Source organism: Rhamphochromis longiceps, linkage group LG13 (assembly GCF_057381845.1).
Source record: "Rhamphochromis longiceps isolate RC_006_pf linkage group LG13, R_longiceps_female_GT1.1, whole genome shotgun sequence".
NCBI lineage: Eukaryota > Metazoa > Chordata > Actinopteri > Cichliformes > Cichlidae > Rhamphochromis > Rhamphochromis longiceps.
Window position 1 is genome coordinate 27,322,778 of NC_140569.1, and position 56,149 is coordinate 27,378,926.

The window sequence follows — 56,149 nt, forward strand, 5'->3', positions numbered from 1 at the left end:
AATATAAAAATGTAAAAGCAGATTGTGGTCAGAAGGTTTACTCCAGCTTAAAACTTAGTGTAGCCATCATAATATAACTCCCCACACTATAAATGACATTTTAATCCTGTAAACTGCAGGAAGAGGGAAACCCAAGCAACAGCTCTCTGCCTGATACAACAGCACTCTAACCTGCCATACGGCCAATCTATCACGGATGTTGTCTGACAATAATGAGCTCTGGCAAGAGAAGGTTTATAAAATCTCATTTATTTGGCCATATTAAGCAAATCGTCATAGCACGTCACATTCCATCTCCACGCTGGGTTTCACCGCGTGCGAGAACAGACAGCAGACACAGGCTGAACATCATTCCTCGAGTAACATTTTGCATGCCGACATCTCATTATGTTCCATCATTTGCTCGGTAATGGCAAGTTTTTGTCACGACTGTGAGCGTGTCTTTCTGCATTTCACCACACGCTATTCTTAATGAATGCAATTACTACACATGGCGCTGTTTAAATGGGATTATTATATTTTAATTTATCAATCTAGTCATGTAATTCTTATTTCAAATCCTAATTGGTAAACAAATAGAAGCTATAGGCTTGTGACCAGCGAGAGGAAAAACAACATCAAGTGTTTTAGAAAGGTGTTCACCCACCATGTGTCACAGGAATATCTTCAGTGCTCCTTGGCATTGATTTTTCAGGTGTCTGGAAAGCTACTGGAGGGATGGAAAACCATTCCCCCAAAGACCATCCCCTCTTTTGGTGTTTTGGAGAATGCATCAGACTGCAATGTCCCCTCAATTAGGTTGAGATCTGCTGACTGTGAAGGAGCAGTGGATGGGCCCGCTGCAATACTGGATAAGAGAAATCTCATAATAGCTAGAAAGGATTTTTCATACAAAAAAATAAGGTGATCAATCAGAAACACATTTTTGGATCTGAAGCGAGCCTTCCCTCTGCGGGGACAACTGGAGCCAAACTGTGCCACTTAATCTCGTACCACCTCTGTGTTGAACTTTAAAAAGGAAAAAAGAAAAAGAAAAGAAATAATCGTGCTTTATTTCACTTGAATGACTGACATGGCTGGATTCAAAGTTTGCAACCTATTTACCTCCACTACTTTCCTCTGATGCAATTACTCATGCTCTGCAGGTTTTGCTGTGTGGTGATATAATGAAACGCGGGCCTTTAATCATTTTGGAATATGCACCGTGTACGCACAATATCAGCTGAAATAATGGAGTCCTCAATAATCTCGCATTCACTTTACATTGTGACTGCTATTTGTGCAGAATCACAGTTCTCTCTTTCATTATGTTTTCACAGTCATTTCAGTCACGTTTGTGTAGAAAACCATATGAATTCCCTTCAGAACAGAACTTGGATCTCCCACAAGTTCCAAGGAACCGAGAACATTTTGAGGAACTGCATTTCCAATGATATTAACAGCGTCTAAATTAAATGCCGTGTCAATCGAAACAGGAAAAAGTTCCCGCTCAGTGCTCACTGCTTTCCAGAGATTCTGAAACTTTTTGATGTCGTTGGCATCACTGAGTGCTCAACTACAGCAGCATTTTCTTACTGTACCTATTAAAAGATTGAAACTGCGGAGACCGTCTTTGTGGTTTAATCATCGAGCTGAGATCAATAAAAATCATAATGAAGAGAATTTATGACCAAGTCCAAGCAGTTTGATTAACACTGTAGCCAGAGCAGTTCTGGTTAAAATAAAAATCCCAAAGAAGTGACACGACGACATCATTTACCTGAAAATAGTGTCTTTTTGTCTTATGGGCTGACAGGCATGTTAATTGCTGCTGAGGAGGAACTGTCTTTGAATCCAGCGTCCAGTTCTTATAACAATCACAACACATCGATGCTTTGTGGTAAATGCTAACGTCAGCAGTCCAACATGCTCACAATGACACTGCTGCTAGTGTTAAAGTTTGCAAGCCACATTTTACGCTCAAAGTTTAATGTGTTGTTAAATTTGAGTTAGATGTAAACACAAAGTTTTCTTAGTCTGCTCTAAACTCAAAGCAGAAATGTCAAGCATGCAACCAGAACTTGCTGCCAGAGGCTCCACTGCAGTCCAAAGTATAGAAATAGCTGTGAATTCATTAATGACTTCTTCTTTCTGCTTTTATTAAAATGCACTAGTATCCCTGGTGTGTTCATGCAGTGCTAGCATAACTCCACTGTAGTAAAAATGTATCAGAAAATGAAAAAGCAGTTTTATATCTAGAAAAATTATTTGAATCATAAAAGAACCACAAGTTACAAAAGTTTTTTTCGACTTCATAGATCTGCTCTTATCTGTAAATTGTAATTAAAGGATGATGACAGCTTTACTTAGTGTGGAAAAGCTTTTTTTTTTAATAAAGGTTATGACGTGAAAATTGTACTCATTGAAGATCAAATTATACCGTATGTGCCCCGGGACTTAATAAGTGTGACATCCAGAGCTGAAGTATTAATGAAACAAACCTGACCTCACGACGGCGCTAAATTAAGAGTTAAGAATCGGTGAAGCTGTAACAGTCAGTTAGTTAGTTGTCGGGAGATTTAAGTGAAAACCAAACTACTGGTATGAGGAAACTAGTGAGAGGATTTCTAATGTTTCTGTATAAAACAAAAATATTTGCAGAAATAAAATCTTTACAAATGCTTCAATGCTTCCAAAAGGTGCCAAAAAAGGTCATTTTGGAAGTTCCCCTTAAGGCTCCTCACATATCAGCTGATATTTTGCTTAATGGTGCATATTCTAAATATCTTATAATTGATCATATTACTACACTGCTATATAAAGAACCTTTGGCTTTTTGTGTTTTAGGCCCTCGCACAGTAACTCACTTTTTTAATCCGATCTTGGTGTTGGACAAGCATTGTACAGCTGCCATGTTTAGTCCAGATATGCTTACATACAGGTTTTAACAGCTAAATTACAGAAGAAGAATGTCAGTATTAGCTGAGGAAGAAAAAATTACCCACTACTCCTGTTGGTTTATAGGAAAAAAATGCTAACATGAAAATCAAGCATGTGGGAACAACAGCAGAACCTGTTCATACACAGAGCTTTTAGCTAAGTTCACCTCAGATTCTATATTACTGACTAAAGTTAAGGTGTTTTTGACAAACAGTCAATTGATATCAGAAAATATTTTCCAGTCTGGGACCAGGGAGTGTCTGCGCACTGTGGTCTGGACATGGCGCCTCACTTTTTGGCTCGTACATATCCAGGTGTTGACCTCTAACGCCGGGCTGTGAAAGCATGTCTCACTGGAAGGTGGCCTTAACCCTCCTCAGTGTGTCCTGGATCCTCCGTGTCTGGCGCTCGCTCGACTGCTGGAAGTTGGCATCGCTGTTGGCGGCCAAGAGGTGGATGTCCGAGGTGGTGAACCGGGCGATGCGGCGGCGAAGGTAGCCCTGCAGGTCCCGGTCTGGGCTGTAAGGGTACACGGCCTCTTGGAAGGCATGGACCTGACTCACAACCTTTGCTATGCTCCTACAACCAGTGACGGAACGATGAGGATGAGCACAACATGAAATGGGGAGACACAACAAAGTAACAGTGACACCATTATAAGAATACCTAGGTGGTGTTTTTTTCTTGTAAGCAGCATTCTTAGCTTTGCCTGCGACCTGGTTTAGAGAGCAGGGATAGCCCAGGGTCCACAGTAACCAGCTGTCTCTGCTAGACATGCTCGTGACCCCAGCATCTGGCTACACTGCGTCACCTCTCAGCATCTGGCCCGAAACCTTTTCTTCCAATCAAACGCCATCCCACAGGCGCCATCTGGTGCTAGCGCTACCCTAACCGACACCTCGAATTCAACAGCTGTGCCATTACCATCCAGCCGCCACGTGTTGTGACCTCAGCATCTGGTCAGCCATATTGGAACGAAGGAGAAGGACACAGGAAAATGCTTCCTGCTGGCTGACTTTGTTGTAGATGGATTCACAGAATATGAGGCCTGAGCTCATTTTAAGTTAATGGCACTAACTATTCATACTTTAGGTTACTCCAGGGACAGGTAGCAAGCTAACTTTACTGGCTGTATGCATGTTTGAACAGCATCACTCCTTTAACTCTGACATTAGTGCAAATTCCAGCATGCAGTATAATAACACTTTATGATTCCTAGTGATATTTTTGTGGGGATCTTGATAAGGAGAATTATGCACATGTAGGACTTTGGCTGCTTGTCATCACTTTGATTCCACGTTTCAACAAATATTCGACCGGCACAACTTGCCGTTCGTTACTGGCAGTCATTAGTTAGCAGTCCTCATGATGACTGCTCAGAATGTGTTGGCATGTGTGTTTTTCTAATGTGTGTACACATAATTAGCCATGCTTGCTGTTATGTTACTCCATATTAGCATCTATGAAATGAGACGGAAGGAACGTTTTATCATCAGTAGTAACAAAAGCATACTTTCACTTAATGTGTTTGCCAAGTGTTACCTCACCACTATTTTAATTTTTACCTTCGCCAAGGTGCTCATGTTATTTGGCAGCTTCTGTGAGCGCGTGTTTCATTCTGTCTCTAAACACAACAGCTCAACAAGTTTTGAATGACTTCTGATAAAACCTTGTAGTGGTGTAAAGTGAGGTCACCAAGATCTTCAAGGTCAGCTTAGTGATTTACCCTAACCCTATTGGTCGAAGATGGACAGAAAGTCATATAACTTAGAACTACTATGACATTTACCACTGTGGTGTGTATTGTCATCATATAGAAAGTATTGCATGAAGACTTAAGATATTGTGTTTGACCTCTGACCTCTCCTTCAAGGTCAGTAGGCTGAGAAAGTCAAAGTGATAGAAATGCTATGCAGAGCTTTTTAAAACTATCTGTTTTACTGCCATTGTTTGTAACACAACATGTAGACAAGTAGGGAATTATGTATGTTGGGATTCTACATATCACATGACTTCAGACCTCAGAGGTTTTCTTCAAGGTTAAATAAGGTCAAACTTTAATAACGTGTCTTTTATCTTTAAATTGCACTTAAAAATTTTCTGCCTCCGTTTGCATTGCAAAATTTAGGAGATTACACTGACATATGGGGATATTAATATCGCAAATATGTCACATCTGACACTTTACATTTGACTTCTTTCTTGACCCCAAAACATGTTCTATCTTTAAAGAAAGTACCTGTCAAGAGAGCCTGAATATGCTGCCTTGTTAGTTAGAAATATACTGTTGCGTAATATTATATAAGAAGCTCAGGCTACCTACAGAAGTAGAGTGCGTGTGGGGGGGAGGGGGGCATTCAGTGGTCATGCCTCACATCCGACACTGTTTTTATTATTTACGATAAAAATCCAAAGGTGAGCAGGCTAGCAAGATAGTACCATAAATACTATACCATACATCAGACACAGTGTACCTCAGTTTGGTCCATTTGTAAGCCCCGGTGGTGAGAGTGAAAGCTCCGATCTCTAGCTGCTGCACGTGCATAGCCAGGATGTGGGCTGAGGGCAGCGTGGGCTTCTTTGTTGTATGTTCACCTCCCATAAGACACAGATCATCACTCTTCAGAAAAACCTGATTAGGAAGCAATACATCCACACAGTGAATAAATACGCACTTACTGGCAGAGAAAATCAGGTCAAAGATACTTGATGGAGTCCAGTGCAGAGGTGATAGCGAGAGCCTCGGAAGATTAAAAAGAAAAAAAAAGTCAACCCTTTGGACATTTCATAGTCAATAGGCCACGCAATTTATCCTACAAACTATTACAGCTAAAATAGAGAAGTCGGCAAGTGTTTCATTTTGTGTAATGTGTCAGGTTTTTTGGGTTTTTTTGAGCAACTTGGAGCAGGAGAACCAGCTGTAAGCACACGACACCCGGGAAAGTAGCTCGAAGCTGTTTTTCTATTGATTTGTTTGCCCTGCAGCCCAGTTTCACAATATGTGGCCATCCTAGCCTTCAGTTACAAACACCATCCGTGTGTGCTCATGCTCAAACACACACACACGCACACACCTGCACAGCTCGTAGCTCCTCCAGAATCTCACACACCTTGGACGACAGATGTTTCCACGCCTGTTGGCAAAGGCAACAGTAGTTTTATTAATCATTACCAAAACAGCAGCTTCCATATAGCAACACTCAGTGAACGGCACCTCCCTGCAGATGGATATATGGAAATTTCTCCTATTTTCCCCAACTCTGTTTTTTTTGTTGTTTTTTTTAATCACTGCTTTTCAGAGTGGGGGGGTGGGGGGCACATTCTTCCTCGCTGTGTTTGTTCTTCCTACATCTTATTTGAATAGATTAATTTGAATTTTTTTATTTGTGAAACTAATTAAACACCATCCAAACCTTCTCGCAGTAGAGGGAAACATTTAGCTTGAGGGGCAGCAAGTTATTGCACAAACTTGTGTGAGGAGGAAAGCATTGCCACGGAGCCTTACCGGTAATTGCCTGACAATCACGTTCTCCAGACCTCCGAGGACCTGCATGGCCGTGGAAAAGTTCCTCGATTCGTAGCAGTGCTTTCCTATCCACAGATACTTGGTCAGCAGAGCAACTTGTTTCTGCAGGGGAGGAGAGATTGCAAGAGAAACAAAAATAAACAAAACAAAAAAAGGCAGACAAAGCAAAATGCTAAAATCACGCAGCTCTCTCAGGCTGCATTAATACACACGTACACTGGCAATATATGAAAAATGTTACATGTCAAAGTGCTTTGTGGACACTATGTTTTATCTATTACTCATCTGCTTTCTTGAAAAAGATATCAATGTGAAAATTATTTAACGTGTGTGGAAAGTGTTCATCTGAGAGCTGCACTTGAAGCTCCTTTATGAGGACAGCTTAAATCAGTAGGAGTGAATCCACATTTGTCCAGGAGCTGCTTTTTTGGGAAGCAATGAAAGCTGTTGTCCTTGTCATAGAAATCATAAGCAACACAAATAACTGAAAGAATGAGGTAAAGCTGAGGTGAGGAAGTGCAAAGATAGTTTAAGTGCTCTTTAAATAGTCAGAGTATTTGTCATAACGGTGTGAAAAATGCTCCAAAGTGCACGGATAAGTCCTAAAACAGCTGAACATCTAGTGTGTTCTCAAGATGTATTCTCATTGGTTTGCTCGGCTTTTTGTGAGACTTATTAAACAGTTAAATAAAGAAGATACTTTCAGCCTGTGACTGACACCAGAGTTCACGTGAGAAATCAAAGCCCGCGCTGTGACAGCGATGACTCCCTTTTATTCTCACCGGGGAATAAACTCCCACCGAGTTATGAGTCCTCTCACCTTGACAGAGTCGCAGATGACTATTTCAGCAGAGATCCAGTTAGTGACACTATCAGCGTACGTGAGCAGCCGCTGAAGGTAGCTCTCTGAAGCTGGCCCCTCACGTGCAAGCCCACTGCTCCCCTCTGCTGGTGGAATATGCTGCGACACATTTCTGTTAGGAGAGCGTGAGATGTCGGAAAATCTTCACTGGATTTTATGGCTCTAAGTAAGCGCCCACCAAAAATCCCATGTATTAAAGAACATCTTTAGATTTTCAAATTTTGTATTTTTCCAGGGAAGCTGTGATGGGTACTTCCACTTGTGGAAAATATTATACTTTGTTTATCTGGCATTCACCTGGACCTTTCATGTTTTTCTAGATGTCACCTGAAGAGTCGTCCCACCCACACACTACAAGACATAACTGCACAATTTACATTTGATACACAGTGAAGCCCACAGTTATTCATAGCTCCTCTTTGTTTGTGTCTTTTGTAAAGCAGTAACAGCGTTTCTCTGCCAAATTTAAACTCACTAAAATCTAAAATCTTGACTTTCTTTAAATTCTGTTCGACTATAAAAGCAGAACTAGCCACATGCATACCATTCAGTCAAAGTTTAACTGTGATGAACGCTCAGGTCAAGCGTTGTGAGAGCCCACAGAAATGATTGCTACAGGTGGGTTTAGAGTTGTGATTTAAACTGTTTCACAGAGTCTAGTTCAGGGATGTCAAACTCATTTTTCATGGTGGGCCACATACTGCCCACTGTGATATTAAGTGGGCCACACCAGTGAAACTCCTCTTTCTGTCAGTGTAAAAACATTTAACTAAACAGGTTTTTTCCGTCGTAAATGTGTAATTGCAGAAAATGTCCCGGGAGCTCATTGCTCAAAGTGTGTTGTATTTATAAAAATGAAGAATTTGTTAATTCGCAGAAAATAATTCTTGCCATGGATGGACTGTAAAAAAAATTCCATAGCAGATATGAAAAACAGGAAATTTTCTGTCATTTAATCTTTTATTTACCCTTCTTCCTAAAGCAAAAGGAAAAGCTGTAGAAGTGTGGGTGGAAGCAGATTGAAAGTGAAACACTACTGTGTGCAGTAAAGTATTGTCCAAGGTGGATCCAAAGACCTTTGACACTGGAGGATATGTTGACCTAAAGGTAGGGCTGCTCAATGAATCGAATTTTAATCACGATTACGATCTGGACTTTCAACGATCATTAAAAATGACTGAGCCGATTAAGATAAGATAAGATAGAACTTTATTTTTGTGTCTTTATGTCATCCATAAGGGATGCATTTGACATATGTTTAACATATTATAGCCCAACAAGTTACTTATAGCACTTTAAATATGAGCAATCGCTTTTTGGCAAATACCGGAAATCAGTTTTTGGCAGACAATCACTTTTTGGCACAACACCGGTCCGTGAAAATATTGTGGGGCATAAACGGTCCGTGGCGCAAAAAAGGTTGGAGACCGCTGATTAAGAGGACCCGAGGGAAGCTCGGAAAGCTAAGCAGAAGTTATTTGGAGAGGAGAGTGACTGCCGTTGGTTGAAAAGAGAGGTAAAAAAAAACTTCAGTGGTGTTGCACACTATTTTATATTATTTTTTAAAGTCATTGTTAACCCTTGAAAGCCGGTCAGAGCAGCACGCTCCGTTTTGTGTAACTATTTTTAAATCCCTGTAGAACCTGGACCGTGTAAGCTAGCGCAATAATTTGTTTTGCATATGAAACCGGAGGAGTTGTACTTACATCTGATGCCATCAGCTTGTCCTCGGTCACGGTTTCCTTCCACATAAAGCTTTGCAAAAACTGCATAAAAAGCGCTTGCAGGAACAAAAACATAATATTCCAGAAACACGCTTTGCCGATCCGACCAGCTGTTCTTAACACTTCCCACATTGAAAAAGATGTCAGCACGAACTATCGCATGTCCGCAATTTCCTGGCCGAAACCGGAAGTGACGTCATTTTCGCGGAAGTTGTAGTTTTTTACTTGTAGGCCTTAAAAGCCTATACTGGTCATGTTGGACTTTTCTGAATAGTTGCTGGGATGCTTAGAACTCGAATTGCACTGCTGGAAATAGTTTGTTTTGATGCACCTGCTGTTTTCTTTGCAAATTTGCATCATAGGATTGTTTTTTCGTTTTTCCTGCAGTATATAAAAATTGGTGTATCTCCAAAATAAAACTATGAAGACACTCAAAATAAATTTCCTGTTGGTGTAAACTATTTTTGCAACTTTTTTGTATTTAAAGTTTTGAGGGATAAACCTCTTAAATTTCTCCAAGTAGAAATATATGTAAAAAAAAACAAAACAAAAATGATTTTCAATTTTTTTGTAGTTTATTGCACTTTTTTGCAATTAATGTAGTTACTATGGACTTAATGCATACATATTATTAAAATATGGGCTATAACAGTTGTATAGCAACTTAAGATGCTCCCACAAATGGCACTACAACATGTAAAAAATAATATAAGCTCTGGCGGACTTGGTTCTATAGTAGGTCGTAAGGGTTAAATAAATATCGTCAAATATTCGAGATCTCAATTTCAGTGAAAATAATCGTGATTATCATTTTTGCCATAATCGAGCAGCCCTACCTAAAGGTGTATTCTGGAAAATGAGCCAGTGAAGATTAGGCAGTTTAGTTTGAGCTCAGTATCACAACTAAATTGTCTTTAACCTGCCAACTCCCTCGTCCAACGTCTGTGTGCTTCCCACACATTCACACTCTGATGAACTCATCAGGAGCAAGCTGCGGTTCAGTTTCTTGCCAAAGATTGTAGTAGCCAGTTAGCGAACTACCAACCTTCCAATAAGTAGAATGTAGAGCAGACCTAGGTGTTGATGGAAACTTTATAAGTAAAATCTTCAGTATGCATATGGTTAAATAGATATATGATAATTTTAGTATTTCATGTACTGTGCAGAGAAGAAGTACAAACAGGTGTTTGTATATGGAACACACACTCTGCATAAAGACTGGAAGAAACAGCAGAGAAAGAAATGAAGTGAATCTGTGAGTGGGGACGCTGAACAGTTTTTCTATACAGGTCACTGAATGTTTGATGGGGTATGAAAATGATGTTAATCATACACTGCGACCTTCACAGGCAACACTTCTCAGCACAATTGAGCAGCTGTGGGTGATTGTGCATAAACATTCAAATGCTCTGCACCTAAAAATCCTTTCATAATAGAGGGCCAGAGACCTCTGATCGTTTGCCAAGGTGCTGTGAAAGCTATTTCAGAGGCTTTCAGAGGCTCTCTAATGCAGGCTTTATAGCTTTTGTACTCACTTGTTCGGGGTTGAGACTTTGTCCCTGACTCCTTGTATTCTGGAGTTGAGTAAATGAACTGGATGGCATCCTTGGAACATTTCCTGCATTACAAGAGTTACAAATCGTTAGCTTCATAGCATAAGTGCCTAAGTCATTTTTTGGTCAAATTGAGATTTTTGCCTAACTTTACTCCCCTACCACTGCTGCATCATCCTGTCCGTCTGCCTATGTCATTGGCCAAAAATGACTTAGGCAATTATGCTATCAAGCTAACGAAATACAAGATGCAACATGACAAGCTGGTGAATTCTTAGAGACACGGCTCCCTCTAGTGGCTTGAAATGATAACAACATTAGGTGGTGTACCAGTCACATAAATGGTGTGCTACCTGCTGCAGGAGCGTGAGCTGTTGGGCTATGTGCTGTGCACTGTACTCATTTTGGCTGAAGGGCAGTCGTTCTTCATTGTGCAAGCAAGTGCTGGAGAGCTCATCCATCAGGGAGCGGTGACAAGGCATGGGCAGAGCCACAGCAATGGAGAAGGCCTTCTCTTTAGACATGGATGCAGAGGGCTCCACCACTCGCGAGATCCTCCACTGCAAAGTTCACACAGAGGCTTAGAAATCTGGGAAGCCATGTTTAGGGCAATAAAGACTTCTTGTTAAGGGATCTGATCTTATTGGAAAATAGATCAAGATGAAATTTGGCTCAACAACAAGAATGTAAATATTGACCTTTTTCCCAAGATCCTCAGTAGATGAATGCAAACACCCAGAGTCATCGACTTCGTCAAAGCTGATTAGGCTCCCTGTCAGATGGCTTGCTGCACTCATACTCAGCGGGCTGTGAAGACCAATAAGCAAGGCTTCCCCTTGGCTGTCTACAGGAATCACCTGTGGAAGCATTAAATGGAGAATATTTGAGAATATTTTTCATTCAAAGGAATGGCGCTGTACACAGTGTGTACATATCTGGCTACCTCAGTATTAAGGAACTTTTCTAACACGTCCACGAGGCTGGAGTTAGGCACAAAGTCCACTGTTCTGCAGTCTGTTATCCAGAAGTGAAGCAAGTGCAAACTCCGATGGAAAACCTTTTCACTGTCTCCTGACAAATCAGGTCCCTCCCTGAAATGGGAAAAGAAATAAAACCCACATGTAACGTGTTTCATACCGTGTGCCACATTTTGATTAGTCATTTATTGGAAGAATTGGAACTGCACACTGCTCAGAGCTGTTCCTCTGTCGTCCTGAGCTGCTGGTTGTACTTTACCTTACAGCACAGATGAATTTATTCATTATGAACTGCAGTAACTGCTCAGGAGTGCAGAAGAAACGATACGTATACAGGAACTGCTGGATGTAGCCCTCCACAGCTGCATTTCTGTGATGAAAACAATCATAGAGACACAAATTAGAAATCAACACAAGGCATTATTAGAAACATGATATATAGAAAAAAAAGAAACACGATATGTAGAACAGATACATGATATACAGAAAGGAATATAAAAACATTCGCAAACCGTCCAGACCCGGCAAATATAACATACAAGAGGTGAAGTTGAAGGAACTCTGAAGCAACTTCCTGCTATATGTGAGTTACCCTACATGTCCTACATCTGGATCTTTTCCCACACAGATGTGTAAATTTCACAAAGCATTTTAGGGAGAGATCCTTCCAAGGTGCCCTAAGCTACTTTAACGACTCCTTTCAACGTGAGGGAGCAGTGACGTCACTAAAATCACAACATTGTCAGTGGTGGTTGGTCTCATGTGAGCGGCCAGATAAATGGGAATTTATAAAGACCCTCTGTGTTTAGCTGAACCTGCACTTTGACTTTAAGGCAAATTAAAAGCTAAAATCTGTGAGCCAATTGTTGAGGACAAAAAAATGCCAAAATTGTCTGTAAGTTGTACTACTGGCAATAAAGCCCCCAAAATCTTGGAGGGATCTAAGGGGAAACAGTTTGATGTGTGGAGGATGATGTTTGAGAGCCTTAAAAGTTTCTTAAGCACAGGAGAAGACAGCAGAAAGACAAAAAGGTGGAAGAAACACTGCAAATGCTATCTGACCGAGCTAAGAAGCTATTGTAGATCTTACAGCTGATGCTGTTTGAGGTTAATTCCACTGACGATACGGTTACATGTCCCACCCAGTGCAATAACGCCGCTCATTTAAATGATCGTCACAACAATCAGACAACTGGTAACTCGAAAAATGCAGGAAGGAGGGAAACCGCTTCAAAGCGCGCATGCCCTGACAGAAGAAGCCCCATCGCTCTCGGACCTCAGCTGAGACTGCAGGACGACCAGAAGAGCTTCGGCTGAGGACCTCAGGTTACGCGCAAACGGTGTCAGGAGAGCTGAAACACAGCTTGGTGTGAGCCCAGAAAGGGCCTTAAATTTCACAGAAAAAAATCCCCAAATCAATTAACCAATAACCAATGAAGCGAAGCTAAAATAGAGGAAAGTCTGGCTTCTGAGTTTTTGGACAAGCTGTAGTTTGTGTAGTCTTTATTGGCTCAAACAAAAATATAATAAATTACAATAATATCACCTAGAGGTAATAAAAGGGGATCACTTGAGCCGTCAGCTGAGGGCTGGACGTGAGCTCAGCTGATTACTGTGGAGCGTGACTTCACAGCCAACCAGAATGCAAATCAGAGAAAAACTGCACTTCCAGTTTCAACTAATTGCACCTTTTGATCAAATGTTTCGTACCTAGTTCAAATTTTTAAGCCCTCAAGTTTAGCAGGTATGCTGCCTATCAGCCAATATAGTATATAAGTGTAGTATGCTGACATCCTTACAATTAGTCAGCATTACTGAGAAAAAATACCCTGCAAATAAAAAATTCCAGCTGTAATAAAGGCCTTATTTTAGAAAAAACACATCAATAAAACATCAAATATATTCTTAAGTTTCCCGTTGTAAGTGAATACACTCTTTTGACTCTGTAAAATCCCTTTGTTGGACACATAAAAAGCAGACGGAAGGTTAAATAACTCAGCCTATGACCTGGATCACAGCACTGTAAAACTTGACTAGAAAAAAAGAAAAGAAAAGAAAATCGACCCTCAATCAAATGTACCTGGCGTAGAGGTATGCCATGAGGCCCAGAGAAGATCCAGCCTGCAGAGTGCTCTTCCCTTTGCTGGTACCAAAACTCAAGACTGAAATGTCCTCTGAGGACTCGAGGTCCAACGACTCGAGTTCACAGACAGCCAAAGCGGGGAGCAACGAAAGCTCCAAACCCCACTGATCCACACTGAGAATCTGTGGAAATGAAAGAAATTCTATCAAGCTTACAAGAACTGGGTTGTTAAGTATGATGCATAAGATTTTTGGGTAAGCTTCTGTACCTCGAGGTATTTCTTCACACTATCCAAGAAGGCTACTTTGGACCTGAGTTCCTCGAGCTGTGACTTGAGTTTAAAGAGCATTGGCTTGCTCTCAGGACCTTTGGAATACAATAAAGGTACAATACACACACACAGTCTTTACATGCTGTATCAGAAACACAGCATTTTGCCATTTTCATACTCCTGCGGCGTGTTAAAACGAGCACCCAACCTTTGTTTTTCCTCTCTTGTTGAATCAACTTCTGGTAGAAATTTCTTGTTTTCTTTAGATTCCTTGTTTCAATTACAAGCTGCTGCTGCAGTTCCTGTTCAAAGGAAATCACACAGAATCATACAAAGGCCCTAAAACTGCACCACATGCCTTCTGCTGAAAGAAGCCGTCGGGCGTTTTAAGTGTGTATGGGCCAGTGTTTTTTTGTTTTTTTTGTCCTCTCTTCACCGTGGCAACAGAAAGCAACAGCTCTTTTGAAGTGAACTGAGTAAGAAGTCGCAGCATCGCAGCTCTTAAGGTACGTTTATTAGCTTTCACGCAAACCTTCAGAAGGAGCAGTGGTGCCATCAAAGCGCTCAAACACAAGGATGATTCATTAATATTCTTTTGCAAATGATAATAACTTTCTCTGCTGAGGGGCTAAGTTCAACATATTAATATTCAGATCCAGTTTGGAGAGAATAATATGCCAATTACCCTAAAGTCCCCCACATGTTCTCGTCCTATTTACCCCAAAGCCTGACCGTGCCCCACTTCATTACAGATAGGAAAATAAGTCCCACGCTTAATCAAAAAACTCGACCAGGTGAGGAGCTGAATGAAACAGAGAAGCACTCGATTTCAACCTCAAGCAGCACAACCAAAACGATTTAAACTTTAACTTCGAGGATATTTTGATGGAAATAACTTATCTCGGCTCAGGGCACAGAAGACTGTATTTATTAGTTTTTTTTCAAATGCCTTAAAAAAGCGATAAAACATTTGCATTTACATGAATTTATAGAATAATCCATTGAAATTGCATAACATTTAATACATACACATTTAATGTAAGCGGCATGAAAAGGTGATAAATAAATCATGGCATCTCCCGTTCGTTCAAACGCTCAGGGTTAAGGTCAGGGATGATTCAGAGGCGGTGGCCATCGTAGCTTTACCCACCTGTGCTTTTACGTCCAGACATGGCGATCCTGTGTGCTGTCCCAGATTCCCTGCATACTGGATCACATCGGGACTAAAGCACTCTTCGCCGAAGAAGGCCAAGGCCCAGTCCGGGCTCGAAATGAGGCCAAGACCCTCTGCTCTGAAACCGGAGGAGAGAAGCCGCTCAGACGCCACGGAGTCGCTGTCCTCCATGTCCTCGGAGCAGTCTGGGCTCATCTGCTCATCATGGGCTCCTGTAAGCCTTTCCTCTCTCTCTGATAGAACCTCAGCTTCAGAGGGGCTTTCATCGCTGCCCCCCACTGAATGACCTCTTCCTTCCATGACCCCCAAGTCTGAACTGTCAGCGTTCACGCCTGGAACTGTAAATAAAGACAGAAGAGAGAGAGAGAGAGAGAGAGAGAGAGAGAGGGATTGGATCACATGGAGAGTATAAAAAAGGCAAACTGGATTTGTGAAGTAAACAGAGAGACAGAGAGAGAGAGGGAGAGATCCAAGGGTGGCGCTGAGGGTGTTTGTTGCTAACCCTCTCGTGGCTGCACAATGCACTTACTGTTTAACAGATGCCCTTAAACCAATTCACAGTTCAGTCACTATCCTTTTTTTTTAATTTCAAGTATCTGTTTAGAGCCTGTCTGTAATCAAGACAGCCCATGTCTAACATACTTCAGTAATGACAAAAACAGACCCAAGTGTGTGTTTGTGTGAAAGTCACTGACCGGGAATGAGTTTCAGAGAAAAGGGAGAAGAAGAAAAAAGCCTTTGCAAGTTTGCTAGCACGCCTTGGACCCTTCTGAATGAGGCGCAAACTTAAGAACAGCATCCAACAGCCGGCAATGGCCCTCATGACTGCAGTCAGCAGCCAAGGCGATAGAAATATACCAAAACATCACAGAGAGGGTGGAGTTTGATATCTAAAAACAGGACAGAATCTGCACGAATATCAAATCCCTTCATCTACTTAGTTAAGAAGAAAAAAAAAGTACTGCGCTTGTTGTACTGTGTTACAATGCAGCACTTGCACATAGTACTTAGTTACAAGTTTATTTTACTTGTACTTGAGCAAGTGAAAAAGCAACATTTCCTGTAAGCAGCAGTAATGTCTCCTAATCCCTAATCTATTTATGGGAGCAGGTTTGTAACTTAAACAATCCCATCTTCCTCACATGCCATTTTTAAAATCAGATTATATGCTGAATTTAAATGTATCTCAAAGGAAATCATGGCTGGCTCAATCACTCACAGCTGAAGATGAAAACCTCAGTCTGCGGGCTCAAACAGGTGATGCTCAGAGCCTGAGAGGGAGCACTTTTATTTGACTTGTTCATCCAGTTCAGCCTATGCATTTCAGAAACGGATCCAAAATATAACCGACTGTGAGAACTCTCCAATAAAAAAGAGATAGAGGTCAACAACCAAATCTTTCTCCTACCTTCACTGATGCAGTGCTGATTTTGCTCTGAACTCAATCTGACATCCTCGAGTACAGTCCTATTTTCTGCATGACAGGACTGGGCCTTGGTTTCTTCCCAAAAATCCCCAGCAACAGGACTGGACGGGCGGAAGTTTCCATTCAGATCGAGACAGCTGTTCAGGCAAACTTCTCTCTTCCCTCTCCTGACAGCGGCTATCGAGGATGGGGTAACGGTTGCCCTTTTCACAGCCTTTGATGGAGGCTGATCATTAGAGCTGCTGCACGGGGCACAGAAAACACACAGCATGTTCAAAGCAAATAATAATTAGCACTAACTGGGGGAATATTGCCAATGACATGCATTCAAGTAAGCAGGTAATAGGCAATTCAGAGAAAACACACATGGTGATGATAATAACTGAAACAGTCAACAATGCAAAGCACATACAGCACTCAACTTCACAACGGATTTGCTACTTTAATCAATAATGTACTAGAATACTGGCTCCAATGGAAAACTCGCAAAGAATGAAACAAGGCAGCCACTGAACATCCTGGAGCTTATCAGTAACATTATGCACTTGCAAATTACACCAACTGAGCCGCACAATTAATACTGTGCCAAAACAGACCACTGCAGTCCTTGTCAGGGTTAGAATGAAGCGTGTCTTCATCAAGTCCCTCAATCCCTTCAGAGAAACTGAAGCAGTGGAGGAACAGTGGAGAAACCCTTCACAGCTGAGCCCTGTGAACGAGCCCACAGCCAGAGGAAAAACATGTCTATCTCTCTACAAAGCTGTGTCGTCTCTACCAGAGCAGATTAAAGGGTCTGTCATATTGCCCTGAGCACAAGAGCATGAGCAACGCCTGGATGAAAAGACGTCTGAAAGAAGTGACAGGCTCGCCTCCGTGCTCGTCTCTTTCTTATGTTTAAATACATGCATGCATTCATCCATACACTTAAGTCTACCCAATGCCCAAGGCTAATTGTCAGTATATCAGTAACAATGCAGAAAGAGCTTTAAATGTGTTGACATAGCACTTGTACCGAAAAACTTACCGCATAGCTATTACCATAGGAGCTGCTAATGTGGTTGGCGAGGTTTGCAAAAGAAGGTTTGTTTCTTTTTAATGTTGGCTTTGAATGTGAAAGCGTGCAGAGGAGAAGATGTCATCGTTAATCAGCACTCCATCCCATAACTTATTCCAACATCTTTGTACTCTGCACCGTTGCACATGTAAATAAGCTACCTCCATTCTCCTGCCACATGGCTTTATCTTAAATTAGAAATCTAACTGTCTATTATAAATCAATTAATAGGGTCTGTATTTTGCCAGTTATTTCCATAATGGTCCTAATTTAAAACTTCGGAAAACATGCCTATAAGAGTTTACCAGAGGCCAAGGTGATGTCTTCAAATTAAACTACATCAAAATAAAATCATGATATGCAATATTATCTGTATTATCTGTATCTGTATGAATAATCTGCAAGATAACATTCAGAAACCATGTTTATTCATATTACACTAGTCAAATGATCTCAAGGTGACTGTTTTATTTCTAAGCAACATCAATTAATAATACTGTGTTGTTATTAGAGCATTTAAAAGCCTTTATATAAGGAGTTAATATTAGTTTATTTATGCCTCACTTCATTAGCTTAAACAACAGGCACTGTCTTTACAAGAAAAAACAAGCAAACAAAAAAAAAAAAACCCGAACCAAAACCACTGTTTAAAAAGATAAACGATATGAGGAAAAAAATGCTTACAGTGTGGAAGTGCTGCAGTTTACCAAGCAATGCAATACACCCAGTAAGTCATCTTCCCAGTAGAGATCAGTGAATCTCTCCTTCACGATGCTGGCAAACGCCTGGTATTGGAGGTCCCTCAAAGAGAAGATGAACTCCCCTCGGAAAATGAAAAGCAGATTTTCAAATGAATATGTCTGAAAAAGAAAATCAGTGCAATAAAAATGCAAACTGGCATTAATAGAACATTACAATCTTAGACTTTGGGGCATCTATTCCTTATAACACTGAAGTCTACCCTATATGGGCAAAAGTAGTGGGCCACCTCCACATTACAACTACAGGAACTGCAGCCATAGAAATCTATGTCATGAAGTTCCTGGCACACAGCTTTTGTGTTGATGGTAATGCCAGAGGAGGTCTAGAACTCTACAGTTATTGAGTTAGCGTAGCGTTTTTATGCACTATTCCCCTCAGCAATTGGCGACCCCCCCACTCTGTAACTTTATGTGGTGCTTTCTGGTTGACTTGCCATTCCACTTTGCAATAATAATTGTAATAGTGGCATCCTATAACAGCAGAATTCAGTGTACTCCTCAGAATGACTAATTCTTTCATAGATGTACGTATAGGCCGACTGCATGGCTACATGCTTGATTTTTACATAACTGTGGCAAAAAGCCCCTGAATTCAAAGATGTGGCCCAATACTTCTGTCCAAATAGTGTATCTAGTATTCCCAGAATATAGGCAAGTAAAGGAAGCAACAGTGTTACATGTTTGCCAAGTAAATGTAGGAACATTGTACACTGTGTGATCACAAAATGCAAAAGCAAAACAGAACATGCATGCTTCCGGTCGCATTCCTGACTCGATGAAGCACCCTTTGGGACTGGAGTGCTGTGTTGGCATGGAACAAACTTGCATTTGGTCTCTGGGTTATAGTTTGACTTACTCAAAGTGATCAGAAGGGGACTTCCATAGAGTGAAGAAGTAATAGCAATGCTGGGAAAAGTCCCAGTGTGCACAAAGAGAAAACTCTGAAGAAGAGATCTACCAAATTTAAATCAGTTGAGGTTTTTATGTTATTATGAGTGGACTACCAAAGAATGGATTTTACCCTGTCAAATTAAGCTGGGTGTTGTTTGACTGTTAATTAGCTGTTAATAAAGCACTGTATATATTCTTCTATTATTTATTGATATAATTCAACTGCTAATGTTATGATTATGATTGCATTAATCTTACAAAGTTTGCACATACGGTGGAGAAGCCAGACCGTGTACTATTATATTTTTCCATTTATTAGTCTAAAAAGATTGATAAAAGGAAATTAGCTACTTCAATGTTTCTCCCTGCTGTATAATCCTTACTTTTGCAATCTGTTTTGGATTGACTATACTATCCACGGATAAGGATGAGTCTCCAGACCTGGGTTCTGTAGAGAAATTGATCACAGTAGTCCAATTCATTGGAATTGTTTGTCTGCTTGCGTATCAATCCCGCTTATCATTTCCACTTGCACTTGAGCTACAAACAGTCTGCAGCGTGGATCTAGACATTACTTTTATTTTTATTGCTTAGCATTAGCATGCTGTCTATACAGGGGCTTGCAAAGAGCTGAACTGAAGTTGCATTAGCAGCATAATGCACGTATAAATAAAGAGGATGTATGTTATATCACAAGACGGCTGATAGATTTGTTTCACTAACTCATCTACACAAGGCATTTTCTAAAGGGTATAGCAAAGGTGGCAGTTTGTCGTGAAACAACAATGGCAATCTCCACATTTTGACTTTTTTTTTTCTCTTTTTCTCTTTTTGACTTTAATTGCGAAATTTCGACATGGTGTTCTTATATTGTCTGTTCTTCTTCTTTCTTGTATATTGTTTTCTTTACTTTCACACCTTTGTAAATGGCCTGTAAATGGCCTGTATTTATATAGCGCTTTACTAGTCCCTAAGGACCCCAAAGCGCTTTACATATCCAGTCATCCACCCATTCACGCACACATTCACACACTGGTGATGGATATTTTGGACAATGGGCATTGTGGTATTGCTTCCAAATTTCAGTGTGCAAGAAAATGTACATTGACAATAAAAAAGTTCTAAGTTCTAAGTTCTATTCTCAAAACGATTAACAATATTTTTTTTCTTAATGTGGCCCTAATACTCAGTCATAACCAGACCCTGAACTTCAACAGGCAACAAACCGAAGAAAGAAACGTAAAAGTAATGTAACGAGTAGTATAACGACTTTCCCTTGGGAGTAATTAAGTAACGTAGTGTGTTACTTTTAAGAAAAGTGTTCTGTGTAATATGTTCAAAACGTTAGGCTACTTTTTTGGAATAATGACCCCAACACTGATCGCAGCAAATAGGAGAAATACCTCTAAGATGCAAAAATACTAATACTACTTAGATATGGTCGTGACTCTCAAAGCGGAGCCAATGAGAACTCAACATGAATCGATAAGGAATCAAACCAAAAAGTAATATCAATTATGGAATCGGAATCCTTTAAATTCTTATGAAATCCAATGCCTACCCACAGATATAAATATAACTATCTGTAGATACATACCCATGGCAATGTCCTCATGCCCATTGTCCAAATATCCATCAAGGGAAAACTCCCCCTTCAACAGATCGATCACCTCCTTTAAGGCAGGGTGGACATCTGGGGAGCTGGATGTTCGAGCAGACTGGTTCTCACCTTGTGTTCTTGGATTTGTTTGGACCTTGTATGCTCCAAGCACACTGTGCTCCATGCAGGAGTCGGAAATGACTGAGCTTCCACTAAAATGTGATGATGGTGGTTCATACTCCTGTGGTCCAGGCCTAACAGGCACATTAAGACAGTCAATAAACGAACCATCAGTGCTCTCTGTGATTAGCCCCTGCAAAGGCTGAGGGACCAAGGAGAGATTTATATCCAACCCGAGGACAGACTCGGGAGCCTTGACCTGCACAGGCACTAGAGAAAGATGCCCTGTTGTGGGGTTCTGCCGAAAGAGGTAATTATTGAAAATACCACAACCATTGAGGTTAGTGGATAATGGCAGAGAAACAGAGACTTCGAGATAAGATATATCAGGGAGAGCAGAAGGGGAGTCGACCAGCATCTTGCTGCTAGAAGTTGTAAAAGATGTAGTTTTCTCCTGAGTACGGAGATTGGGTTCAGTTTGTGGAGGAAGTTGGTACTCAGAGGGTGGAGTGAAATCGAGGCTGCTTTTCACAATTTGATCCCTGCCTTTGGTGAATCCATCCATAGTCCTGTAAAATAGACAGTCAATCAAATCATTTCTCATAGGTATTAGGTGCATAACATTTATTGTAAATGGTTTTTTTTTGTTTACTTTTTGATGGATCATAGCTATATACTTTACCAAACTGTCTCAGCATTCATGGAAAATATTTTCATTCACTGGCTTACCAAGATTTAGAGAAGTGAAATGTTACCATTTGTTGATATATTTTTATATATGTGCCTGTAAGACACTAATACCAACAGAAAATGTATATGTTTGTTTAATACATAGAGCAATGTGTTGACTGACTGCATGCTATTGCTGTCTTGTCACCATCTTATATTGCAACAATATTGCTTTACAGATGGCAACGGCCTGCAAGTGGTCACAGACCAGGTCCCCATCTTAAAAAAACCCCAAAAAAAACAAAACAATTGAAAGACGACAAAACTGTAAATTCAACCATTTACATAGCTGCAATATTTTTATATTTCTAATCAACAGAGTGCCTCAGAAATTTTTCTGCTTTTATGTGATCCAAGCTCCCAAAACCAGAGCTGGTGTGTCAAGTGATCAACAAGTGACTTTTATTTTCATTGCCAGATCATTTACAAACATTCTTATGACCATGACAATGACAACAAGTAACTATACGTAATAAGAAGGTCAACGTGAAATTACAGCTTGTGGTTTTGACATTTTGGTTTATACTATCAAAATGATTTGATTGCTTTAAAAAGTGTTTGCTAGTACGGCCCAATTTTAGGCCTTTATCTTTAAAGAGAACCACCCTAGCTGTTTTTCTTCTGATTTTAGCCTTTGTGCTAAGCTAGGCTAACCAGCCTCCCATCTAACGCTCAGAAAAAAAAGCACATTAGTGTATTTACAAAAATGGTTCTGAAACCTTTGTTTTACAAATAGATTGATCATTGTTGTTTAATATAATGTAAAGCCGTAATATCACTTTTGTATTCCTACCCTTCAGTGTCATTTGAAAAATGCTGGTCCCCCCCCTCTAAACCTCCTTCACTCGTCAGGATGATGGGGGTGAAGTGTGTGGCGGTGGAAGTGAAGGCCTCTGGGAGCTGGAGTTCCTGATTGACTGGATAGCTGTGGGGAACAGGGCCAGGCACAGGAGCCAGTCGGCTCTCAGTGGCCATGGGGACAAAGCCTACACACAGTTACCACAGTGCCATTTACAATATCAGTGATATTGTCTCGTGCAATGTACAAAATACCATCAGCTTTAATTCTGATTCAAATTAATGAGACCAAATACATTTTTATTAGTTTGTTTCAGAGGGGGCTTCCTAATATTTCATACATTTAGGATATGTAAAATATTGTACATGTTAAAGTAAAATGTATTGCACGAGGGTCATCCCTACTTAAGTAAAGCTGCCCTACCACTGTTGTTTTCAGCAGACTCTTCACATGAATTTTGGCATGTTTCAGTGGTCGTCAAATCTTCTGCATCTGAGAATTTTAAGGTTGGCTGAAAAGAAAATACAATATGTTCATGACAACTAGAACTGACTATTCAGTGACACAAAACACAACCGACACTGAGCACAAGAAGCTGACACTGACACTTTACTAATACACAGGTACAACAGCATTAATATATCTGTGGTGAAAAAAGCTCCTCCTTGAATCGCTACCTTATCGTGGTGGAGGGGTTTGTGTGTCCCAGGGATCCCAGGGGCTATGTTGTCTGGGGGCTTTTGCCCCCTGGTAGGGTCTCCCATGGCAAATTGGCCCTGGGTGAGGGACCAGACAAAGAGCGATTCAGAAGACCCTTATGAAAAGGACACCGAGGGAACAGTTTACCCTGCCCGGGATAGGGTTACCGGGGCCCTGGAGCCAGGCCCGGGGAGGGTGCCCGAGGGCGAGCGTCTGGTGGCCGGGCCTTAGTCCATGGGGGGGGGGGGTGCTGGAGGGTGCTCCACCTGGAGACTCTGTTGTCCTGCTGGGAGACTTCAATGCTCACGTGGGTAACGACAGCGAGACCTGGAGGGGTGTGATTGGGAGGAACGGCCTCCCTGATCTGAACCCGAGCGGTGCTTTGTTATTGGACTTCTGTGCTAATCACAGTTTGGCCATAACGAACACCCTGTTCGAACATAAGAGTGTCCATAAGTGCACGTGGCACCAGGACGCTCTAGGCCGTAGGTCGATGATCGATTTTGTAATCGTATCAGCAGACCTGCGACCTTATGTTCTGGACACTCGGGTAAAGAGAGGGGCTGAGCTGTCAACTGATCACCACCTGGTGGTGAGTTGGATCAGGTGGCGGGGGAGGACGCTGGACAAACCTGGTGCACCTAAACGCGTAGTGAGGGTGTGCTGGGAACGTCTAGCAGAGGCCCCAGTCCGCGAGATCTTCAACGCACACCTCCGGCAGAGCTTCAACAGCATTCCGAGGGAGACTGGGGACATTGAGTCCGAATGGACCATGTTCAGCGTCTCCATTGCCGAAGCTGCTGCATTGAGCTGCGGCCGCAAGGTGGTTGGTGCCTGCCGCGGTGGTAATCCCCGAACCAAATGGTGGACACCAGAGGTGAAGGGAGCCACCAGGCTGAAGAAGGAGTCCTATCGGGCTTGGTTAGCCTGTGGGACTCCGGAGGCAGCCGACAGGTATCGACAGGCCAAGCGGAATGCGGCTCGGGCAGTGGCTGAAGCAAAAACTCGGGTGTGGGAGGAGTTCGGAGAGGCCATGGAAAAAGACTTTCGGACTGCCTCGAAGAGATTCTGGCAAACCGTCAGGCGTCTCAGGAGGGGAAAGCGGTGCTCTACCTGCACTGTGTATAGTGCTGGCGGAGCGCTGCTGACGTCGACTGAGAAAATTGTCAGGCGGTGGAAGGAATACTTCGAGGACCTCCTTAATCCCACTGACACGTCTTCCGAGGAGGAAGCAGAGTCTGGGGATGAGGGGAATGACCCGCCAATTTCCGGGGGCGAGGTCACTGAGGCAGTTAAACAACTCCTTGGTGGCAGAGCCCCTGGTGTTGATGAGGTCCGCCCCGAGTTCCTGAAGGCTCTGGACGTTGTAGGGCTGTCCTGGTTGACACGCCTCAGCAATGTTGCGTGGAGATCAGGGGCAGTACCTGTGGACTGGCAGACCGGGGTGGTGGTCCCCATCTTTAAGAAGGGGAACCGGAGGGTGTGTTCCAACTACAGGGGGATCACACTCCTCAGCCTCCCTGGGAAAGTCTATGCCAGGGTGCTGGAAAGGAGAGTTCGTCCGCTAGTCGAACCTCGGATACAGGAGGAACAATGCGGTTTTCGTCCTGGTCGCGGAACACTGGACCAGCTCTTTATCCTCTCCAGGATACTTGAGGGTGCATGGGAGTTTGCCCAACCAGTCTACATGTGTTTTGTGGACTTGGAGAAGGCATTCAACCGTGTTCCTCGGGGTGTCCTGTGGGAGGTGTTGCGGGAGTATGGGGTGTCTGGCCCATTGCTACGGGCCATTCGATCCCTATACAACCGTTGCAAGAGCTTGGTTCGCATTGCCGGCAATAAGTCGGACTCGTTCCCAGTGGGTGATGGGCTCCGCCAGGGCTGCCCTTTGTCTCCGGTTCTGTTCATAATGTTTATGGACAGGATTTCTAGGCGCAGCCAAGTGGCGGAGGGCTTTCGCTTTGGTGGCCTCAGAATCTCATCTCTGATTTTTGCGGATGATGTGGTTCTGTTGGCTTCATCGGGTGAGGGCCTCCAGCTCGCACTGGAACGGTTCGCAGCCGAGTGTGAAGCAGCGGGAATGAGGATCAGCACCTCCAAATCTGAGGCCATGGTTCTCAGCCGGAAAAGGGTGGTGTGTCGGGGATGAGTTCCTGCCCCAAGTGGAGGAGTTCAAGTATCTCGGGGTCTTGTTCGCGAGTGATGGGAGAAGGGAGCCGGAGATCGACAGACGGATTGGGGCTGCAGCTGCAGTAATGCAGACGCTGCACCGGTCCGTCGTGGTGAAGAGGGAGCTGAGTGTAAAAGCGAAGCTCTCAATTTACCGGTCGATCTACGTCCCTACCCTCACCTATGGCCACGAGCTGTGGGTAGTGACCGAAAGAACCAGATCGCGGATACAAGCGGCAGAAATGAGCTTCCTCCGAAGGGTGGCTGGCCTCTCCCTTAGAGATAGGGTGAGCCCCTCCCGGCCATCCGGGCCAGCCGAGAGATTATATCTCTCGGCTGGGAACGCCTTGGTATTCCCCCGGATAAGCTGGAGGAGGTGGCTGGGGAGAGGGAGGTCTGGGCCTCTTTGCTTAGGCTGCTGCCCCCGCGACCCGGCCCCGGATAAAGCGGATGAGGATGGATGGATGGATGAAAAAAGGTTTACCGGGTGAACTCTGCTGATGAGGTTGTTCCAGACAGTCTCAGCATTTGTCCCCTGGCGTGATAAGTAGTCACAACAGCTCTGGAACAGATCCACATGAGAGTAAGTGTGATAGCAATACAAGGCACTTCATACACAGATATGGATAATGTCAGAACTAATTCTCTCCTGAAATAGCTCAAGGGTTAAAAACAAAACAAAAAAAAACCACGCAGCAACCCTTTAAAAAGGATTGACAGGGTAACAGTAACAGTAAATTATGGCATTTGTCACAGAGTTCTTTGTTGACATAATGACAAGGGAAAAAAGAGATTACTCTAAGCAATGATGCTTCTCTTTGAAGTTGTGATATCTGCACAGTGATAAACAAAATCAAAATGGGCTTTATTTATAGAAAACTTTGCAAACAAGAAAGTGTAATGCAAAGTCCATTTTATAATAAATTATTTAAAAAAGGTGTCATTAGAATACACAAATCAGTGATAGAATAGAAAGTCTATGCTGAATAAAAGTATTAAAAAATGGGCAGGGATTCTTTTTTAGTGTGAAACCCTAAATAATTATTGCACCATATATGGCTTTGATGCTCATGTTAGCATATCTTTATATTTATTTGGAAGGGACATTCCACATTGATTAACGCCAGCACTTAAATTCATCATGTACATTTTTAGCAAGCAATGTTTACCATGTTCACTTCATAGTTTAGTATTCTAACATAAGTTAGAAATAAATGTATGATAAATTGTAGATACATTTTTGCTTGTATTTGCTTTGTATTTGGTGCTTGACTAATTCTTTTAGCATTTTACATTAACATGTCATTAGTACTAAAAAGAGAGCTGAGTGTAAAAGCAAAGCTCTCAATTTACTGGTCGATCCACATCCCTACCCTCACCTATGATCATGAGCTGTGGGTAGTGACCGAAAGAACGAGATCACGGATACAAGCAGTGGAAATGAGCTTCCTCTGAAGGGTGGCTGACTTCTCCCATCTGGGAGAGGCTCAGAGTAGAGGCAAGGCAAGGCAAGGCAAGGCAAGTTTATTTGTATAGCACAATTCAACAACAAGATGATTCAAAGTGCTTTACAGAGACATTAGAAACAAGAACAAATAAAAAGCATGATTTAAAATTGAATAAAACAAGCAAATAAACTAACTAATTAACAAACAAACAAACAAACAAACAAACAAACAAACAAACAAACAAACAACAGTATATAAAATCAAAACAGATAAAATCAGAACAGTAGATAAAATCAGTAGTTAAATGTAAGTTTTGACATTTAAGCTTAAAGTGTGGATTTGGTGCTTTATTCAAATGCAGCTGAGAACAGGTGAGTCTTCAACCTGGATTTAAATAAACTGAGTGTTTCAGCTGATCTGAGGCTTTCTGGGAGTTTGTTCCAGATATAAGGAGCATAAAAGCTGAATGCAGCTTCTCCGTGTCTGGTTCTGACTCTGGGAACTGATAAAAGACCGGATCCAGATGACCTGAGGGATCTGGATGGTTCATACTGGGTCAGGAGGTCATTGATGTATTTTGGTCCTAAACCATTCAGAGCTTTATAGGCCAGCATCAGAACTTTAAAGTCTATCCTCTGACGGACAGGCAGCCAGTGTAAGGACCTCAGAGCTGGACTGATGTGGTCCACTTTTTTGGTCTTAGTGAGGACTCGAGCAGCAGAGTTCTGAATGAGCTGTAGTTGTCTGACTGATTTTTTAGGTAGACCTGTAAAGATGCTGTTACAGTAATCAAGCCTACTAAAGATGAATGCATGGACTAGTTTTTCCAGGTCCTGTTGAGACATCAGATCTTTTATCCTTGATATATTCTTGAGGTGATAGTAAGCTGACTTTGTTATTGTCTTAATGTGTTTTTCTAAGTTTAGGTCTGCATCCATCACTACACCCAAATTTCTCGCCTGGTTTGTGGTTTTTAGATGTATAGATTGAAGTTCTCTGGTGACCTGTAATCGTTTTTCTTTGGCGCCAAAGACTATTACCTCAGTTTTGTTTTTGTTTAGCTGGAGAAAATTGTGGCACAACCAGTCATTGATTTCCTCAATGCATTTACCAAGAGCCTGTACAGGGCCTCGGTCTCCTGGTGACATTGTGATATATATTTGTGTGTCATCTGCATAGCTGTGATAGTTTATTTTGTTGTTGTTTATAATCTGTGCCAGTGGGAGCATGTAGATGTTAAACAGAAGGGGTCCCAAGATGGAACCTTGGGGAACTCCACATGTGATACTTGTCTGCTCAGATGTGAAGTTACCTATTGATACAAAGTATTTCCTGTTTTCTACGTATGTTTTGAACCAGTTTAGTACAGTTCCTGAAAGACCTGTCCAGTTCTCCAGTCGTTTGAGTAATATGTTGTGGTCAACTGTATCAAATGCTGCACTGAGATCCAGTAAAACTAGGACTGACATTTTTCCACTGTCTGTATTCAGACATATGTCATTAAACACTTTGGTCAGAGCGGTTTCAGTGCTGTGGTTCTGTCTAAAACCTGACTGGAAGGCATCGTAGCAATTATTCTGTTTTAAGAAGTAACTGAGCTGTTGAGAAACTGCTTTTTCAATGATATTACTTAAAAACGGGAGATTTGAGATCGGCCTGTAGTTGTTCATTTGTGTCTTGTCAAGATTGTCCTTTTTCAGTATAGGTTTGATTACAGCAGTTTTTAGTGATTCTGGAAACACACCTGATAATAAAGAAAAGTTGACAATCTGTAACAGGTCTGACTCTAAAGTCTTTGAGACCTTTTTGAAAAAACTTGTTGGCAGGACATCTAAACAGGAAAGGAGCCAGTTGAGGTGGCTTGGGCATCTGACAAGGATGCTTCCTGGGCGGCTCCTGGGTGAGGTCTTCATGGGATGTCCCACCGGGTGGAGGACCCGGGGCAAACCCAGGACACGTTGGACAGATTATATCTCCCTGGGAACGCCTTGGTGTTTCCCCGGACAAGCTGTAGGAGGTGGCTGAGGCGAGGGAGGTCTGGGCTTCTCTGCTTAGGCTGCTGCCCTTGCTACCCGGCCACGGATAAGCAGAAGAAGATGAAAGGATGGATGGATAGTACTGAATGCATGGGGGCATACAGTATCAAATGGGTGTTGCAAATCAACTGCATTTATTAAACTGATTATAAATAAGTATGACCACTTCTGTAAAAGCAGAGGTTCTGTCAGTTTGCTGGTCTGAATCATTGTAATGTGTGATAGCAAAATGCCCTGGAGGAAAGCAGGGCTGAACTGCTTGACCCTTTTTTGTTTTTTTATTTTCATTACTGACACTTGATTGTCCAATCAAATATCAGATCTCTTAATGCAACCAGCCTTTCACTATAGATAGAACATGGCAGCACGGCTGAAAGTTTTTGCTGAAATTAGGTCAAGCAACAGGACAATGATGCCAGGAAAATCTAGAACAGAATAGCCGTAAAGGAAAATAACAAGGTGTTGCAATGGTGCAGTCAAAGTTGAGACCTCAACCTGATTGAAATGCTGTGGTGAATGAATGGCTTCAAACCTCAATAAAATCAACCCCTCTATAAAATAAAGCAGAAAGACAAGTGGGCCAAAATTCCTCCACAATGACATGAGAGTGTCATAATGTCATGGAGAATTGGATTAAAGGACTCAGGTGCGAGACTCCTTGCAGAATGACAGTGGATTTATTTACAGTGAAAAGGTGAGTTAACAGTTCGAGTCTATAATCCAAAAAGGGCAGTGCAGTGATACGGCGACCTCTCCTCACGGTGACAGTGCAGTAATAATCCACAACAACTCCTGGTGCCGGCTCCTCCTCCAATCCCTGAACCCCGGTTTAGTTCAACGTTCCAGCGTTGGTTGTGACTCAACCGCCCCGTTAAATAGGTCTGCGCTGGCAAGGTAATTCTGCACAGGTGCGATGATTCTAGCTCAGGACACTCCCCTCCGGTCAACTGCCGTTCCGTGCCACGGCTTCCGGAAGTACATGTTCCAGCAGAAAAACACATGCACAGGATGGAGAGGAGAACACGACACAGTACACACAAACACCACAACAAATTGGCAAGACGATCAGTGAGGACCGTCTAGCCATGACACATAAAGTCTTTTATGAAACAAAGACTCCAGGTTCTGATAAAGTTAGTTCTACAAGCTATTAAATCATTTGGTTTGGTAGTTTTTTACATACTGCTTCTGCAATTTATCTGTTGTATTTTACTAACTTTAAGTCCTGGTAAGGATCAGATCTTTTTTTTATTATGTCCTGATAAATAAAACATTAGAATTTAAAGATGGGATACATTGTTTTTTTTTTTTTACCATGACTTTATATCTGACCATAAAACTCAAAACCCGAAAAACCTGTTTAGCATGTTAACATATGCTAATTAGTACTGAAGCCACAGTTGCATAGTCTGACATTTTTTATTTGCTCATAAGTGGAAATATTCGATGTCCTAAGCTTTACAAAAACCTCCAAGTCTTCTAGAGACCACAGAGGCCAGAAATACGGAAAAAAATAATTTGTGCAACAGCAAAGGTCACGAGGAAACCATGATATCAATGGAATCAGGCTGCTGCTGTGGCTCTTTGCTATCAAAAATCAAAAAGTCTGTAGTATTGTTCTGAAATCTTCAGTAGTGCTCTTAAACTAACAACAGTAAAGACTCCCCGTGGCCTCTAAAATGGCACTGGGAATTCTGTACTGCATTTTAAATGCTTAAAAAAAGTCATTAATTCTATTCTATAAATATAAGCACCTACCTTTGTAAGATAACTCCGGGCTTCTGTTTAACATGCCAGCGTGTTTGTTCTAAATGTAAGTTTTACAACCCAATTTTCATTTGTAACAAAAACAAAAAAAAGCACAAATACTGAAATCAAATTGTCATGTTGTATTTTTACAATAACTTTCTGATGACAAAAATATCACTAGCTGGAGACATTCTTGTCAGAAATTCCAGGAATTCAAAAAGCACTGTGATAGTTCATTTGAAGCTAATGTGGTAAAAGACTGTGATGCCTTTGTATGTGTTCAAAGAAGAAAACAGAGTAACAGCCAGCTAGTGATAAAGGGTTTTCTTGTCTGGCAGTGTCAGGCATAGAGCCCCACAGATAATTTGCTTTGACAACCACATAAAGACTTTCATTAGAGAAAAACTAGCAACTCATAGTGTTAGATTAAGGTGACAATTCATGTTTTTTAAATAATAATAATAATAATAATAATAATAATAATAATAATAATAATAATAATAATAATGGGTTATGATACTTTTTTAGCCATGTCGATGGTAGGTCGCTCGATAGGCGTCCTCTTAGCCATCTCCAGGAGCAGTCTCTTTAATTTCCGAGGCATCGCCAGTTTTTGATTAGGTGATAAACTGAACTTGGCTGTGGCCCAGAGAATGGCAGCAACCCCATACACGCAAACCTGAGCAAAGACAGACGAGAACAAAAAGAAGCGGGTGGGGGTTAATTTGAAATAAATTATTTAAAATTTCGCTTTAAAAATTAATGAAAGCAGTTCTGACAGACCGACCTTCTCTGTTACAATTCCATGCTCTTGATATTCAGGAGCAAGATAAAATTCATCTCTAGATCCTGCAAAGGACACTTACAGTTAGTTCCTAAAGTCAACATATACTCATACACGTTGGATAAGAGTGCATTTTCAGTGAGTATTTTGAGAGTATACAACTAGAGATTGCAAATCCCTCCCCAAAAAACATGAAAAACACAACAGCAGATGACTAAGAAGTACCTACCTATGTTTTTAGGTTTCAAAAAAAGCACTTCTCCCTTGCAGCCCACATGCGCCGTGTCCAGGCATAAATAGGCTAACAGAAAAGAGAGAAATCAGCTGCACAGAAGAATTGTGAGCTAGAACCATGCAACGTAATTTGCATAATATTTCTAGTCAGTTTTTTTCTCTCCGCTTTGGAACTTTCTACCAGTCTATTGTAAGCGCTAGCTCTAAAATGAAGAGAAAACTGCTGTTGCAGGGATAGTTTCTTCCTGGTTTTGTGAACACAGTGGGTAAAATCACCTGGAAAGTCAATGTAGCTCTGCAGTGAGGTTAGGCAGGTGTAACACAGAGCCCACAGCTCATTAACTGTCAGCCTCCGTCCACAACGAGCAAGCAACTCTCTTAGAGAGATCCACTGGAAAGAAAACAAGAACAAACCAATCTTAAAAAGGGAATGTGTTACAGATTAAAGAGTTTCAGATGCTCCCTCAGAAGGCCTAATTAACTCTAACTGGAGCAATTCCAATCTATTTTTTAATGCTTCTATTGCTGCTGAGTACCTATGTGATTACTCTGTCACTTGACTCTAATTTTATGGTTTTGCGGGTGTGAAAAATGTGTGGGTGAGCTTTTCATCTGACTAAGCTGTTTCAAAGAGGATTAATTATTTGCAAAAATCTGAAATCAGGTAACAGTTTTACAATACTGTATCTCTCTCCACCTTTTTTTTTTTTAGAAGGTGCGAAGTACTCTGGACTTTTTTTATTCCCTAATAATCTTAGCAATCTCCTCCTTGGCTAGCTGCATGGTGAAAGCTCAACAATCTTAAATTATCATCATCGTCCACTCAAGCATTTTTCACCAAAGCTTTTCAGCCATCTTAACATGAGCAAAGATCCTGTACTGACATAGGTCATACAATGCAGTTAAAGACTATGAAATGAACCCAGCTCTTCCCTTCTTATTCCTCTAAAACTGCCAACTCAAAGCTTTTTTGAGAGGATACAAAAAAGTTGAGCCCACTTCAGCCTTCACCTGAGACCTCTGTTGTTTTTCTGCAAGCAAATATGTGATGTGAGCATAGAGCCATAAATTTAAAGGCTGTCTGGCAATGGCTAACCTCATCCTGAGATTCTTCATTCAGGAACAGCATGCTTTTGGTCATGTAGTTATTAGGAATGTATAGACTGTGGTTTAGTGAAGTCTGGTCTTCAGAAGAGTCCTGTTCCATGTTCAGGGAAGTACAGGACGAGGAATCCTGTACTTCCTGCACAAAGTCCTGTATGAAGTCCTGGGCGCACTCCTCACACTGACTTTCGTGGCACTCTTGAATATTGGTGTGTTCAGTCTCGGCAGCATCCTCAGTTTCTCTGGACATTTCCCAGCAGTCCTCACTGTTACAGTGTGGGTACGTCTCACAGGACTTTCCCCGGCTGAATCTCTGAAGTCTGTTACTCCACACAGACTTGCAGCTCAAGTGCTCGTCTGCTCCTATCTCAGTGAGGTCTGAAACCGGTATACTGATGTCTCCGTGACTTGGAGGGGAGAAGCAGGGGGGGTTGTTGGAGTCCGGGACAGAACAGGAGCGGTTAAGGGCCCCCCTCACTCTGTTCAGCCTCTGCTGCGCTCTCCTCCTCACTGGGGAGCTGTTGTGAGAACGGCAATCCATCTCATCTGTCAAGATCAAGCTGTCTCTTTCACTGCCCTCCATGTCCTCAGCCCAGAGAGTGGAATCCCAGCCCCCACACAGCTGCAGATCGAGAACATTATGATTGGTTTCAGCTGTTTTGAAGGCAAAAAATAAACTTAATTATCTAGATGGTAAAACAGAAACCATAGTTTAGATAGCTGAGCAAACTGAAATGGAAAGAACATAAATCTCAATTCTGCCCTTTTTCAACTCCATAGTTTTTTTTCTTGATATTGTTATGCTTTACAATTTTATATTGTATTCTGGAGTTTTGTGCCTAAGGTGACCATATGAAGATATTTTCTCTGACATCACACAGATCTATGGATACAAATATGGCCAAAGAGTTTGGAGCATCTGAAGCCCGAGCTTTTAGGGATTACTGATAGAAATTAGGTCCCTATGATTTGAAACTTTTGCCAAGCTTAATATGAGCATCAGTGCAAATATACAGCACTGCCCAAAGATCTTAAGCCACTCTACATTTCTTTATGTTTCTCTTTCAAGCAGTCAGACTTTCTTGTATTTTTAAGTTTTCTTGAGCAATAGTTATTCAGGCTTTCTGAAGGTCTGTCCTGCAGTCTGTCCTTAAAGAAATTTCAGGTAATTGGACAAGAGGAGGAAAAAAAAGAAAAGACAGAGCTAAAAAATGGCAGCAGATGAACACTATCTAAAAGTCATGTCCTTCAGAAACTGGAGCAAATCCAGCTAAGATCTGAGAGATACCCTTCAGATGATCAAGAAACTGTCAAGAAATCATTCTAAGCAAGGGAAACGAGGAGAAAATGCTGAGGTGTGCCAAATAATACAAGAACTGCACTGAGAATCTGTGGAAACAGGTTTTATGGAGAGATGAATTATTTTGGTTCAAATCATTGTCAATATGCACAGAGGAGGTCTGGAGAGAGGTACAACAGTGAATGTCATTTGTAAAACACGGTGGCGGCTTTGTCATGGACCACACCACCATTTTCGAAGTGGTGTGGGATCATCGTGACAGAGAACAGAATAAAAGTCAGCCAACATCCAAAGAAGAGCTCTGACTGTCCTTCATGAAGCCTGGAGAAATATTCCTGAAGATTACTTAAAGAAATTCCAAGAAAGCTGCCTAAGAGAGTTCAAGCTGTGTTGAAGAATAAAGGTGATCATACCAAATATTGACTTTCAAGCTCTTTATGATTGTACAAACTCTGGTAATCTAATAGGGGTATATATAGTAGAAGTTGTTTTTGAAATTCTAACAACAATGTAAATAAAATCTTGTAAAGCAAGTTGTATAGTAATATTCTACTCTTTGCAAACACAGTTAAATACTGTATATGATTCCTTTAAGGAATGTGTTAACATGTTGCTTAAATCTGCCAATAACTTTTCTGACATGATGTTGCATCACTAGCTCATTTAGCACACAGTCAGAAAATGAAATAAAACATATATTTCAATTATGAAACGGCTCTGAATAGGTACCAATAACATTCTGGAAAAGCTGTTTGCTGGCAGTACAGGTTTTTAAAATATTTCTTCCTCCAGCTGCTTGCTACATTTTTAAAAACTTGCTCCATACCTGCTGCCTGGACAGACCATTTGTTTTAACAGAACTGTCATGCTGATCTTTGGTGTTGTCATCTGAGCTCAGTCTTTTAAGAAGACATTTAGGTTTGGAATGCTGCCATCTCGCCTCCCAGGAGCTCTCCTGCCCATCTGTGGATGCCAAAAGAAAGAAAATAACAGCAGGAGAAATCACGGAAGAGACTAAGCGGCGATCTGTTTGAATACACGTGATGAACATGATAACCTTGAAAGTTTGAAACCGATTCAATGGAGAGCACGCGTCGTCCAACTGAGGAGAGTTTGCGGCATACAGCTGCAGAGGAGGTGCGGGACAGCCGTCCTTCAGCCAGAGACAGGATGTCCTGTGGGAGTGTTACACTTGCAGGTTTGCAACACATGAACAGACAACACATACATAGTACCGTGTGTATGTGCTACTTTTTCAAGTAGTTGTGAATAAATGTATTTCTCCTACATATTTTTTTCATACATCACATACATACACAGTGTTTCACTGCGTGGATATTCACTGGATTATTGGAATCTATGTTAGAGCTGTAGAGCATTTTTGGACTTTTTATCTGTTTATGCAGTTTTGTCTATATTTTCAGTGTTTAATCTCCCTTTTTTCTTTTTGAAATCTGTTGTTTATCTCTAGATTTGGACTTTTGCCTGGGTGTTTTGGCAACCCCTTCCAATTAGCTGTTTCTGGAGGGATGACTGCTCATAATCATTGACTAGTTGCTGGGTTTTTTTGCGATTTTGTTACCATGAGCTCTTCATGAGCCTTATTCTGTATGCTTATACGCAGACTTCTGAGAGGGTTCTCATAAAGTTGTAGTACATATTACAATCATATAACACCTTTTTCCACTTAGAATGAGCAATTTTACTTCTGTTTTTCTTTTTCATTGAGGTTTATCTTGTAAGAGGCTGACAGTGAAATGCAAAACTTGCAGTGACACATTATTTCCACTTGATGCTGCTCAAGAGCACGAACTGACTGGAGTAATATGGACTGTCAGTTTGTCTAATAGTTGAAAAGCAGACATGATTTAATACTACAATAATCACACAAAGTATCCATATATTTGTTCTGACTGTAAAGCAATAGTGATTCCGTGTTCTGCTGGGATGTACTGTTTGGCTTGATATATGTGAGGAAAGCATCGGTACAGGCTACACATTGCTATTGGCCAATCATTATCCATCGTATTAGATCATGAAGAGATATTGCTTTTCAGTTCTTTTCCTATTTGTTCAACACGACACATTTCATATTTAACCATATTTTCCTGTCTCACTACATGTCAAAAAGGCAAATCACCCAATTTTCCCATTTGTGTGAAAGTTATAATGATTTTAGTGTGATCCCAGGACAAAACGCCTTCTGAAGCGAGACCTCTAATTATTTCACAGCTGTCTCATGCAGTTTAAACCACGCAGCTTTCTATAAATCATTCTAACAGTAATAAAGAGTCAGCAGGTTTTTTTGTACCTGCAGGAGCGGCCGGTCCTCAGGCTTCTCCTCCTGCATCTGCTCCAGCAGCCTCTGGATTTCTTCTCCCAGATCTGCCTCCAGCTCTGGCTCGATGACAAAGTTCAGTGCGGCAGAAAGTGTAGAGCCCAGAGAATAAACATGGCCCTGTAGCCGGGGGCAGACAGGGAGACAACGCTGTCATTATCACGAAGCAGCTGCAGCTGTGAATTTACAGTACACACAGAGATCTGAATCCATGAATGAGTTTAGAAAAGCTCAAAATAACACTCTATCCCGTAACGACTTTATAGGCCATAATTGCTATGCATCGCTGCCATGTAGGCATATTTATGACGGAGCCTTTGTGTTGCTTTGCTTCGCTGACAGTGGATATTATGGTCAGCCCTGAGACAGCAGTGGATATGTACCAGGTGCTCCGGAGTTCATGACCCACACATAACTATCGCTCCCAACAGTTGAAGTGGGCTCGATCCATACTTATGTGGTAAACAAATGTGCAAGAAGAAGAAGTTCTTTAGAAAAACTGCAAAAAATTAGAACGCACAGTTTACTTTGAAATCCAGTTACATAAGTCTGCTGCAAATGTATTCATGCGGTGGTGAGAAAAGTCGCACCGCTCAGTGGCACAGTGCGACTTTCACATTTGAATTCTGCATTTCTACGGAGGAAGCAGAAAGCTTTAGAATTCAGTCGCATGAAAGGCATTTGTCTGTTTCCTAACAATAAAGTTTTTTCAGTGCTGTATCCATAATACAGCAGACATAGATGTACAGAGAAGTCTAAAAAGATGAATAGAGTGGTTACACAGCTGCACTCAGCCACAGCGAAAAAGGATACATAATGGAGATGAACATTTATTAAGCCCAGTGAGAGAAATGCAGACTTACTTTTAAAAGAATTGCAGCAGGAACAAAGATAAATGTGCAGAGGAGAGTACTCAGACATGTTTACACCTGGAGCTGCAAGCACCTTACAATGAAAAGTATGCAAATTCGTAGATAAAGAGGCTCGTGCTTAAACGCATTAGTCAGAAGAACAACTCGATCCAGTCTGTTTTAAGATTTAGACTGCTGAATGTTAAAGGGAAATTTGGGTTGAATTAAACTGTAAGCTTATTTTCATAGCTGTGGACACAGTTTGTGTTTGTCATGATGATACTGTGTACCAGCCAAGTGAATCACTGAGGTCTGGGATTATAGTCAGTTAAAAGAGGTCAGACCGTGTATCAGGCATGAGCTGTGAGGCTGATTCCTGCACTTCAGACTGACTCAAAGCAAAGAAGCATTTGCTAATCCACCCATCCAAAATGAATATAATGTAATCCGATACAACTCTTCTGTTATGGTGTACATAATATACTGCCATGTTCTTGCTGACACAGATGTAGGTGTTAATGTTTTAGCAGTGAGGTCACACTTAGTGGTGGTGTAGACTGAACTGCTTTATATTCAGGTGTCTCTGACATTTCGCACCACCCGTGAATGTAAATGGGGAGGAAAACAAATTAGAAACACCTCTCAGAATAATGTAGTCAAGTGTAATTCAGGGCAGGATTCGCAGCAGATCTCTTCAACTGCAGTGAAATTGACCGTGCGTATATGAGTAATCAAAAGTGGCAAAATGGTGTGTAACCTGCTATTTGGTTAAAAATCGCAGATAGCACACACGCATTTAAAATATTTAAAAAGGCTTTTCTCAAAGTGTGCCTGCCTGAAACGTAACTGTGATGAAATATCAACATACACAGTGATTAATAATAAATGATATTCATCTGGACAGTTTGCTCAATGGCACATTGTTAATCTGCACAGCGGCTACAAGGTGCAAAAACAAAAAAACCTCGACTATGGCTGGGAAGTCGGACTTTTTTCATAAAAGTGGTTTTGTTTACACCTGCCTAGATCACTGATAATTTACTCTGAACAATAACAATAATGTGCCAGTGTAGATTCTCAGCTGAAAGTATGTCAGGTATGCAAACCTGTGCATTGCATAATGAATCCACACTTTATATTCTGGTGTTAAATTTACAGCTGCACAAACTGTATGCATGACATTGCCAAAGACGTGAACATGTAATCAGTTGTTTTGTTTTAGTTCCTGCCAAACCATTTTTACACTCTTGAAATTTGTGCAAATAATCATTATTTAGGAACATCGCACACGTATTCAAGTTATTATGTATGTACTGTAACACAGTCATAATAAAATAACGCGCTATTTAGGATCACCATACATCATTCCCTATGTGCCTTTATGTTCTTAATGGAAATAATTACATTAAGAAACATAGTTATCACTTTGACATTCAGTTCAATCTACTGACCTAGAAAGAGCAGTCAAAGGTCAAATATAACATGACATCTAAAATTTTTATACAGTGCTTTTTACAGTGTTTCTTAACAGATTTGGTATGGTCTTTCCTCATGTTGTGCATTTTCCATTGTTATACCTCTCTGACCTGTCTTCCCCATGTGATGTTTGTGTAATTCATGTATGGTCGGAAGGGTAAGATGGCGCTGGTACGGCTGGCAGCCTTAACCCAATTTCCCTCGGGATGAATAAAGTATTATCAATCAATCAATTTTGGTCCATTTCACTTCAGTCTGTAAGAATCCTAGTTTAGTTGATTCCTAGTTTCCCCACAAAGTTTTATCAGAATTCATTCACAACCGTTCGAGCGATCGTGTGTACACACAGAATGCCATGCACGTAAATGCTACCAAAAACACAACCTTCTTGCCGTAAGTAACTACACATTAGTCTGTATGACTATTTGCAGAATATTTCTAAATAGCATATAATCAATAAAATGAATGTCACTGACTTGGCCAGAATCTATAGTGATTTCCACATCTCAGTCTCTATGTGATGTATCAAACCATGGATATAAATGGATTCAGTTTAAAGCTTCAGAGATGTAACGCACAGCTTTCACTTTGGAAATAAATGGTTTCATTTATTGAATTGTGTGCTCAAATGAATAACAGCTGTTTTAGAGCCGCCATAAACTGTGCATACTTGGAGGGGGGAATAAAGAGAAAAAAAAGGGCTAATTATTACAGACATACAGATAGAATTTATTGTGAAAATTATAAAAATATAAACTATTTTGGAATTAGGAAGTTCACAAATATAACTGTTTCACAGCTCGAGGTCACAGAGGTGGGCATATAACTGAATGGCTGCTGTCTTGCATGGAGTTTAAGGTGAGAGCAGAGAACAAACAACACTCTCCTCTCTTTCAGCAACATCACCACTGTGTGCTGTATTGAGAAACTCCCAGGGGTGAATGACTGCACTGTCCCTTTGACCACATCGAGTAAGAAGATTCAGCATTTCTCACCTCAAACGTGCTGCCCGTGTTGTCAAACTCAGGCGGCACGAAGGAGCCTTCTGGATCGTCTGCAGGTTGAAAGCATACCAATTAACTGCACCATTAAGCATGCAAACATCATCATTTCATCAAAGTGGGGAACAAACAGGCCATTTGATGTAAACACTCAGACGTACAGTCATGTCAGTTCTGTACTGTAACCTACTTGCTAAGCATATCCCATAATGAGATGCAAATCAGAGAAATATGCACCCAGCATGCTAAACCACAACGGTCCAGTGGGCTAGTGCAGACGCTTCCCTTCATTTGCCTAATGCGTGTGTCAGAGATAATCCCAGGCAAACAAGACATGAGCAATCTGCTGATCAGAGCAGGGAAGCAGGCACAGAGGAGCAGCTCTGCATTCTTCACTTTGTCCTCCTGAAATAGGTTGACGCTTAGACTGGACATCCAGATGCACGAAAACATCACTACGAATGTAACATCCACTCCCTCGAGTGAGCTCAGGAAAAGACGGAAAAGGCAGAAGGGGAATAAAGTGGGTCAGGACAATTTGGGGGCTTGTCTGCTAGAGCTAGGCTATCTCTTCCTGGTGTTCAGAGGTCAGTGTGAATTTCTGTGCTTTTCTCCCCTTTCACCTCCTTTTCTATCACCTCTTTCAACTCATCCTTTTTTTTAAAGTTATGTTTAACTTCACCTGATTTTTTGTTCTCAAGCCTTGACTCACCTGTATGCTTTCTTCTTCTCCCCTCATCTTGCCTTTCCTTCTCTCTCCTCTCCCGTGTCTTCCTTACTCTATTTCCAATCTCCTCTCCAGACCTCTTAAACTTTTTGACTCCTCTCCTCTTTTGTTCTTTCACTCACTCATCTTTTCCCGCCATCTTCCTTCCTTTTGCTTTCATCATTCCCCTCCTTGTCTTTCCTTCTCTCTACTCTCTGCTTGTTTTTCTTTCCCCATCTTTTTTCATTTTACTCCTTCCGTTTCTTTTAAATTGCTCTTTCCTCACCTCTCTTTTTGTCACTCCTTTTCTCATACTTTGCTTTTTCATCTCCCCTTGTCTTTCATCTCCTGCACCTACCCATTTTCATCTCCTCTTTCTCTCTTCCTTTGTTCCATATCATCCTCCCTCTTCTCTCCCCTCCTCATGTCTTTTCTTTAATTTCTTCATCCTTTATCCCCTTTTCTAATAATTATTTTGGAATTTCAACAATATGTCACCAACATCAGTCCCTCCCTTACCTTGTTAGCATTCTCTCTTCCTTTGACATTTTGATCCAACCTCTCACGACCGTTCATTTCCACAAACCCTGCCTACCCCACTCTCCTTTTAGTTCCTTCTACTCTTCCTTCTAGTTTTCTTTCTTTCTCTCTCTCACTGTATTTTGTTTATATATATATATATATATATATATATATATATATATATATATATATATATATATATATATATATATATATATATATATATATATATATATATATATAAAAACACCCAGCACGCCCCTGCGGGCGGTTTATCCTTCAAGCTCGGGTCCTCTACCAGAGGCCTGGGAGCTTGAGGGTCCTGCGCAGTATCTTAGCTGTTCCCAGGACTGCGCTCTTCTGGACAGAGATCTCCGATGTTATTCCCGGGATCTGCTGGAGCCACTCGCCTAGCTTGGGAGTCACCGCACCTAGTGCTCCGATTACCACGGGGACCACCGTTACCTTCACCCTCCACATCCTCTCGAGCTCTTCTCTGAGCCCTTGGTATTTCTCCAGCTTCTCGTGTTCCTTCTTCCTGATATTGCTGTCATTCGGAACCGCTACATCGATCACTACGGCCGTCTGCTTCTGTTTGTCTACCACCACTATGTCCGGTTGGTTAGCCACCACCATTTTGTCCGTCTGTATCTGGAAGTCCCACAGGATCTTAGCTCGGTCATTCTCCACCACCCTTGGGGGCATCTCCCATTTTGACCTCGGGACTTCCAGGTTATACTCGGCACAGATGTTCCTGTACACTATGCCGGCCACTTGGTTATGGCGTTCCATGTATGCCTTGCCTGCTAGCATCTTGCACCCTGCTGTTATGTGCTGGATTGTCTCTGGGGCATCTTTACACAGCCTGCACCTGGGGTCTTGCCTGGTGTGATAGACCCCAGCCTCTATGGATCTTGTACTCAGAGCTTGTTCTTGTGCTGCCATGATTAGTGCCTCTGTGCTGTCTTTCAGTCCAGCTTTGTCCAGCCACTGGTAGGATTTCTGGATATCAGCCACCTCCTCTATCTGCCGGTGGTACATACCGTGCAGGGGCCTGTCCTTCCATGATGGTTCCTCGTCTCCCTCCTCTTTCTTGGGTTTCTGCTGCCTGAGGTATTCACTGAGCACTCGGTCAGTTGGGGCCATCTTCCCAATGTATTCTTGGATGTTCCTTGTCTCATCCTGGACTGTGGTGCTGACACTCACCAGTCCCCGGCCCCCTTCCTTCCGCTTAGCGTACAGCCTCAGGGTGCTGGACTTGGGGTGAAACCCTCCATGCATGGTAAGGAGCTTTCTTGTCTTTATGTCAGTGGCTTCTATCTCCTCCTTTGGCCAGCCTATTACCCCAGCAGGGTACCTGATCACGGGTAGGGCGTACGTGTTGATGGCCCGGATCTTGTTCTTACCATTCAGCTGACTCCTCAGGACTTGCCTGACCCTCTGCAGGTACTTGGTGGTTGCAGCCTTTCTAGCGGCCTCTTCATGGTTCCCATTTGCCTGCGGGATCCCCAGGTATTTGTAACTGTCCTCTATGTCTGCAATGTTGCCTTCTGGTAGTTCAATCCCCTCAGTTCTGACTACCTTCCCTCTCTTTGTTACCATCCGACTACACTTCTCCAGTCCGAACGACATTCCAATGTCATTGCTGTATAGCCTGGTAGTGTGGATCAGTGAATCGATGTCTCGTTCACTCTTGGCATACAGCTTGATGTCATCCATGTACAGGAGGTGGCTGACAACTGCTCCGTTCCGTAGTCGGTATCCGTAGCCAGTCTTGTTAATGATCTCACTGAGGGGGTTCAGGCCTATGCAGAACAGCAGTGGGGACAGAGCATCTCCTTGGTAGATCCCGCACTTGATGGTGACTTGTGCTATGGGCTTGGAGTTGGCCTCTAGTGTTGTACGCCACATCCCCATTGAGTTCCTGATGAAGGCTCTTAGGGTCCCATTGATCTTGTACAATTCTAGGCATTCCAGTATCCAGCTGTGGGGCATTGAGTCATAGGCCTTCTTGTAATCAATCCAGGCAGTGCACAGGTCGGTCAGTCTGGTCTTGCAGTCTCGGCTGATTGTTCTGTCTACCAGTAGCTGGTGTTTTGCGCCTCTGGTATTCTTGCCAATTCCTTTCTGTGTCCCGCTCATGTATTGACCCATGTGCCTGTTCATCTTAGCCGATATGATGCCTGACAGGAGCTTCCATGTAGTACTGAGGCAGGTTATTGGTCGGTAGTTGGAGGGGACCGGTCCCTTCTTGGGGTCCTTGGGGATCAGGACCGTCCGACCTTCGGTTAGCCATTCCGGGTGTCTCTCGTTAACTAGCAACTGGTTCATTTGTGCTGCCAGACGCTCGTGGAGTGCAGTCAGCTTCTTCAGCCAGTAGGCGTGAACCATGTCGGGCCCTGGTGCTGTCCAACTCTTCATACTGGAGACCCTTTCTTGGATATCTGCCACTGTGATGGTTACTGGACCCTGTTCAGGGAGGTCGCTGTGGTCTGCCCTCAGATCCTCTAGCCACTGAGCATTGCCGTTATGGGTTGCATCCTTCTCCCATATGCTCTTCCAGTATTGCTCCGTCTCCAGCCTTGGTGGTGCTGTTCTCTTATTGTTCCCTTGCCACTGAGAGGACACCTTTGCTGGTTCTGTGGAGAACAGCTGGTTTATTCTCCTGCCTTCTATCTCTCTGGTGTACCTCCTCAAGCGGCTGGCCAAGGCTGTGAGTCTTTGCTTGGCAGTTTCCAAGGCCTCAGGTATGGACAGCTTGCTGTATTTCTTATGCACCTTCTTTGTCGCACCTTGCTGCAACTCCGTTAGTTGGCTAACCTCCCTCCGTGCTACTTTGATCTTGCCCTCTAGCCTCCTTCTCCATGGAGGGTACTGCCCCTTGTCGCTGTTCAACTTGTAGCCAAGCATCTCACTGATCACTGCTGCCGTATTGTAGATCAGCTTGTTAGTGTCGGTAATCGTGGTTGTAGGTATTGCCCGTAGTGCTGCATTAACATCATCTAGCAGACCTTCTGAGGGTACTTCACGTAATCTTGGTAACCGGCTACGGGGGATCCAGGTTTCAAGCTTGGCCATGATCCTATTTTTCAGGTCAGTTCCTCTCGCACTCAACGATCCTTCTCCTATCGCACTTGGGGCTATGTACCCAATCTCGGGTGGGGGTGATGATATCGCCCCCCTGACCTGGCGTCCTGACTCCTCCTTGCCGTAGCATTTGTGTTGTACCTCGTCAATCTCTAGCTGTGAGAGCAGTCCCTTCTTTCGAATGTTGGAACACTGAGCTACTAGTTGTTTCGCCGTCATTGTGGATGTTGGGTATCGAAGAATCCATAGGTCCCTCATCCTATTCATGTAGCCCCTTCCGCCGGGGTTACTTGCGTAGTAGCATTCCAACAACGCCCTGTTTTCGTCTCTTGCCCACCGATGCCTTCTTGTTCCAGTAGCCCACTTTTCGTCAGGGTGCCCTGGTTCCTCAACACCTGACGCGGACCTTGTTGATCCGGGCGACGTCCGAGCCGGCATGCCTTCATATTTATCTGTCTCGCTCATGTCTGCGGTAGGCTTGCTTAGCATAGGGGGTCTAGCCTTAGGACCCTTACTGGATACAGACGCCCCAGGCAGGAATTAGAACTTGAAAAATCAGGGAAAAAAAAAAAAAAAAAAAAAAAGGAATTGAACTTGCGATCCTCTGTTCCAAAGGCGTGTAGTCTAACCACTACGCTATCCAGCTCCATATATATATATATATATATATATCAAAAAAGCTCAATCTTCAATCAAACATGAAAGATAAAAGGGCAGACAGGAACAAAAAAAAAGAAAAAAGAAAAAAGGACAAGACATGTAAACTCTTTGTAGTCAGGACATATTGTAACACAGTGAAATGGGCAATGAAGGCGAGTAACAAAAAAAAAAAAAAAAAGACAGCCGTTGTCAGTGACGCAGTTGCCTCCAGGGTGATGGTGGGAGCTTGGTGAGTCATGTATGCCTACAGCATTTTAACACAACAGGTAGCATGAGCCAAGCAATACCAGAGATTCATCACGCTTTCCAAATGTGCTGATCGTATTTCCCACAGCGCACAGCCGGCACCGTTTCATCACAAACTGAACAGCTTGCGATGTGAAACCTTGTGGGAAAAATCGCGGCTTTTGTTGGTCATCGCTGTATAAAAAAACCATTAGAGCACATTTTGTTAGCGTGTCTCTGCTCTGGCGATGCAAACGCTGCCAAAACACCCACCATGACATCCAATTACCTTCCTGATATTACCGCAATAGTAAATCATCTGAAATAAACAGCATTAAAGTGTCGCTGCAACTGTTGTTCCCACTGAGACCCGTCATCAAAGCCCCTCAAGGTCACTCTGTGATACAGCGTTAGAGCCCGTTTGTTTGTGTGTGTGGGCATGGGATTGACCAATACACCATGTGTCTGCTTGAAATTGCACTGCGATCTGACAAACAGTTCAATTAAAAGGAATCAATAGGGAGCCGTGCAGCAAGGAAAGCTGGGAATGCGGTGCACTGATGAACGATATAGATGAACTCTATTCAGTAGAACTAACGCAAGAAGGGTAATGTGAGCACTGCAGTTTCTTTCTCTTCTCGCAGTGTGAATCATAGCCAACGGACTGAACACAATCCAATAAAGCATGGCAACAAACGAGACTGCGAAGAATTTCAGCTGACAGAGTAATCAAGACATCACTTCAAAGCGTCTCTATTACTGACTGAAGAGATGCGTGGAAATTAAAAATGGATGCAACCACTTTAACGGATGCCACGGCGGCTGTGAAGTGTTTGCGAGTGTGAGCGGGCCGAGTGCTGCTAGGCTATCCACGCTGTTACCACAACAACAATCCCCCTGGCAACCCTGTTGATCTAATCAATGCTTATCAATTTCTGACGGAGTATGTGCACGCTGCAGTGCAAGCGCTCATATATGTGATGAGATGCAAAGGAGACAAGAAGAATAGAAGAGGTGAGGCTTAATAGTTGCTCACAGAGTATTTTCATTTAATGTCACTGGGCCTTGCAGCCCTGTGATGGGGTAAAAGATGTTGTCTGTGCAAATCAGGGCAGACCTGCCGACCTCGGCAAAGCGCGACGCATCCAGTGAGACACTAACAGAGTATTTTCAGGCAGAAATTTGCAAATTGAAAGTGATACAGATCAGGGCAACAAATCACTAAAGGGGGGAAAAAGGCGCCTGTTCTCTGTATGTCAGAAAAAAAAGCTCGAGCTGCAATTTAGGCACAATCTGTAGCTCTGATCTGATCTGCTATATTCAAAGTATAAAACTGATTTCTCCCTTTAGCATGTGTGAGCTTCAGCACTCAGCTTTACTAACAAGTGACAAGTAAAATTCTATATATATGAAAAATGCCCTGAAAATAGTCAGAAACAATAACAACTGCCTGTAATTAGCATATACAAAGGTGGTTAATGTCTAAAAAAGGAACACAGGACACAAGCCTGAGCTATAGACTCACCACTGAGCTGCTCCATGAAGCAAACATTCCCATGGGCGTTGAAGGCCAAAGTGTCTGGTGTTATGCACAGTGTGTGGAAGAGGTGGGAGGGTCTGATGCTCTGCAGGGCCAGAACACACTCTGCACACACTGCCCACACCTCCTCCTCAGACAGACAACTGTCCTGCAAAGAAAGGATGTCTGCCAGAGAAACATTTTCCTGTGGACAAAGCACAAATACACACAACTGTGGGTATGTACACTAAATAAGATCCACAGTTGAAGCCTGATTTGTTTATATGTAGTTAAGGTTAGGGATAAGGGCTTGCCTTTAGAATTTCTTCAACAATGAACACTTTGAAGGAACACTATTTGCTCCAATGCTCCCATTTAATACAGTGTGTGTGAAGGCAAATATTAATAAAGAGCTCTTTGCCCTTTTTTTATTTAACATTTGGTCGCATTTCCTATTAGCTTGTAGCTTGGGACACAAGAAGGCAAAACGCAACAGCTATCTTCAATAACGGGCACCGAACCCGCATAGACAGAAAAAAACTGAGCTTCCAAGTCAGTCCTGGCGATCCACATTAATGCACATCCATGCAGTTATAATTTAATGATTCAACTAGTTTAAGAAGGGTTTTCACATCTTCCTTTTCCCCTCATGAGCACCTAAATGCACCATCAAACAGCCTCTTGCTCTCAACTGCATTTCAGTCAGCCAACTCATGTGAAACGGCTTTATTAAAATGTAAATAGAGAGCGTGCAAAGTAGACGTTAAAAGCTCTGACCTCATTACTTCCTGCTGAACAGAGGGGACGGCAGAGACTGAAGTTCTACCTAATCCCTTGAGGACCTTGATCCAACAGGTTGATGCTGGAGTGAAAGTGACTCATGTGCATCATAGCACAGCGGCCATGTGGAGGCAACAGCAGCAGAGGAAGCATTACAGTTCAAATGAAAAGTGTTATTGCAAAAGGTAAAAGGTGTTGGACAGCATGGATACAACTTACAGTACAGCAGAGACAGATTTGGTTTTGTTTTATGGTCTCTGCAAAATGCAAATCAACACACTGCTGCAAAAATTTGAACTTTTTGCTCTGAGTGATTCTGGCTTCATAGAGAAGGGTACATTTGTAGATGAAGCTACAAATGATGGATGTTGCAGTCTCTTTTGAAGCTTTCTGTCATCTTAATATCAAATAACTAAAATTATTGGGGGGAAAAAAACGCCAACATGCACACAATCTCTTGCAAACAATTTGGAGACAGTGGGACGGAAAACCTCTCTTTTAACAGGAAGAACCAGGCACGGGGAGGGGAAGCCATCTGCTGCAACTGGTTGGGGGTGAATGGTGGAAGAAGCATGCAAAAGGAGACAGCATAAAAGATGCAATATACCAGATATTTCGATAATGCATGGCATTTATAGGACCAATGTGTATGGTAATTTTTAAACTGGTGTATAAAAAATATGGTTCTGTATTAGTATTTAGTTTCTCAGTGGTTGTGCACAACACTTCCTAAGGATATTATGATATATTAACTGATCCATCGATCGATTAATGTAAGTAACACATAAAGATTATGTTTGCTTTTGCATCTAAATCTTATTTAATTCATGACAGATGATTTTTGGAACATGAAATATGGTGCAAATGATAGTTATTTTAAAAAAAAACATTTTGTTTAAAGGTTTGGAAAGAAAGTCTAAGGAGCTTGGAAAGCAAAGCGTCTGGACTTCTTTAAGTTGCTTGAAGACATTTCACCTCTCATCTGAGAAGCTTCTTTTATTTATTTAAATTTTTACTTTTTAATTATTTTACCTGCATTTTTTAATCACTCTTATATTTAAATGTTCATTTGCTATTTTATCTAGGGATTGAGAGTAACGTAGTTTCTATTCTCTGTATGTCCTGTACATGTGGCAGAATTGACAATAAAGGTGACTTTGACTTTGACTTTGACTTCTTCAGTTCTAGGGTCAAATGGTGGAGAGTCCCAGATTTAAGCCCATGTAGCCAGTGTATCAGAAAAACTCAGGAGAGTCTTCTCCAAGCACGACATCCCAGTATATTTCAGACCCAGCAACACACTCAGACAGAAACGGGTTCATCCCAAAGACAAAACTCCTAAACAGAAACTTAACGATGTGGTGTATGCTGTACAGTGCAGCGAGGAATGCCCAGACCTCCACATTGGAGAGACCAAACAGCCACTTCAAAAAAGTATGGCATAACATAGAAGAGCCACCTCCATGGGACAAGACTCGGTGGTCCATCTGCATCTAAAAGACAAATGACCTGGATGACTAATAAGCTTCACAGACGTTTGGAAAGAAAGGAGACTCATAAAGCAGCCATTTATTATTTTATTTTCTTTCACAATGTTTGGCTTTGTATAGCAGAGACATGGCAGGTTTTGAAATTCAACCCCTTGTCATTCTTTTATGGTCTCTATTGTACTTTCTGTACACATTAGTCTTTAATTTATTATACTGTATACCTTGACGAGTGTGTTTTATAGAAATGGAACCCTAGACTTAAAACCAATCAAAATTTAAATAAAATTGGACTATATTAGGAGCCACATTAATTTGATTCACAGGTCCAGCTTGTCGGCTGGTGATTCGTGCTGTTATTTTAAAGATTACTTTGACATCATTAGGACATACAGAGCATATGCAACTCTTCATAATGGATCATGGCTGGCTTCCAAACTTTGATGTTACCTTATACATCTTAAACTCAGATTCAATGTGAACTTTCCCACCTCAACAGGTCCTTCATGTAGGTAAGAGTGATGCATTAACATTAAGGAGCAATAACCAAAACATGATGTTGAATTGAAAAGTAGCTTTTAAGCCAGAATGACACATTTCCTGTTGGTACTGTAGGTACCAGTCTTCTTACCATTTAGCTGACATCTTGTGAGGCATTGTTTTCTGTTAGTTTAAGCATTTAAAGGATTACTTTTAAAAAGTTTGCTGACTTTACCCCAGTAATAAAGATTTTTAAAAAGGGTTTCCTGTTGCAGATGTCTCTGAGAAATTCAGTTTGATTCTTTGAGTGTCCGGTCTCTGTCTCAGGATGTATCTGCAGGAGCCTGGCACAGCTTGTTAGCCACAAAAATGCTTCCAGGCTTGACTTCACCGTCACAAACGTTGACTACATTTGACTTTGACTGTAATAAAAACGGACACTCATTGTAATAATTACAATATAAGTCTCATTTTTATGAGGAACTAAATCTTTGCCACGTAAACATGTTCAGTGTTTATATGCCCCTACGGGTCTTTACTTGGAAACTGACTCATGCCTTGATTAACACTGAAAAAGATAACTCAAACTTACAAATGACTGTAACTAAGACGCTACATAATCTAAAGTTGAAGGCTTTACAAGATATGTTTGCCTTCATTCATTCATTCATTAGCGCTAACAGCTGAAAATATCTGGTATGGTAAATGGCCTGTATTTGTATAGCGCTTTTCTAGTCCCTAAGGACCCCAAAGCGCTTTACACAACCTGTCATCCACACACTGGTGATGGCAAGCTACAATGTAGCCACAGCCACCCTGGGGCGCACTGACAGAGGCGAGGCTGCCGGACACTGGCGCCACCGGGCCCTCTGACCACCACCAGTAGGCAACGGGTGAAGTGTCTTGCCCAAGGACACAACGACCGAGACTGTCCAAGCCGGGGCTCGAACCGGCAACCTTCCGATTACAAGGCGAACTCCCAACTCTTGAGCCACGATCGCCCCATATAATATAGCATCCTGCACGCTTAATTCCATGGAGTGAATCTACAGACCTGTAGCAACACACTGCATCGTCTGTGTTCCACTGGCCCCATTTACCCCAGCAGACGCAGTGATCTCACAGATTCCATGAAGCATTAAGCATAATGCTGCGGTCTGATTATTACAGGAACTTCTCTACAGTTTGCAAGTGGACACAAAAGCTGGCCTTAACTCAGGCAGAAGAGTGGAAGTGGAGAACGAGTGCGTGTGTGTGCGTGGAGGCGGTGTCATAAAGAAGTGATTGTCACACTATATCTAGCACTTTACCAACCATGGACGATTTTTTTTCTTCTTTCATGACAGTATTTATATCACAGCAGCTTCATTTTTCTCTAACTCCGAAGGTCTTAACGCTTCTGTTCTCTGATAATCTACAGCTCTGCTCTCACTGACAATCACTGCTTTATCTTTGATTGCACAAGAAGGGCCTATCTGTTTTGATTTACGACTGTCTTGTAGGTGCAGCAGAGTTGCAACAGATTGCGAACAAAGCATACTGATGTGATCGAGTGGGGTAGAGCCAAATAGGGCAGAAAAGTCCCACTTCAAGCAGCAGCAGCAGCAGCAGCCGCCCCATAAATAGACAGTTTCCCTTGAGAACAGTGCAGGGGAACGTTAGTTTCTCTCACCCCCCTCAAGTTAAATGTGCTGTCCTATATAAGTTTGCCTCTGAGTTTCAAGGTTCTGGTGAGGCTCTTGGTGTGGTGCATGTCTTTGCACTGCAGTAATGGGAGGAAAGGCAAAAGAGAGGGCTTGTTCTCCTGTATTATGGTGTAAAGATGCACACAGAGGGAGAGGAGGACAATTTTCAATTCTGGCACTTGAAGAAGTGCTCATAACAGCAACAAACAAAATCCTCAGAACATGGTATTCCTTCATCATGCATCATTTGAAACTCTGTTTAAAAAACAAATAAAATACAAAAAGATTATTCAATTTAACAAAGAAACACTAAAGACTGCTGATGGTTTAAATTTGGAACCCTATTTTATTTTACACATAAGGTGGGCATCCCCTATCATTCCCAATGGGAACTCTTTGGAAGCACTCTTTAGGAAGGCTGTCTTGTACCATTATATAAAGTATTGAGAATTTGGTTTAATGTGAATTTCCAAAAGTTGTTTTTTATCTTCCACACCATAGAGCAGAGAGATTACCTTAAACAGATATGTCAGATATGCAACATAACCCAGTGTGTCCGAAAAAGAAAAAAAAAAGTCAACAAGTATATTAAATTCCGTCCACAACACCAAACCCTTCTCCACCCATTCTCTTCCAGATGTATTTTCTGCTACCCTGGCAGGAAATGGGTTACTCTAAATATACTAGACTGTTTTGCAGATAAAACCTGAAACCTTTTAAGTCTAGGTATTAAAATTATTTCTGGAGAACATTTTGACTTTTACTCGCATTTAAACAGTGAGCAAGTCGATTCCGATCCCTTGTTTGTCTTAAATCATCGTAAATGTTAAGGCCCTAAGAACGTTTCTCTGGCTGACTTTAACCACTAAGAGGATTAAGAATTTCAACCAGCAGCTTTCTAGGAAACACAAAAAGAGGCTGTTTCATATCATTTGGATGCTCCAAGCAATCGACACCGGTATCTTTTTAAAACAAACAAACGCCAATGTTTAGTTATAACTTCTTCCTTTTAAAAACCCCGCTCCCTCTCACCTCATCCTCCAGCAGTGGAGGCAGATGCTCAAGATCGTATTCTCTGTCTTCGGCTTTTCTTAAGTACGCGTCCGCCGCATCACTCCCGGAAGTCTCCATTGCACCAACTTTGATTCCCTCAAGTAGTAAAGCGAATTTCGGAGCACACCGCAACGTTTCCAGTCGACACAGATGGCATGTCTGAGCTCTCGGGGTACGCTGGGCACCACTGGTGGGGGTTCAAATGCTCGCTGCAGTCCAGCAGTCAGTCGGTGGTCACTGCAGGACAATCCTGACCAGAAACGACGCCGAATAATCGATGCTTCCTCAGCGACCGTCCACAGCAGAGTGATGCTGCTGGAGGTGTTTAAGGCTATCGGTAACGCCACAAAAATCAGGCTACACACACTGAAGGCGGTCATGAGCTGCGGATCTCTGAATCCTCCCTTTTCCCAGTGCTGGCAGAGCGGAGAGTACTGCTGCCTGCATGCTACAGTTGGCTTCACGCCTCCGTTCACAGTGCAGCTTGAGTGACTCATATTCATCACTTAGTCCTTATTATCTCTTCTAATTCCAATGATCTGGCTTTGTACGAACTAGTGTGTACTAGACTTATTTATTCCACCATACTGGCTACATACTCATTTCTTAATTGAATATGAACTATGCCCTCAATAAATTCTCTAAAGTCCTGTCAGTCTGCAAAGCTGATATTTATTATTATACCATCATAATGTGTTTAGGAACTTAGGAAGGTTTAGATTACTTTTTTTTCTTCCGTGAGAGTGATTGGATCAAAAATGTGTAATATTCTTCACATTCTTCTGGTTTTTGTACCTATAGGAATATCTGAAATGATCTCTTAGTTTCATTCAAAAGTAAGAAGGCGACATTCTCAGCAGCATTTCTTCTTTGTATTAATTGCTACTTTGATTGAGAAATGAACAGGGCTTCTCATCTGTCTTTGCCCAAAAGTCACTTTGAAATTTAATATTCTGAAATTGATCAAAGCTCAATCCACTGATGAGAACCTGTGTTATAGTTAAAATGTTCAAATGAAGCTTTTAGTTGGCTAACTCAATCTATTAGATAGTCAAGAATAAAATGTTCTATTCTTCATACAATACTTGCCAAAACATCCCTCGAAATCTCCTGTTCTCCAAGTGAACACTAAATCAAATAAATGCAGTATTTATTAAAATAACTGACAGAATAGTCCAAAGCAGACACCTTAAATTATAGACAAAAATACAAATTTTGCAATATTTGCATGACTTACATGACATTTATTTTATACCAAAGTAAATGTAATCCTAAGTTTATTATCAAGTAGCAACCACTGGGGCTGAAAAATAAAAAACAACATGGAAGTGCCAGAAACTGCAGTTCCTGGAGTGGCAACTGGAGGCTGGCTCCAAACAGGGCTCTCCATGGACTCTCTTGTTAAAATGCCCAAGTTTAGCAGCATTAAAAATATGTTTATAGGCTGGCACAGAGAAAAGCATGCTCTCTACGGATAGTGTCTAAAGGCAGTTCATGTAGGAGAGAGCAGTATGTAATGATTAATGAGATGAATTTAGAAATTCTGAACACTTTTTAATGAGCACTAAATCACTATGACTTTTTACTTTCCACAATAATTAGTTAACACAACAAAACACACCTTTCAGCTTTTTATGTATTTTAAAACCAGGTTTTGGGAAATGTGTCTGTCTCTAAAGCAGTTTGGGTCAACTTCTATTGTTTAAATGTTCTATAGGCTAAATATGAATATGTGATATGACAGTCAACACAAAAAGCTTCAGACATTTTTTAGTGCATGTTTAAAGAATATTGCTCTTTTCTAGGAAAAAATCCATTACCAGCATTGGTTTTGCTACTATCGATATTTGGATCCACTCACCCACCTCTGCTTGAGTCATATGAGTCTCTGAACTGGACCGCATCATTGGGTTTGTGGTGTTGGTGTCTTCTGGGGAATCGTTTGACAGTTTAACAAATAACACGATTTGCTGTGACATTAACACCATCAAGAAAGTTTTTTTCTTCAGTTTTGCCAAGTGGAAACCTTACATTATTTATTCTGTTATGCAGCACTGTAGCAAATATGTATGTCTGTGCCTTGCCTCCTAACATACTACAGATCCAGTCTGCTAACCAAGGTCTCATCCAGAGAGGGTCACTTCTGCCTCCTGAAAACCAACATGTCTGTGGTATAGTGGTAAATTCTCTGCAGAGTCATCTATTTTAAATTGAAAGTTTGCATTTTGGAAAAAAAATGAAAGAAAAAACGCAGCAATAGCATTTCATTTACAAGCCAATCAGAAATGTATTTTTCTGTTATTTATACAGAATTACTGTTGAAGCATTTTAAAGAACTACAGTATATAATATCTAAATGTAATGTTGCACATATTTTTTTTTGTTAGTCATTTCCCTGTCAAAACAAATTAGCAATGCAACCCTTCTCTCATTGTTATTACAAACGCACCCCCTTGCATATTTGTTTTAGCCCAATACTTTCTGAGACACCCTGATCCATCTTAATTGTCCACTCCATTTAAATATCTTCTTGTGCCGTGTCCTAGTCATGATGGAAAGCCTGTTTGGGTTGCCAGCTGAGCTCTGGGTGGTGGTGAATGAGATTGCTATTATGCCGGCGGTGCCCCGTGGCTGCTGAGTGGTGATAGAAGGGCCTCTTTGGCCAGGCAGAGGGAAACCACTATTAGAACTGTTGACTGCTCAGTACTGTGGCATGTTGAGATAATAGAGGGAAGTACTTTTACTTTAGCAGCCACGCAATTAATGTGATCATACATATTCTGGCATATCCCCTCAATGACTTATTACTTGAGAACAAAGCAGTCTATTTGATCCTTGTTGGCACTGTGCTGTAGCCAAGTGAGAGATACATTCAGAAGGTATTTCATCTTCAAAAGGATTAGCTCCTAATGTGGAAACACTGCAGAACTCCTTGCTGCTGGGAACAACTGAATCATTTACAGCGAGGCAGCGCTTGGCAGAGATGAGCCCGATGTTATAATCTGAAGTCATCTTAGAGTATTATGGCTGCTCAGTTTTGTCTATTTTCATATTTCAGGCTCAGATGTACTTCTTTTCCTCCTTCCTTATTTGGGTATAGCTGTCAGGATTGGCGAGAAAGAGGAAATACTTTTGGCCTGTTTGCACTTTTAAGTCGGAACCAAACTGATAAAAGATGGGATGGGATGTAATGTTACCTAACGTGTTGGGAATTCTGCAAATACTACAAACCTAGAAAACTAAATTACTTTATATATAAAGTGGGGAAGGTGAGCAGGAGATTCCAAGTAATAATAAATAAGGACAGTGACAGAATGTCAACTTATAGATAAGTGCTAAGAAATAATGACTGTTAGCTAAATGCTAAAGGGTTCAAGCTAACCTTTTCACAAAAAGTAAGAAATTACACCAGGTAGGAAGTCATTCTCCACACTAATCATGACACACGGTTGCTTATATCCAAGCTACAAGCTAGAGCTACTTTTCAGCTCAAACCTGCCCAAATCCTCAAATTCATGCACTCATGGTTTGTGACACCAAAACGAATGATTTATTCTAATATTGTTTAAGTGTTTTAATAGATATGCAAAATTTAGCTAATTTACTGAAGTCAGTAAACATACGAGACATGTAAAATGATAGTTCCCATTTGAAATCCTTATGCGTGAAAACATTTGTTGTAGAAAAGAATAGAAAAAGAAAGCTGTGACCCATATTTGGGATCCTGTTTGTATCCAAGGCTGATAGTTGACCTATGAAGTCTGGGAAGCATTGTTTCAGAGGAAATTCATGATGGACATAGAATGTCAAGCATGTGGAAACTTGCCAGCCTCTTCTGGAAATAGTGAATATTTACAGATGTGTCACAGAGATGTCAAAAGTTGCTATAGTCTTCAGTTATGGTATGAAGCTTTAAAGTGTGGCTGTGTCTCAGCAGGGAAGCTCCTCTGAGAATATCTGACTTGGGAAAATGGCAAGAAAGCTTTTGGAGGTGCTGAGGTATGCAGGAAGTGTAGTAAAGTGTTGTGTTTAAATGAGCAAGAGCAGTATGTTGAACTATATGTAATATTGACTTTCAGCCACATGCAAATGTTGAATCTTTATACTCTTTTATTTACATCATATCATATATCAATGACAGTAAAATTATAGAAGTCAAGAGCTCTGCTGGCTCACCTGAAATCCGAACAGTAGCTTTGACTTGGAACATGAATGGTTAGTTCAACCAGGTTGTGCTTTTGTTCTTGCTTATAAGATCTATCACTTAAATTGTGATGGCCTCTAACT

At 41.7% G+C, this 56,149-nt stretch overlaps 1 protein-coding gene across 2 annotated transcripts; it reads right to left on the bottom strand.

Annotated features, from left to right (window-relative positions):
* Nucleotides 1-228: 228 nt before the first annotated feature.
* kndc1 (kinase non-catalytic C-lobe domain containing 1) lies at nucleotides 229-52,281 on the bottom strand. Of its 2 annotated transcripts, none has more exons than XM_085428834.1 (31): nucleotides 51,842-52,281; nucleotides 46,384-46,582; nucleotides 39,653-39,711; nucleotides 36,304-36,450; nucleotides 35,050-35,167; nucleotides 34,819-34,955; nucleotides 32,685-33,314; nucleotides 31,865-31,979; nucleotides 31,584-31,655; nucleotides 31,358-31,419; nucleotides 31,091-31,249; nucleotides 25,822-25,899; nucleotides 22,893-22,980; nucleotides 22,464-22,656; nucleotides 20,951-21,510; nucleotides 18,254-18,392; nucleotides 16,498-16,757; nucleotides 15,066-15,427; nucleotides 14,124-14,217; nucleotides 13,913-14,010; nucleotides 13,642-13,826; nucleotides 11,821-11,931; nucleotides 11,528-11,675; nucleotides 11,283-11,441; nucleotides 10,938-11,144; nucleotides 10,567-10,649; nucleotides 7,266-7,419; nucleotides 6,425-6,547; nucleotides 5,994-6,053; nucleotides 5,394-5,551; nucleotides 229-3,498 (listed from the first exon to the last, which is right to left on the bottom strand). In XM_085428834.1, the coding sequence occupies exons 1-31, from the start codon at nucleotides 51,938-51,940 to the stop codon at nucleotides 3,270-3,272; spliced, it is 5,286 nt and encodes a 1,761-aa protein (XP_085284960.1). In that variant the 5' UTR covers nucleotides 51,941-52,281; the 3' UTR covers nucleotides 229-3,269. The 2 variants fall into 2 exon arrangements, with proteins under 2 accessions (XP_085284960.1, XP_085284959.1); XM_085428833.1 differs by having other exon boundaries at nucleotides 20,819-21,510.
* Nucleotides 52,282-56,149: the final 3,868 nt, after the last annotated feature.

Coding starts and splice junctions, on each gene's coding strand:
- kndc1 (XM_085428833.1), bottom strand. CDS start 51,940: ATGGAGACTTCCGGGAGTGATGCGGCGGACGCGTACTTAAGAAAAGCC. Junction 31,980..32,684: donor ATGAAGAATCTCAGGATGAG/GTTAGCCATTGC, acceptor TTTTCTTTCCAG/TGGATCTCTCTAAGAGAGTT. Junction 18,393..20,818: donor GCATGAGGACATTGCCATGG/GTATGTATCTAC, acceptor TCATTTTCCGAG/GGGAGTTCATCTTCTCTTTG.